Source organism: Aquarana catesbeiana, linkage group LG09, assembly GCF_042186555.1.
Source record: "Aquarana catesbeiana isolate 2022-GZ linkage group LG09, ASM4218655v1, whole genome shotgun sequence".
NCBI lineage: Eukaryota > Metazoa > Chordata > Amphibia > Anura > Ranidae > Aquarana > Aquarana catesbeiana.
In genome coordinates this window covers 79,883,377-79,955,465 of record NC_133332.1, presented here as the reverse complement: position 1 = coordinate 79,955,465, position 72,089 = coordinate 79,883,377, and the positions used below count along the sequence as shown (strand labels likewise).

At 42.9% G+C, this 72,089-nt stretch overlaps 1 long non-coding RNA gene across 1 annotated transcript; it reads left to right on the top strand.

Moving 5' to 3' along the window:
- Positions 1-36,822: 36,822 nt before the first annotated feature.
- LOC141107845 (uncharacterized) lies at positions 36,823-68,255 on the top strand. The gene is made up of 4 exons (XR_012235974.1): positions 36,823-36,962; positions 48,485-48,505; positions 63,334-63,422; positions 68,046-68,255. It is a non-coding gene; the product is annotated as an uncharacterized lncRNA (long non-coding RNA).
- The last annotated feature ends 3,834 nt before the right edge of the window (positions 68,256-72,089 follow it).

The window sequence follows — 72,089 nt, the reverse complement described above, 5'->3', positions numbered from 1 at the left end:
AAATCCTGTTCTAGTAAATCTCATTCAACTGTTATGCCCCGTACACATGATCAGAAATTCCGCCAGCAAAAGTCGGATGTGAGCTTTTGGTCAGAAATTCCGACTGGGTGTATGCTCCATCGGACTTTTGCTGGCAGAATTCCAGCCAACAAAAGATTGAAAGCATGTTCTCTATTTTTCGGTCAGAAAAAGTTCCTATCTGAAAATGCGTTCGTCTGTAAAATCAAAAATCACGCATGCTCGCATGGGCGTCCGCAGAACTTTTTTCGGGAGGGCATAATTTTAGGTCACCAATGCTCCGCCCCTTTTTGACAATGTCATGAAGGGAAGGGACTTAGTCATTATCACATAAAGCGCAGGCATGTGCCCATCAATTGCAGCCTCATTGTGCCCATCAAATTTGGCCTGTACAGTACGGGGGGTGTACAGTATGTGTATATATAAGGGGTGGATGGTATTAGTATATACAGGAAGGAGGGTGGGTGTATATAGCTGTATTCAGGACAGATGATGTATATCTGCAGTCAGTGATGATGGAGGAAGGTCTCTATATACAGGAAGGAAGGTGGGTATATACAGCTACCTGTATATAGAGACCTTCCTCCATCATCACTGACTGCAGCTATACATCATCTGTCCTCTATATAGCTATATATACAGAACAGATGATGTATACCTGCAGTCAGTGATGATGGAGGAATACAGGAAGGAAGATGGATGTATATAACTGTATACAGGACAGGACAGATGATATGATCTTTCCTATATCTGACACCCCCTTCACTCATCATACCTGTATGCACTCAGCTGCCCCCTAATCTGTATATGTCAGGCCCCCACACACTCATCTGTAAGTACACACACACACAGCTCTGCCCCCCCTGTACACAAACAGCCTCCTCCCTTCACTTGTACTCACAGCCCCCACTTGTAAGATGGTCTTCCTTCTCCCAAGTCCTGTTTCCACATGTCCCTGTGAAAATACAACAGGCAGCAAAACAAACACGAGGGGCGCACATACAGGAAGCAGCCAGAGGTGGTAGTAACGAGCTCTGTAAGCTCAGTGACACTGATCTGCAGCAGCTGTGGAGCCGACTCGCACAATCCCAGAGAGCCAGCACAGCTACAGATGCGGCTACTGCAGACCCTTGCTGATTCCAGGGGGGGGTCACTCGCCCCCCCTTGCCCCTACCTGCGGACGCCCATGCATGCTCGGAAACATTTCGACGAATGCTCGGAAGCATTGAACTTCATTTTCTCGGCTCGTCATAGTGTTGTCATCACTGCATTCTTGATGGTCGAAATTTAAGAACACTTTTGTGTGACCGTGTGTATGCAAGGCAAGCTTGAGCGGAATTCCGTTGCAAAAGCCATCCAAGTTTTTTTTACGGAATTTCTGATCGTGTGTATGGGGCATTACTGGTGTGTCAGTGATTCTCAGGTCTACCTACAGGGCAAATCATCACAGAGAGAAGACAGAAGGACCCAACTATCCAGTGGCTCCTTAGTGAGTAGTGCTACACCAAAAATATTAATGGTTATTGAGTCAGAAATAATCTTGAATAATGCAAATTCTTGATTCGCCAAAATCTAACAGATCTGTGGAATATCACACAAGTAGATTCCATGCAAAGATTATACATGCATTGCATCAGTCTCTAGAGATGCTAACTGAATGAGAAGCATTGTAAAATAGCCCATTAAAATCAGAAATGATAAAAACATCCAAATGAACTGCTGCTGAAGGCAGCAGAAATGTAATCGATGGCACTCACTATAGTGACGACCAGTGGCAGCACTGTAAATCACACACATGACGCAATAGTCAAAGCTTTCATTTATGCAGTCATGGAGTGTAAAGAAGGTTCAGTACTCAGCAAGATCGTGTCAATTAGTTGGGTGTGGGAGTCATTTTTGTTCTATCTAGTCAAAATTACAGGGGATGATGCAAAGGGAGGAGTGAGTGTTTTCCTCTATATAAATAACTCAATGTTTCTTTAGTGTCAGGCACTGCTTATGTCTGTATAATCTGTTAGGCTGTTCAATTGGCCATCTTAAAATTGTATATGATGCTGGCCACAGACTGTCAGATGTACTTTTGCCTATTCTAGACATAGATATCTTTAATTTTTGTTTTCTTTGCCATTGTAAAAATATGATCTTTAATCATTCCAGAGATTTTCTCCAAATTTGTGGCCAACATGGGTTATGGATTTAAGGTAGCAAGATTTTAATGTTATGTATTCACCGAATACAACCCTAAACACGAGCACCACTTGGTACAATGTCCAGTTGCAGGGTATTTCAGCCTGTCATAGACTTTGGTAGACTGTAGGCTGTGGGGTTGGAAAATGCTGAGATTGGACACAGAGGTGATGAACACCCACTGTGCATGCAGCCTTAAACTGATACTTAAGTCTAATTTTTTTTTTCTTTAAATAACAAACATGTCACACTTACCTGCTCTGTGCAGTTGGTTTTGTACAGAGTAGCCCAAATCCTCCTCTTCTCGGGTCTCTCGCCGGCGCTCCTGGCCCCTCCCTCCTGAAGAGTGCCCCCACAGCAATCAGCTTGCTATGGGGGCACCTGAGCCAAGCCGCAGCTCCCTGTGTCCATTCAGACACTGAGCTGTGACCTCGCCCAACCCCCTATCTCTCCTCATTGGCTCACTGACTTTGAATGACAGCAGAAGAAGCCAATGGCACTTCGCTGCTGTCTCAGCCAATGAGGAGGGAAAGTCCTGCACAGCCGAGTCTCTCGTGCAACATTGCTGGATCGAGATGAGGCTCAGATAAGTATTAGGGGGGCTGCTGCACACAGAAGGCTTTTTATCTTAAAAACTTGCCGACCATCCGCCGTCATTATGCTATGCAGGTCAGCATGTTCCCGTGAATCGCTGTAGCTGTACGTCAGCCCTTTAAACAGCTTTAGCTGCACGGTGGGGTACATGTTCACCAGCCACCAACCACGTGCGATCGGGGGCACGAGAGCCAGAAAGGGAATGTGTGTGTGTAAACACACACATCCCCATTCTGTCAGGAGGGGAGAGACAGATCCTCTGTTCCTGCTAAGTAGGAACAGCAATCTGGCTCCTCCTCTAGTAAGTCACATCCCCTCACAGTTAGAAACATGTAAAAGGGAACACATTTAACCCCTTGATCACCCCCTAGTGTTAACCCCTTCCCTACCAGTGACCGTTACACAGTAATCAATGCATTTTTATAGCACTGATCGCTGTATAAATGTCAATGGTCCCAAAAATGTGTCAAGAGTGTCGGCTCTGTCTGCCACAATGTCGCAGTCCCGCTAAAAATTGCAGATTACCGCCATTCCTAGTAAACAAAGTTAAAAATGCCATAAATCTAGCCCCTATTTTGTAGATGCTATAACTTTTGCGCAAACCAATCAATATACGCTTCTTGCGATTGTTTTACCAAAAATATGTAGAAGAATACATATCGGCCTATACTGAGGAAGAAATTTTTTTTTTATATATTTTTTGGGGAGACATTCATTTATTATAGCAAAAAGTAAAAAATATTGGTTTTTGTTTTTGGAAATTGACGCTTTTTTTTTTGTTTATAGCGCAAAAATATCAAATACCACCAAAAGAAAGCTCTATTTGTGGGGAAAAAAGGATGTGAATTCAGTTTGGGTGCAGCATCGCACAACTGCACAATTGTCAGTTAAAGCAACACAGTGCCGTTTCGCAAAAAATGGCCTGGTCATTAAGGGGGAAATTAGTCTGGTCCTTAAGTAGTTAATGCATAGAATACATTAAGATAAAAAAAAAACCTCTGCCTTTACAACCACTTTAATATTTATAAAGATTTTTCCAGGCTCCCGGCTTAAAGAAAGCAAAAGTTTAAGGGTATGGTCTTTTTTCGTATAATTTTTCTCATATAAGGTAAAAAAGTGAAAATGCATCTTATTAACATGGAAAATACACTTTTCCTTGTAATAATACAAGCATTCCACTTTTCACAGATAATATTTCTCAAGAATAATGGATATGCCCTACCAGCAAGAGTGGCTAAATTTCAGGTCATGTCAACTTTTTAGGCCTCTTTCAGACGAACGATCCATTCAGGTCCGCCTGTCAGTTTTTTAGGCGGACCTGAGTGGACCCTCCATAGACCTCTATGGAGCGTCGGATGTCAGCGGTGACATGTCCGCTGACATCCGACCCGCTCCGATTCGAAAAAGTGTAACGGAGGAAAAACCTACTTTTCCATCTGTTTTCGGATCGGGTGACGAAGGACTCTACCATCCATCGTCATCCGATTCCCCATAGGGGAGAGTGGCACAGTGCAGCGACGGACCTGTCATCTGCCTGCTCAGCGGGGATCCACGGAGCGATCCCCGCTGAGCAAGCGGATGTTCACAGGGCGGATCATCTCGGATCCGTCCCGTGTGAAAGGACCCTTACTCTGGGGTTTTTACAGCCCAAGGAAGACTGAGCTAGACTTACAGAATTAATTTCAGTGCTGGTCGGGATGACCAGAAGCTCTGAGAACATCTACACTGCAAAGACAACTAAACACAATCTCTATACAGGCTGCAACAGGGAATCTGTGACTAGCAACTAGAGTCCTAAAGTCACCTATAATTCTGATGCCTGAAGTCCACTCTTCTTGATTGGAAATGTCACAGAGGGTATATAGGTTCAGTGTCAACAGCAACCTTCGCAGTCATTAATGATACAATACTTGATTTGTGTTACCTTCACTTGCACACAAATTTTCTATGCTAAATATACCTCCACTGCCTCCTTAAACCTCTGAACTCTGGGCAGATATAAAAAAAATATATATATTACTATAGATCTTTAAAGTGGATTCATAAATAGATAGAAAGGTATATTATATTTACTTGTTTTAAACTTTTTTTTTACATTTCTTCAGTTACTTCCTGGTTTCTTGCCTAGGCAAATGACGTCATACCTCCCAGGAGTCTTCAGGAGGGGTGGAGAGGAGGAGGGGTTTTCTCAGCTAGGCACACTCTCCTGCATACATGCTAGAGCAGAGCAGATGGATTCCAGGAAGTAAATGCTACATGAATCATTTGCCCTTACTCAAGATGGCTACGGCCAGAAATGCTAGGGTTTTTTTTTTTTTTTTGTGATCTCTCAACAATACAATACAGTGAATATTGCAGCAAAAACTGGTTTTGTGATTTTGTCTTTTTAATCAGCTTTTTATTTTGTCATTTTTTTTGGCTGAAGTTCTGCTTTAATATCCCCCTCTCACTTACCCATAGCAGTTGTGTGGGCTGTTAAGGCTATAATTACCCATACCTCCTACCAGAATTTTAGGGGTCCCCACTCTCCTGCAGTTTTCAGGTTTTGATGGGTTAAAGATATGCAACGTTAGCAGTGACCTGCAATGCCCTCTGTTGATGAAATCTGTGATTTTTTTTTTTTTTTAAATTGGTCGCCTGGCTATGAAGCATTTTGGATGTAAACAGAAAAAGGGAATGTGGGACTTTAAATGAGGCAATTGACTTGTGGAGGTAGAGTGGTTGGTAAACATTATTTATTTGTAACAATAATATAAAACAGATAAAAAAAGTATTTCCATATATCTGCACATACACATGGCATAAACGTAATAGATACATATATGTCAAGGCAGCACATAAGAGATAGTAAATATTAATAAAGTATAATACAAGGTATTTCCTATTAGCAGGCATTGGTAACCCATATGCAAAAGAGCTGCTGTAAGATAGATGCACACACACATGAGTGGTTACATACTATTTAATGAATTTTAAATATATAAAAGATATATATGGGCCAGTGAATAGGTAGTGAGCCAGACTTGACTGAGCACCCCATGGAAACTCGATGCGTTTCATGGCTATCTGCCATTCATCAGGAGTTGGGTACAGAAGTAAGCTGTAAATACAAATGGATATGTAGTATTAATTAATATGTCCTACTCCTTTAAGGGGAGAAAAGACCTCATGGGGAGAAAGAAATCTATACTCACAGATCGGCTACAACACTGTACTTGGCTGGCAGCGAGGAAGATGGGACCCCAAATGGTTGTCTGTTCCGGAGCTGAGGCAAGGGACCCCACCCCAGCCAGGAAAACACCCACATGACATGCCCGACTGCCACAGCACATCCCACTTGTGTGGGGAGGAGTGCAAGTATGGTGATCTGGAAAAAATATATAAAAAGATGTGAATAACCATGTGTGAAAAAAGTGTAAAAAGGTGAAAAAATGTGAAAAGTGAAAAAACATAAGTGTTTGAAAAAAAAAAGAACAAAAAAAAAAAAAAAAAATATATATATATATATATATATATATATATATATATATATTCACTTGTAGAGGAGAACAGCACTCTGCTTACAGTTTAGTGCCAGCAATCAGGTCTTCCCACCGACCTTGTATATAGAAGAAAAGTCCAAGAGGTTGCTGCACTTAAAAAACTTCTTTGCTTTATTTCACAATATCTTCAGGAGAGATTTACAAAGCAAGCATAATCATTCCAAGTAATATCAAAGGCAACAAATGCCTACGCAGTTTCAGATATGAGTAGATTCAGTTATGAATGGATTACGTTTCGGGCTAGTATGCTTACGCCCTTCCTGAGAACCGTTGAAGCACATCTGAAGGTTTCATTTCAATCATTGATTTAAATACAGGTTTAGTGAAGTACTTCACACATGGAATCAATGTGTATATATATAATGATATGTGTACAGTGGAACCTCGGTTTGCGTTTAACACGGTTAACAAGCGTTTTGCAAAACGGGCACTTTTTTCTAAAAATCCTAACTCGTTAACTCGGTTTGCGAATGTTGTCTTGCAAAACAAGCAGGATTCAGGCCAAAAGCAGTGTGCAATACCGCTTTTGGCCTGAGGTGGGGGGCGCCGGAGCCGAACAGTGCTGATCGTCAGCGTTGGGAAATGCACGGAAAGGCCCGAGGACAGTTTGGCTGACCTCGGCAAACCTCGAAAAGGCTCGTGAAGTCTTTCCGAGGTTTGCCGAGGTGTGGTTGGGCCTTTTAGGCCGTTTCCGAGGCTCTCTACCCCCCCCGCCTCTGGCCGCATTCGGTATTGCATCCCATTGCAGTCAATGCGGAATGAATTATTTTCATTTCCATTGACTTCAATGGGAAAACTCGCTTTGATATGCGAGTACTATAGATTACACGCATCGTCCTGGAACGGAGTATGCTCGTAATTCGAGGTTCCACTGTATGTTCTAATGAGTGTTATGTGTGTATAAATATACAAACACACACAGTAGTACATGGGTGTATTGCATGTGTCAAAAAAAGGGAAGAAGAATGCTGAGAAAAAAAGAAAAAATTGTGCATACCTTACATGTGTGTGTATCCAGTGAATGGACTGTGTGTTGCCTTCCTGGTGTCAAACGCATAGCGCCAAAGTGGAGCCCTGCCAACCCCATCTCCGGCCTGAAACGAACCAAGGACGTCCCTGTATTGCAGCGTCAAAAAACGCCACAAACAGGTCTAATCATGACGCCGATACGCAGGAGGCCCCCCCCCCCCCCCCGCCAATATCTCAAAAGAGATTCAGAAGGGAAGCACTGCTGCGCATTGCAGCTCCAGGAACCAAGACAAGAAAAGGGGCACCCCCCATCCCCGATCAGTCTCAGTGTGGATGGAGTCATATAGAACAACACAGGCCCAGTAGGAAAATATTTTTTGATATGTAAATAATTAGAAAAAATGGGCATGGTATCAAATAGTATATCTAATACAGATATTGCATATGTCATTATTATATAAATGTTTTGTTGATCAAATTAAATTATACTTATAGTACAATGTCAGTTATACCGCCAAGTGCCATAGACATGTCATAGTAGATGTCTCAAGTGTGTGGACCCTAAATAAGGTGCACTACCAACCAAGACAGACCTCACATATGGACGGCAGGGGAGCACTGCCAATCCAAAAAATCAATTGCCTCCATCACTGTTGCATATAATCAAGAGGGGGAGTTTGGGACTTTAAATGAAGCATATTATATGTACCTCCATCCCGGGTATGAGTACGTAAACAGAAATTTTGGACAGCGGTCTGCTGTTTGCTATGGAGCCCATCCATATTACTAAACAGAGAGACCCCCCCATTTAACAATCCATCTCCATTTTTTCATGGTATTGCCCTTTCATGGGTATGCAATTGCCTATTATGCTGGTGTTTCTCCTTCATTATTTTTGAAAAAATATGGCTTAAAAGGTGATGAAATCTTTAGAGGAATGGATCTGTACTTTCTGATTCCTAGACCAGCAGTGATATTTTGCTACCTTATACTCCAGTAGCGTAAGTGTCAATCTAACAAGCCTGGATCAGGGAGTAACTATGTATTAGATCCACATAGCACAATATTAAGGAACCCCATCTTTTAATCCCCATTATAAAAACAATTAATCTAGGGATACAGAATGCTAATCACTTTAATTGCAATCCTATACAGGTTAACAAACTACATACACAATAACTGTATCCAAATATATTTGCCAAATGCCATTGCTATTTGTGTACTGTATAATGTCATAGAGATTTGGTAGCCAACATAAACAGTTTGGAGGCAGCAAACTACAGTGAGTCACCATGGGGATTGTTATTTCCCAAGCTTATTTTACTGACATTTTTACACAAATTCACAAATATAAATATATCAGTTAAACAGACAAATCCTGGTTGCCATTGCTCTATTTTTTTTTTGGTGGGGGGAGGCAAGTACCGATTCAAACTCACACATGCACACAGTACTGACCTATACGTTCTCTCAATCTCACAGCACTGACCCGTATGCTCTCCTACTCTCTCAGTACTGACCTGATTGCTCTATCACTCTCTCAGTACTGACCTGAATGCTCTATCACTCTCTCAGTACTGACCTGAATGACCTATCACTCTCTCAGTATTGACCTGAATGCTCTATCACTCTCTCAGTACTGACCTGAATGACCTATCACTCTCTCAGTACTGACCTGAATGCTCTATCACTCTCTCAGTACTGACCTGTATGCTCTATCACTCTCTCAGTACTGACCTGAATGCTCTATCACTCTCTCTGTACTGACCTGAATGCTCTATCACTCTCTCAGTACTGACCTGTATGCTCTATCACTCTCTCAGTACTGACCTGAATGCTCTATCACTCTCTCAGTACTGACCTGAATGCTCTATCACTCTCTCAGTACTGACCTGAATGCTCTATCACTCTCTCAGTACTGACCTGAATGCTCTATCACTCTCTCAGTACTGATCTGAATGCTCTATCACTCTCTCAGTACTGATCTGTATGCTCTATCACTCTCTCAGTACTGACCTATCACTCTCTCAGTACTGACCTGTATGCTCTTTCACTCTCTCAGTACTGACCTGAATGCTCTTTCACTCTTTCAGTACTGACCTGAATGCTCTATCACTCTCTCAGTACTGACCTGAATGCTCTATCACTCTTTCAGTACTGACCTGAATGCTCTATCACTTTCTCAGTACTGACCTGAATGACCTATCACTCTCTTAGTACTGACTTTAATGACCTATCACTCTCTCATTACTGACCTGCATGCTCTTTCACTCTCTCAGTACTGACCTGAATGACCTATCACTCTCTCAGTGCTGACCTTAATGACCTATCACTCTCTCAGTACTGACTTTAATGACCTATCACTCTCTCAGTACTGACCTGAATGCTCTATCACTCTCTCAGTACTGACCTGAATGCTCTATCACTCTCTCAGTACTGACCTGAATGCTCTATCACTCTCTCAGTACTGACCTAAATGCTCTATCACTCTCTCAGTACTGATCTGAATGCTCTATCACTCTCTCAGTACTGACCTGAATGACCTATCACTCTCTCAGTATTGACCTGAATGCTCTATCACTCTCTCAGTACTGACCTATCACTCTCTCAGTAGTGACCTGTATGCTCTATCACTCTCTCAGTACTGACCTGAATGCTCTATCACTCTCTCAGTACCGACCTGAATGACCTATCACTCTCTCAGTACTGACTTTAATGACCTATCACTCTCTCAGTACTGACCTGAATGCTCTATCACTCTCTCAGTACTGACCTGAATGCTCTATCACTCTCTCAGTACTGACCTGAATGCTCTATCACTCTCTCAGTACTGACCTGAATGCTCTATCACTCTCTCAGTACTGATCTGAATGCTCTATCACTCTCTCAGTACTGACCTGAATGACCTATCACTCTCTCAGTATTGACCTGAATGCTCTATCACTCTCTCAGTACTGACCTATCACTCTCTCAGTACTGACCTGTATGCTCTATCACTCTCTCAGTACTGACCTGAATGCTCTATCACTCTCTCTGTACTGACCTGTATGCTCTATCACTGTCTCAGTACTGACCTGAATGCTCTATCACTCTCTCTGTACTGACCTGAATGCTCTATCACTCTCTCAGTACTGACCTGTATGCTCTATCACTCTCTCAGTACTGACCTATCACTCTCTCAGTACTGACCTGTATGCTCTTTCACTCTCTCAGTACTGACCTGAATGCTCTTTCACTCTCTCAGTACTGACCTGAATGCTCTATCACTCTCTCAGTACTGACCTGAATGCTCTATCGCTCTTTCAGTACTGACCTGAATGCTCTATCACTTTCTCAGTACTGATCTGAATGACCTATCACTCTCTTAGTACTGACTTTAATGACCTATCACTCTCTCATTACTGACCTGCATGCTCTTTCACTCTCTCAGTACTGACCTGAATGACCTATCACTCTCTCAGTACTGACCTTAATGACCTATCACTCTCTCAGTACTGACTTTAATGACCTATCACTCTCTCAGTACTGACCTGAATGCTCTATCACTCTCTCAGTACTGACCTGAATGCTCTATCACTCTCTCAGTACTGACCTGAATGACCTATCACTCTCTCAGTATTGACCTGAATGCTCTATCACTCTCTCAGTACTGACCTATCACTCCCTCAGTACTGACCTGAATGCTCTATCACTCTCTCAGTACTGACCTGAATGCTCTATCACTCTCTCAGTACTGATCTGAATGCTCTATCACTTTCTCAGTACTGACCTGAATGCTCTATCACTCTCTCAGTACTGACCTATCACTCTCTCAGTACTGACCTGTATGCTCTATCACTCTCTCAGTACTGACCTGAATGCTCTATCACTCTCTCTGTACTGACCTGAATGCTCTATCACTCTCTCAGTACTGACCTGTATGCTCTATCACTCTCTCAGTACTGACCTGTATGCTCTATCACTCTCTCAGTACTGACCTGAATGCTCTATCACTTTCTCAGTACTGACCTGAATGCTCTATCACTTTCTCAGTACTGACCTGAATGACCTATCATTCTCTCAGTACTGACCTGAATGCTCTATCACTCTCTCAGTACTGACCTGAATGACTTATCACTCTCTCAGTACTGACCTGAATGACCTATCACTCTCTCAGTACTGACTTTAATGACCTATCACTCTCTCAGTACTGACCTGAATGCGCTATCACTCTCTCAGTACTGACCTGAATGCATTATCACTCTCTCAGTACTGACCTGAATGCATTATCACTCTCTCAGTACTGACCTGAATGACCTATCACTCTCTCAGTACTGACCTGAATGACCTATCACTCTCTCAGTACTGACCTAAATGCTCTATCACTCTCTCAGTACTGACCTGAATGCATTATCACTCTCTCAGTACTGACCTTAATGACCTATCACTCTCTCAGTACTGACCTGAATGCGCTATCACTCTTTCAGTACTGACCTGATTGCTCTATCACTCTCTCAGTACTGACCTGAATGCTCTATCACTCTCTCAGTACTGACCTGAATGCTCTATCAGCCCTATCACTCTCTCAGTACTGACCTGAATGCTCTATCACTTTCTCAGTACTGACCCGAATGGCCTATCACTCTCTCAGTACTGACCAGAATGCTCTATCACTCTCCCAGTACTGACCTGAATGCTTTTTTACTCTCTCAGTACCGACCTGAATGCTCTATCACTCTCGCAGTACTGACCTGAATGCTCTATCACTCTCTCAGTACTGACCTGAATGCTTTTTCACTCTCTCAGTACCGACCTGAATGCTCTATCACTCTCTCAGTACCGACCTGAATGACCTATCACTCTCTCAGTACTGACCTGAATGCTCTATCACTCTCTCAGTACTGACCTGAATGCTCTATCACTCCCTCAGTACTGACCTGAATGACCTATCACTCTCTCAGTACTGACCTGAATGCTCTATCACTCTCTCAGTACTGACCTGAATGCTCTATCACTCCCTCAGTACTGACCTGAATGCTCTATCACTCTCTCAGTATTGATCTGAATGCTCTATCACTCTCTCAGTACTGACCTGAATGCTCTATCACTCTCTCAGTACTGACCTGAATGCTCTATCACTCTCTCAGTACTGACCTGAATGCTCTATCACTCTCTCAGTACTGACCTGAATGCTCTATCACTCCCTCAGTACTGACCTGAATGCTCTATCACTCTCTCAGTATTGACCTGAATGCTCTATCACTCTCTCAGTACTGACCTGAATGCTCTATCACTCCCTCAGTACTGACCTGAATGCTCTATCACTCTATCAGTATTGACCTGAATGCTCTATCACTCTCTCAGTAGTGACCTGAATGCTCTATCACTCTCTCAGTACTGACCTGAATGCTCTTGTACTCTCTTAGGCAGGTCATACATGGTGCAAATTTCTTTCCTGCAAGAGGTTGCAGGGAAGAATTTTGCGTGATTCCCCTATCAACACATGCAGTGCTGACAGGGGAATCAGCAATTGTCTTCTCCCAGGGGGAGAAGACAGTGATTATCGCTAGCAGCTAAAGCAGTCACTTGCAATAATCGCAAGCAAATCAGGCAGGCTGGTTGTACCCAAGTTGATCTACCAACCAGCAAAAATGCACTGGTGCGGATCCCATTGACTTCAACGGACGGTGCATCTTTGGTGTCCTTTTGGAAAGTGCACCAAAGATGCAGCATGCAGGGCTTTTCAAACCACAGCACAAATGCAGCGGAAACGCAGCTCAGTGATGTGAATTGTCTCATAGGATTTAAAGGGAAATAATTTTGATGAGCCTTTGTCATGCTGGAAAGGTGTGTTTCAGCGCGACAAAAGCGCAACAGTGAGAAAGGGCCCTAAGTGATCAAATACCACCAGAAAGTGTTTTTTCAACATCATTGTGACCTTGTCTGTCTGAATACACCAGCACCAAAGCCCCCTGTGTGCAGTTGCATGGTATTCTATGGCACTGGTCCTTGGATCAAGTGTCAGAGCAGTGCAAGCACAGGGGGCTGGGGACCCCCTTAACAGATTTAAAGTGGAAGTCTGGGTTATAACTAATCTTAAATCTGCCCCCACTCCCCTTCTAACTCCTATTCTAACTACCCAGTAGAAGGAAACTTCTTAAACTTGCCTATTCTCAGGGCACTCTGCTCCTGTCATGCGATCTCTCCAGTGGCTGGCTTCTGGGGAGAGGAGAGATCGCCAACAATGGCTGAAATGCCTGGGCAGTGGTGCCACCCACAGGCTTACTATGGGGCTTTTGTTGTCAGCTGGCCCTCCTCTCTCCTGAAGCCACCACTCGGAGACAATCACGTGACCAAACCAGAGCGCCCTGAGAACAGGTAAGTATAAGCAACTTCCTTCTACAGCATAGTTATAATAGGAGTAAGAAGGGGAGTGGGAACATATTTAAGATTAGATAGTTATTTGCCTGGACTTCCACTTAATAGACCCCCTAGGAGAAAATAAAAACTGTTCCCCTGCCCAACCAGCAGTTCAGTTCTAGGATATGGATCTGGAATTATACCATATGAGGTTGCATCGGGCGGCACAGTGGTGAAGTGGGTAGCACTTTCGCCTAGCAGTAAGAAGGGTCGCTGGTTCCCAACCACGACACTACCTGCCTGGAGTTTGCATGTTCTCCCTGTGCCTGCATGGGTTTCCTCCGGGTACTCCGGTTTTCTCCCACGCTCCAAAGACATGCTGGTAGGTTAATTGGATCCTGTCTAAATTGTCCCTAGTATGTATGAATGTGAATTAGGGACCTTAGATTGCAAGCTTCTTGAGGGTAGGGACGGATGTGAATGTACAATGTATATGTAAAGCGCTGCGTAAATTGACGGCGCTATATAAATGCCTGAAATAAATAAATCATCAAAAATGCTAAGAAGACTATAAGGATGAAAGCAATGAGGTCTTGGATGCGGTGCCACCCTGGAACCTTGTATTATGCACAATAATGTAGTAAATATTTTTAGTCACAGTGGCTAGGCAAGGCACTTAGAGGCCATGCTGCGGTGGACCTACAACCTATGTGGCCTGTACAAGAATTGGACCCTGCTGTTTTATATAAAGATAGATATGTACTATGAACAGGCTAATTCTAATGATTTTTATTTCATGTAAAGAACAATACAATGGGTGGGCATTCTTACACATAGATGGGTAAATGTCTTCTGTTGGTCCTAAAAACTCTGCTGCATTTATTAGAGAGTGTCTAATGGTAAACCCTGCAACAAGGATCAAGTAAAATAGGACTTTATCCCATCATAATTCTGCATGAAGCCTTAGGTCCTTTTTAGCATTTGCTGTTTATACCTTTGTATGGGACATGAAGGCCTATGGCATTGGGTTCTTGATGCTTGGCATCCCCTCGACTTGCTTTCAACAAAGAAATGTGATGGAGTATGAAAACAAGAGACAGTCTTACATTATATTACCTCGCTTTCGCAAGGGCTGTTTTCTTGGATGAAGAGAAACAATAGGTGTTTCAGAAGTTAGTAATCAGCAGTCAACAATGTTGTTGTATGTATTTTGTTTGGTAAGTTGTTGTATGCATTTTATGTGGTGTGTTATGCGTGTTCTAAAGTGCTATAAAAATACGTTTATACCCCTACGATAGTCTATTTATAACTCTTCATTCTTCTGCAATATTAAATATTTTCAGATTTAATGGTGCTGACACATACAAGCACCTACTACAGTGACTTCATCCAGAAAGTCTTCAACAGGTCATAGACCTGTTCTGTCATTGTAAAGTGATTTCAGTGCATCCTATGGGTTGAGTCTTCTATATAACTAGAAAAAAGCATCTAGGTTAAATGATAATGGTTATAATAATAAAATTAAACTAAACATCCCAGTGTCAGAGAGCATCACTCAAGCAAGTATACATAGGATTACCCATCATTCCAGGAACTTAACCTGCTCCTAACCACAATCTGTAAATTAACATTCCTTAGAAAAAAAGCTTTACAAACTTGATTAAAAATAGATCTAAAAATAAGGGAAAAACTATTTTTTACATATTTTGTCCATGTGTTATTTTCATATTTTAAAATGTAGGCATTGTTTGTACTGCACTGGAGTACAGAGAATGCTGACCAGTAGCTTCAGTCCCTGTTGACAAAGGAGCTCATATTCTACATCCTTCCTCTACACCAGTGTTTCTCAACTCCAGTCCGCTAGGCGCCCCATTAGGTCATGTTTTCAGGATTTCCCTCAGATGAAACGGCTGTGGTAATTACTAAGGCAGTGAAGCTGATCAAATCACCTGAGCAAAATAATGGAGAGCCTGAAAATATGAACTGTTTGTGGTGCCTTGAGGACTGGAGTTGAGAAACACTGCTCTACACACACGAAATCTAGTCTTGGGTGGAAGAAGATTAACCTCTTCAAGGCCAAACTGTTTCACTCTTTCCAGTCCAGGCCATTTTCAGATTTTTGAGTCTGAGCTTTCTTTTGGTGATATTTAAACATGACTGGGTTTTTTTGTTTGTTTGTTTTACAATAAAATGGAAAAAAACAGAATTTTTTGAAAATAAAACATTTTCTTAGTTTCTGTAATAAAACTGCAAATAAATAATCTTTCTTCATAAATTTAGGTGAAAATGTATTCTGATACATTTCTTTGGTGGAAAAAACAAACAAATCAGTGTATGTTATTTAGTCTGTGTGAAAGTTATACAAGAGTTTTAAGTATTTATAAATGTATCATTCCTGATGTACTGAATGCCTCTCTCATTTCTTGAGGCCCTAAAATGCCAGGACAGTACAAATACCCCCAACATGACCCCTTTTTGGAAAGTAGGCAGTCCAAAGTATTTAGTAAAAAGCATGGTGCGGTTTTTTAAAGTTGTTCATTTTTTGTCAACATTTTATGGAAAATTAAGAAATTAAATAAAATTTGTTTTATTTTCACAAAGTACATTCTGCTACTCCTTCTGAGTATGGGGATACCACATGTGGGAGACTTTTCCACAGCCTAGATGCACAGAAGGGCCCTCAAGGAGCATAAATTAATGCATCTAATTTTCTGACAACCTATCAAATTTCTTGAGTGCCTGGAGTGCCAGGACAGAAGAAACACCCACACAATGACCCAATTTTGGAAAGCAAACACAGGCAATGGCCAAGGGTGTGCATATGCCACGGATGTGATGGTTGGACAGGAATTATTCTATCTGGCACTTTCAGCAGGCATAGCACCTTCCTATCGTGATCCAAGTGAATGGGGGGGGGGGGGGGGGGCTTGTGTAGGCTTAAAAGGGGTTAAAGCAAGTGGTGAGGAGAACACCTGTCAAATGTTCTCTAAACATTTATGATGACACTGGAACTGGTGCAGTGGCAATTGGGTACACTGTGACTGGCTTCACAGGTCTGGGGACATTGTACTGCTGTTGCGGTGATCATGTACAATGGCTGGCTGCTTAGATGTTAGTGTAGCCAGCCATTTCCTCACCATAGTGACAGTGGACTTGTTTGGGTGACAGCGTGTAAAAAGAAAGTTTTTTTTACATACTGTCACCAGAACAAATGCAGTGTCGCAAAGCTGACATTGTAATGGTGGTAATTATGTACAATGGCTGGCTACACTGACACACAAAGCCATCAGAGCAGCCAATCATTGCACATGCATTTGTACAAGCCTATACCACGTATTTAGCTATGGTCTTAAATAAGCAAATTATGGGGGCCATATTTCTGGTTGGATGGCAACTCACATTCACAGCAGCAATTTACCAGTGCCATCTTTAGGATAGAAAAAGCATACATCGGAGCCATGTTACGGTGGACCAACTTCTTACTACCAAAGGAACATGCAGGAGATATTATTCAAATGATAAATACAATATGTCAGTTAAATATTAGATAAATAAATGCATGTGGCAAATTATGATCTTAGTACACGCGATCAAATGAAAAAAGGCTATTTATTCAAAAGCTTGGCATCTGATGCAAAGGAATGCATCAAAAGTAGTCTTATATCGTAGGGAATCTAATTAATGAGCTAAAAGGCTAGAGAAACAGTAAATATACACCCTTCAAAGTATATCAGTATGAATATACATTTATCATAATGTCATACAAATGTATAAAAAGTATATGAAAATATAAAAATATAAAAAATATTTATATTTAAAAAGTAGAAAAAAAAACTCTGTGCACAGCCAGCTGACACCTACAAGTGAGTCACACCCCAATAAATAAAAGAAAAAAGAAAAAGTGCAGAGCTATGCAAAAAAACTCTCCATAAATAAAGTGTAAATAGCAAAGATAATAATATGTAACTTCTGAATTCAAATTTGCATTTTGCAATTACGAACAGAACAGGCAACTGTGCCATGCAATAATCGAAGCAAAAAGATACCCCCTAACCCCTGCAGTGTGTTATATACTACTGACCTCTGCACTCTGCATTATTTACTACTGACCCCTGCACTCTGCTACTTAAGACTAATTTCTGCACTCTGTACGTTACTTACTCCTGACACTGCACTCTGCATTACTTATTCCTGACCCCTGCACTGTGTGTTACTTCTCCTGACTCTTTGTGTGCTATACATTACTGACCACTGGACTCCGTGTTACTCACTCCCAGCCTCTGCACTCTGCATTACTAACCACTGACTTCTGCACCCTGCTTTACTTACTCCTGAACCCTGCACTCTGTTACCTACTCCTGAACTTTGCACTCTGTGAGTTACTCACTAAAGACCCCTTCACTAGCGTTTCCTGTTACCTATTCCTGGCAACTGCACTGTGGGTTACATACTATTGACCCCCTAGACTCTTCATTTCTTATTCTTGACTCCTGTGCTGTACATAACATACTACTGAGCTATGCACTCTTTGTTACTACTGACCTCTGCACTCTGCTTTACTTAGTATTTAACTCTACACTCTGCGTTACTTATGTCTGACCTCTGCACTCTATTTACACACATTCCCAACTGTTAAAGTGGTTCTAAAGGTTGAAGTTTTTCTACCTTCATGCATTTCTATGCATGAAGGTAAAAAAAAGTCTATATCCAGCTCCCCCCGCTATATCCAAGTCCCCATGATACTTACCTGAGCTGATCTCAATCCATTGGCTCCCACTGCTGTCAGTCACAGCCAGCTGGAGGAAGTGGGGGGCAGGGCCGAGTCCTGCTGTCTGTGTCTATGGAAACAGACAGCAGGGCTCTGGATCGAGCCCGCATGAGTGCCCCCATAGGTAGCGGCTTCCGATGGGGGAACTCACTGAAGAGGAGGAGCCAGGAGCGCCGGCAGGGGGGACCCGAGAAGAGGAAGATTGGGGCTGCTTTGTGCAAAACCATTGCACAGAGCAGGTAAATATAAAATTTTTTTGTTTTGTTTTGTTTTTTATTTTACCTTCTGTGTGCATACTTCTTCAGCAGCATGTCAGCTTTCTTGTGGAAGTGATTAAGGAGGCTTTTCAGCTGCCCAAATCACTTCCACAAGAAAGTTGTTTAAAATGTGGTAATTTAAAACCTAAAATACTGCATTTGGCTGCTAGATGGAGCTAAGTAGAGATGGGCCAAATGATCCACTGTTCCGTTTGCCTCAGAACTTTCGAACATCGCAAAAGTTCGGAACCAAATGCTGAACCCCATTGAAGTAAAGTGGGGATGGAAAGTATTCAGACCCCCTTAAATTTTTCACTCTTTGTTATATTGCAGCTATTTGCTAAAATCATTTAAGTTCATTTTTTTCCTCATTAATGTACACACAGCACCCCATATTGACAGAAAAACACAGAATTGTTGACATTTTTGCAGATTTATTAAAAAAGAAAAACTGAAATATCACGTGGTCCTAAGTATTCAGACCCTTTCCTCAATATTTAGTAGAAGCACCCTTTTGATCTAATACAGCCATGAGTCTTTTTGGGAAAGATGCAACAAGTTTTTCACACCTGGATTTGGGGATCCTCTGCCATTCCTCCTTGCAGATTCTCTCCAGTTCTGTCAGGTTGGATGGTAAACGTTGGTGAACAGCCATTTTTAGGTCTCTCCAGAGATGCTCAATTGGGTTTAAGTCAGGGCTCTGGCTGGGCCATTCAAGAACAGTCACAGAGTTGTTGTGAAGCCACTCCTTCGTTATTTTAGCGGTGTGTTTAGGGTCATTGTCTTGTTGGAAGGCAAACCTTCGGCCCAGTCTGAGGTCCTGAGCACTCTGAAGAAGGTTTTCGTCAAGGATATCCTGTACTTGGCTGCATTCATCTTTCCCTCGATTGCAACCAGTCATCCTGTCTCTGCAGCTGAAAAACACCCCCACAGCATGATGCTGCCACCACCATGCTTCACTGTTGGGACTGTATTGGACAGGTGATGAGCAGTGCCTGGTTTTCTCCACACACACCACTTAGAATTAAGGCCAAAAAGTTCTATCTTGGTCTCATCAGACCAAAGAATCTTATTTCTCACCATCTTGGAGTCCTTCAGGTGTTTTTTAGCAAACTCCATGTGAGCTTTCATGTGTCTTGCACTGAGGAGAGGCTTCCGTTGGGCCACTCTGCCATAAAGCCCTGACTGGTGGAGGGCTGCAGTGATGGTTGACTTTCTACAACTTTCTCCCATCTCCCGACTGCATCTCTGGAGCTCAGCCACAGTGATCTTTGGGTTCTTCTTTACCTCTCTCACCAAGGCTCTTTTCCCCTGATAGCTCAGTTTGGCCAGACGGCCAGCTCTAGGAAGGGTTCTGGTCGTCCCAAACGTCTTCCATTTAAGGATTATGGAGGCCACTGTGCTTTTAGGAACCTTAAGTGCAGCAGAAATTTTTTTGTAACCTTGGCCAGATCTGTGCCTTGCCACAATTCTGTCTCTGAGCTCTTGAGGCAGTTCCTTTGACCTCATGATTCTCATTTGCTCTGATATGCACTGTGAGCTGTAAGGTCTTATATAGACAGGTGTGTGGCTTTCCTAATCAAGTCCAATCAGTATAATCAAACACAGCTGGACTCAAATGAAGGTGTAGATCCATCTCAAGGATGATCAGAGGAAATGGACAGTACCAGAGTTAAATATATGAGTGTCACAGCAAAGGGTCTGAATACTTAGGACCATGTGATATTTCAGTTTTTCTTTTTTAATAAATCAACGTCAACAATTCTGTGTTTTTCTGTCATTATGGGGTGCTGTGTGTACATTAAAGTGGACGTAAACCCGAAAAAAAAAATTGATGTCATAATGTAGAGTATAAGATTTCCTATCATTTGAGCCCAGTCTTGCCACAAAGAGTTAATCCAGCTCTGAGCAATCCTCTTTTATTGTTCAGTGAGATAAATCTTGAAAAACAGAGAAAAACTTTATCAAATCCTCCCCCTTGCTGTCAGTAACAGGTGATTTACATATCTTGTGCACTAGCCTAAGACATGCATTATTTTTTAATTCCCACCCCCACTCCTTTCTCCTTTCTTCAGCAGCAAGGATTGGCTGTTCCACACCTCAGTATGATTTGTCATGCTGAAGTCATGTGGTTACTTTCCTGTCTTTTCACTGGATGTTAGAGATCATAGCAGAAGTTCAGTGCAGGAGAAAATGCATATTGACAAGGGGAGTGTAGAGGTGGGCGGGGAGCCTACTGACATCAGGACTCCACCCACCGAGCTCCAGACAACAGACTCACCCACAGAATCTCCAGTTTTTGGGTTCTCATAACAGACAGAGGGGAGACATTTGATAAGTAAAGATACATGCAGAAGGCATGTATATCCTTATAGATAACCCCTATGGCAGTAGTTTAGGAAGGATGACATTGGGTTTACGTCCACTTTAATTAGAAAAAATATGAACTCGATTTTAGCAAATGGCTGCAAAATAACAAAGAGTGAAAAATGTAAGGGGGTCTGAATACTTTCTGTCCCCAACTGTATATGGGACCTGAACTGGAAAAATCAAAAGTGACATTTTGAAGGTACATATGCAAGTGATTAGGCACACAATGGTTATGGGGGTCTGGGTATTGCCCTGGGGGATATGTATCAATGAAAAAAAGTTTGTAAAAAACATAATTTTTAAATGAGCAGTGATTTACTGATGCTTAAAGTAAAACCATCAAAATGAGAAACAAGAAAAAAGAAAAATTCCTTTAAATATATTCCCCTTAGTGTGCGTGTAATGTGACTCATCTGTACCATGTATAGAGCCTACTGCATCAATAATGACATTTATAAAGTCAAAAAAATTAAATTTTCCATTCAAGCTTTCTTTATTTTATAAACAACGGCTTGGGGGGGGGGGGGGGGGGGCAGTCTGTATTATGAGGCTACAATTTAGTGCACTCAGAACAAGATTAGATATTTTTTGGATAAATTCTGGTGTCTCTTTTGCAGAATTTGAATAGAAGTAACAGGAAATTTGAAAAAAATTGGGCTTTGGGTATTGGTGGTACCTCACCCTATAGAGGTACTCTTGATGAAGACCAGAATTGGCCTTGTAGTCAAAAATTTTAATTTGATGCCCCACTCAAACAGTTGCAGAAAAATTGGTCTTTGGGTGTCAGTGATGCCTTCACACTGTAACCCTATCAAGGTACTCTTGATGAAAGCAAGAATTGGCCTTGCTGTCAAAAATTGCAATGATATGCACCTGTCACACTGGTGCCTTCACACCTTAACTCAATAGAGGTACTCTTGATGAAAGCAAGAAATGGCCTTGCTGTCAAAAATTGTCAAACAGGTGCAGAAAAATTGGTCCTTGGGTGTTAATTGTGCCCATGAAACGTACACCAAAAATGTCTTCCAGATAAAATCAACACCCACAAAGCTAAGCAGCCTAGACAGTCTTTCAGAGATTTGAGATGCAGAAATCACTTAATCAGTGACATCGGCATCAGGGGCTTGATAGCTGCTGCTAATACAGGACTGCGCTCTCTTATCTGTCACAAAATCTCTATATCTCTATATCTATTCCTGTCATAGCCCCAACATCAGCCATTGAGAAGTCAGCTGACCACAGCATCAGCCACTTCCTCCTAGATGATTGAGGATGCCCAGCCATTACTGGATTCAGATGTTGGTTCTGATGTGGATGAAAGGAACATGAACCTAGAGAGAGGGAGGAACACTGGTAGACAAATTGGCATTCATGTTCCCTAAGACGCAGCGTATTGCAAAGTTGTCTCCAGTGGTAATGATGAAGATGGAGGAGATGGAGATTATGATGGAGATTAGGGATGAGCTTCGAGTTCGAGTCGAACTCATGTTCGACTCGAACATTGGCTGTTCGCAAGTTCGCCGAACAGCGAACAATTTGGGGTGTTCGCGGCAAATTCGAATGCCGCGGAACACCCTTTAAAAGTCTATGGGAGAAATCAAAAGGGCTAGTTTTAAAGGCTAATATGCAAGTTATTGTCATAAAAAGTGTTTGGGGACCCAGGTCCTGCACCAGGGGACATGGATCAATGCAAAAAAAAGTTTTAAAAACGGCCGTTTTTTCAGGAGCAGTGATTTTAATAATGCTTAAAGTCAAACAATAAAAGTGTAATATCCCTTTAAATTTCGTACCTGGGGGGGTGTCTATAGTATGCCTGTAAAGGGGCGCATGTTTCCTGTGTTTAGAACAGTCTGACAGCAAAATGACATTTTGAAGGAAAAAACTCATTTAAAACTACCCGCGGCTATTGCATTGCCAACAATACACATAGAAGTTCATTAAAAAAAAACGGCATGGGATTTCCCCAAAGGGGAACCCCGAACCAAAATTAAAAAAAAAAAATGACGTGGGAGTCTTCCTTCATCTTCTGGTTCTTCTGGTTCTTCTGGCTCTTCTGGTTCTTCCTCCGGCGTTCTCGGATAAGGGTCTGGTATGGAATATAGGGGGAACCCCACGTAATTTTTTTTTTTAAATTTTGGCCGGGGTTCCCCTTAATATCCATACCAGACCTGAAGGGCCTGGTATGGAATTTAGGGGGACTCCCACGTCATTTTTTTTTTTAAATTTTGGTTCGGGGTTCCCCTTTGGGGAATTCCCATGCCGTTTTTATCAATGAACTTCTATGTGTATTGTCGGCAATGCAATGGCCGCGGGTAGTTTTAAATGTGTTTTTTCCTTCCAAATGTCATTTTGCTGTCAGACTGTTCTAAACACAGGAAACATGCGCCCCTTTACAGGCATACTATAGACACCCCCCAGGTACGAAATTTAAAGGGATATTACACTTTTATTGTTTGACTTTAAGCATTATTAAAATCACTGCTCCTGAAAAAACGGCCGTTTTTAAAACTTTTTTTTGCATTGATCCATGTCCCCTGGGGCAGGACCCGGGTCCCCAAACACTTTTTATGACAATAACTTGCATATTAGCCTTTAAAATTAGCACTTTTGATTATTCATGTTCGTGTCCCATAGACTTTAACGGTGTTCGCGTGTTCGAACGAACTTTTTTCCTGTTCGCATGTTCTGGTGCGAACCGAACAGGGGGGTGTTCGGCTCATCCCTAATGGAGATTATGAAGATGATGATGATGATGAGGTCACTAATGTGACTTGGGTGCCAGATAGCGCAGAGGAGGAAACTGAAGGTGAGGCGGCACAACCCCAAGGAGGCCGACATCAAGAAAGAGTAGAGACCAGCCACCCCATTCCATCTCATTCTGCAGCTGTTATCTCCCGGCCCCCTCCCCAAAACTCAACTGTCTGGGCCTTTTTCAGCACATCTGCAGCAGATCGCACTGTTGCTATCTGCAAACTGTGTCTCAGGCACATCATACGTGGCAAAAACACCAACCATTTGGGTACCACATGCCTAACTAGACATTTAACGTCCAACCACTCAGGCTGTTGGTAAGAGCACCTAAAAGCCACATAAAAGGGGCACAAGTCTGTCCCTCCTCCTCCTCCTTACCCACTTCAGTCTGCCCCTGCTATACCGAGTCATTACCTCTCAGCAGCCTCCACTGACAGGAATGATGGTATAGCACAGGGTGTCCAAGGTCCTAGCAGCACTGCCCCATCTGCTGCAGCGGAAAAAAAGAATACAGTTCCTGTCACTAGGCCTGAATTTCCCACAAGGCCACCGAGGCCAGGCCTCGGGGAGGCAGTGGTGCAGGGGCGGTGCCAAAGCCACCCCCCCGCATGAAAACCCCCCATCTGTCCCCACGAGCCCTGGCTCCCAAGGCTGCCTCCCACGGCTGTCTTCCGGCTCCTGCACAAATATAGCCCCCGGCGCGGCAGCCTGTAGCGTGGCATTTGCTAAACTAAGTACGGGGTGTACTTGGCCAGGGGGAGGGAGCAAATGACGCCCCCATTAAACGCCTGGTGACTGGTCAGACTGGATGCATGTCATTCCAGTGACAGAGGTGGAGCCTAATGCTCCGCCTACCCTCCTCCGCACGACATCCCTATGCATCTTCTCCTTGGCCCGGGGGGCGGGGTCTCTCTGTGACTGTAGGAGGAAAAGAGAGAGGAGGATGACAGGAACTCCCGCAAGTGGTGTCCAGGACAGCAGGTAAGTTGCATTTATTTTTGTAAGTCATATAAAGTTGCGGTGCTCAACATGGATTTAATGCAAATTTTCAGAGCATATTGCAATAAAGTGCTCCATGCATGCTCAAACTCATTAAACAGTCCATATTCAGTGAAAGTTCATATACTGCAAACTTTGCAGTACATGGACTTTCACTGAATGTGAACCGTTTAATAAGTTTGCATAGGTTCTAGCATGCATGGAGCACTTTGCAGTACATAAGCTTTCACTGAATGTGGACTGTCTAATAAGTTTGCACAGATTCCAGCATATGCAAAGTGCTCCATGCTGAAATCAATGCAAACCCATTAAACAATCCACATTCAGTGAAAATTCATGCACTGCAAAGTGCTCCATGCTATAATCAAAACACAATTAATATACACTAGTAAGCTGTGATATTTTGAAACTGACGAGGCTGCACTGATTGCCACTGATGAGGCGGTACTCCTAGATGGCACTGATAGGTGGCATTAGTAGGCTGCACTGATATGCACTGATAGGCGGCACTGGTGAGCACTGATAGGTGGCACTGATGGGCACTGATAGGCGGCACTGGTGAGCTGCACTGATGGGCACTGGTAGGCTGCACTGATGGGCATTGGTAGGCTGTACTGATAGGCTGCACTAATGAGCACTGATAGGCGGCACTGATGGGCACTGATAGGCGGCACTGGTAGGCTGCACTGATGGCACTGGTAGGCGGCACTGACGGACACTGATAAAGGCAGCACTGATGGGACAGTACTGATGGGCACTGATAAGGCTGCACTGTTGGGCACAGATGAGGCGGCACTCTTACGATGCACTGATAAGGCAGCACTGATGAGGCTGATGAGGACACACTGATGGCCACTGATAGACTGCACTGGTAGCCCCTGATCAGACAATTAAAGCCAGTTATTTTCAGTGTTCTCGTGTGTGGAGATATGTTTTTAATCGATCTATTGTAGCAGTCATCGATAAAGGACGAGAATGGTGGTGTGTGTGTGTGGGGGGGGGGGGGGGCGGCATTGAAGGACCCGGCCTTGGGGCGGCAAAGGGAGTAAATCCGTACCTGTTTGCCACCCACATGCCCAGCGTCTAAATGCAAGCTTGTCAAAGCTGTTGGCTCTCCAACTTCTGCCTTTCTGCCTAGTGGATTCTGCCCCCCTCCGTGAATTCGCACATGTGCTGTACCACAATGGCAGGTTCCTAGTCGTTACTACTTTTCACGTAAGGCTGTTCCATCTCTCTACCATCATGTGGAAGGGAATGTTCTGGCATCGTTGGGCAAGGCAGTCAGCCGTAAAATCCACCTTACTGCTGACACGTGGTCCAGCAAGCATGGGCAGGGACGATATATTTTGTTCACAGCACACTGGGTAATGCTGCTTGCAACTAAAAAGGATGCAGGACAGGGCTTGGTGCTGCAGCTTGTTGTGCCCCCACATCTCCATAAAGCTGGTGGTGATGGTGCCAGACCTGTAAGCTCTACCCCCTCCTCCTCTGCCACATCCATGCCCTCCTCTGCAGAATTGTCCTATGAACATCAATTACCCCCTAAGCGTTCAAAGGGCTATTCCATGAGTCAGGCTAAAAGGTGCCATGCAGTGTTTCAGCTGGTGTGTTTAGGGGACAGGAACCACACCAGAGCAGAGATTCTTGCAGCTCTGCAGGGACGGGCCCAGAGGTGGTTCACACCACGTCAGCTGGAGCCAGAAACGGTGGTGTCCGATAATGGCTCAAACCTCCTGTCAGCCCTTAGACAAGGAGAGTTGACACATGTGCCATGCCTGGCACATGTCCTCAATTTGGTGGTGCAGCGTTTCCTAAGTACGTACCCAGGGTTGTAAGATGTGCTAAAACAGGCCAGAAGTCTGTAGCCATTTCAAGCGGTCATACACAGGCAGTGCTCGGTTGGCTGAAATTCAGCGGGAATTCCACCTGTCTGTAAACCGCCTGGTTTGTGACATGCACACCAGTAGGAACTTGACTTTGGCAATGGTGCAGCGGCTATACATGCAGCAGAGGGCTGTCAACTAGTACCTGTGCCAGTACGGCACAACGACGGGCTCAGGCCATCTGGGCTTTTTTTCCCCACGCCAATGGCTGATCATTTAGGATGCATGCACTGTATTGTCACCATTTTAGGAGGCCACAAGGACGGTGAGCAGTGAAAGTACATGCATCAGTGACACAATCCCTGTTGTGTTCCTGCTGGAGCAGACTCCATGTGGCATTATGGACAGGGCACTGGAGGCAGAGCAGCAGGAGGAAGAGGAGGACTTCCTTTCCTCTCAAAGGCTACCTTTATCCAGACACCATCATTCCTATGTCACAGAACACACAGGAGGAGAGAGGGGAGGAGCATCAGGAGGAGGATTCTGGCAATTTCATAGGCTTCAAAGAAGAGGAAGACATGCGCCAATCTATAAGCGAAGACTTTTAAACCCCAGGACCCTTGGGAGTAGTATGTGGCTGGGAGGAGGAAGTTCCAGGTGCTGTCATCCTGAGTGACCCCGAGGAGTCTGGTTCTCAAGCCTTGGCAAATTTGAAGCGCATGGGCAACCTCATGCTTCAAAGCCTGCGAAAGGGCCCAAGAATACGTGGCATAAAGGAGAAGGATGATTACTGGTTGGCAACCCTCCTTGACCACCATTATAAGGGGAGGGTCTCAGAACTCATCCCATCTCCACAGAGAATGCAGAAGATAAAATTTCTTGAGGACACGTTAAAGAGGATTTTATTGAACGTTGTTCCTGACTCCAGTAGGTTACAGTGTGGTGGAAAACATTGTTTTGAGTCTTCTGTTGGTTAAGAGAGGGGCGTTGGAGAAGGCGTCCGCCTAAGTGAGGCATTTCAGAATTTTTTTAGTCCTCGCCACCCAGGGCTGTCAGCTTCCACATCCCATCGGCAGCGTCTACATCACATGGTGGATGATTACCTCGGGGCCAAAACAGAGATGGAGAGCTTTCCAGCTGACGATCCACTGACGTACTGGGTCATGAGAATAGACCACTGGCCAGAACTTGCCCAGTATGCTATTGAGTTGTTGGTCTGCCCTGCATCCAGCATGCTTTCAGAATGGGTATTCAGTGCTGCAGGAGGTTTTGTTACTGATCATAGAACGCATCTGTCCACAGACTCCGTGGACTGTTTGACTTTTATAAAAATGAATCAGTCCTGGATTACCAGCTATGAAGCCCCTGATGCCGATGTCACTGATTAAGTCTTTTGGATGTGGAATCTCTGCAGGACTTTGAGGCTGCCTTGCATTGAGGGTGTTCAATCATTTCATCCGGAAGAATGTTTTTGGTATAGGTTTCATGGGAACAATTAACACCCAAAGACCAATTTTTCTGCACCTGTTTGACAGATGCATATCATTGAAATTTTTTACAGCACGGCCAATTCTTGCTTTCATCAAGAGTACTTCTATAGGGTTACGGTGGGAAGGCACCACCGATACCCAAAGACCAATTTTTCTGCACCTGTTTGACAGGTGGATATTATTGCAATTTTTTACAGCAAGGCCAATTCTTGCTTTCATCAAGATTACCTCTATAGGGTTAGTGCTCATTTTTTTTTTTTTTTTTTTACAAACTTTTTTTTTATTGATACATGTCCCCCAGGGCAGGACCCGGACCCCTATAACCATTGTATGCCCAATTACTTGCATATAAGCCTTCAAAATGGGCACTTTTTATTTTTGACGTTCGGGTCCCATTGACTTTAATGGGGTTTCTATATTCGGGTCCGAACTTTCGTGGTGTTCAGAAGTTCTGGTCACTACACTCACACTGACTGAACTATCACTAAATTCACACTAAGCTAATATTCTACACTGACAATAGAATCAGAATAGCACACTAACTCACTAGCTGCGCTGAACAGAGCTCTATTCTATCTCTCTCCACGCCAATATCACACTGCAAATGGCCGCTATGGGGAGAATATTTTTATAGTGTGGGGCAGGAATAAGAGTAGGGAGCCATGACTGGATAGAGTCATCATTACTTTCTCCAAGCATGGCTCTGAGAGTACTCTGTGCCCTGATTGGGCAAAGCTTTCATTGCTTTAGCTAGTCAGGGCTTCCATTGCACTGTGCGGTGGCGCAGTGCATTGTGGTCATTCAGCGGGTCGAATATTTGAACGCCCCGATAATTTGGGCGTTCATCGGACGGGCGAACAGCCAATGTTCCGCCCGAGCACATGCTCGGGTCAAACCGTTCGCCCAACTCTAGAGCTATAGTAGATATTATAGGAAATTCCTAATTGGTTGATGATCAGACAGAGAGTAACTAAAATTTAAATAATAATGTCAAACAGGGTCAGCATGTCAAAGAGCAACGGAAAAATTTGTTTTGTTTTGTTTCAGATAGAATTGTTATGTTACTAATTTAGTTTCATTATGCAGTTGGTTTAGTTTCGGAATTTGTCTCTGTTTCGTTTCCGTTAAATTTTGTTTCATTTTCGTTAAAATGTGTTTATTAATTTTCTAACGAACTCCAACTTTTCAGAATGATTAGAATTTGGTTTGGTTGAAAAACTATAGTTCTGTGTGAAGAATAGCTGGTTGTTAAGCAGCGGGCCAGGAAGCCGGCCGCCCGCGTCCCTAACAATCGATGACTCATCATCTGTCAGGCGGCTTCCCCACTGACAGATGAATGTAAAGAAAAGAACGCCGGCAATACAAAAATGTTAAACAATAACTGCTCAGGTTTGTCTATATATAAAAAGATCAAGGTACCAACATCCCAAATACTATTAAAGTCTAGAAGAACTTAATAGTGGGGCAAGTAGGATTTTTCTGGTATCATCACAAGACATTACAACAAGATTGTTTAAAATCCATAAAGTTTATTTTACATACAATCAACATTTAAAAAACACTGGGTATTGCATATTATTTATTTCATTCTAAGTGGTCATACCACCTCTGTTGGAGTCCCACTAAGAATGATATATATCTCCAGTCACCATATGAACATTAAAGATCAGACTCTAAACATGTTTCACAAGTTCCCGGCTTCTTCAGGAGAGCAAAATAGGAGACCAGGAGAATTAAACACTGAAAATAATAATAGAATACGTAAATATACAAATATATCCGGCCGGCCGCACCTAGAGTATGCTGTCCAGTTCTGGGCACCAGTCCTCAGGAAGGATGTACTGGTAATGGAGCGAGTACAGAGAAGGGCAACAAAGCTAATAAAGGGTCTGGAGGATCTTAGTCATGAGGAAAGGTTGCAAGCACTGAACTTATTCTCTCTGTAGAAGAGACGCTTGAGAGGGGATATGACTTTTTCGCAGAAGGGAGTTTAAAAGACTCATGGCCACACATTAAAATTAGAAGAAAAGAGGTTTAACCTCTGTGGAATTCTCTTCCACAGGCGGTGGTCTCAGCAGGGGGGGGGGGGGAATCGATAGTTTCAAGAAACTATTAGACAAGCACCTGAACGACCGCAACATACAGGGATATACAATGTAATACTGACATATAATAACACACATAGGTTGGACTTGATGAACTTGTGTCTTTTTTCAACCTCACCTACTATGTAACTATGTGAACAGCACATATTAAAAACAGTGGTAAATATCCCACATATTCTAGGGGTGTTATAGACATTGGAAATAGGATAACTACCTTGGAGGCTGAACTAGCAAACTAAAGAGGCATCAAGGTCAGAGACATCCCTGGGCGAGCATGGGAGCATATCCAAAGGGATCCTGTGGAAACTAGGTGGTATAATATAGTTAAATTTTAAAGTTTTCATCAATCCAATTATTAGTCATGATAGATGGCAGATGGCCTCCCTGTCGGGGGGAGCATTTTTTTTTTCTTTTTCGGGTGCGGCGGGCGGAGTGATTAACAACGGCTTTACATCGAGGGACAATGTTTTTTATTTTTTTTTTAAACTAATTGTCAAAAACTGTCTCTGTGTTTTTCTTACTTTTTGACTCTTTTTTGGTGAATGGGTAGGAGTACTATGCACCCCATACTCATTCACATATAGGGGGGTAGGATCTGGGGGCTTACTTGTTAAAGGGAACTTAAGCCCCCTGCCCACAGACCACCACAACCACTCCCCACGGTTGTGGGGAGGAGGCCCTTGTTCCCATCAACATGGGAAAAGGTGCTTTGGGGTGGGGGGCAGGGCCCCCCGCCCCAAAGCACCCCCCCTGTTTAGGACATAAGGCCTGGTATGGTTCAGGAGGGGGGGTGCTCGCTCCCCACCCCCCCCTTTCCTGACCTGCTGGGCTGCATACACAGATAAGGGTCTGTTGTGGATTTTAGGGGGGCCCCATGCTGTTTTTTTTACATTTTGGCATGGGGTTCCCCTTACAATCCATACCAGACTGGAAAGGCCTGGTATGGACTGGGGGGGCCCGCATCGTTCTTTTAAACACTTTTCTATTTCCGGCGATGGTATTGTATTGCCGGAAATTTAAATGTAATTTCATGTGTTTTTTTTCTTTATAAGTGTCATTTTTTTCTACAGCATGTTCTTTATATGCTACAGACGCATCACTTTACAGGCAGACTAAAGGGACCCACTTTAAGTGAAGCAATAAAAGTGAAAAATGTCTTTAAATATAGTGCCTCTGGGGTCCCCTTAGTCTGCCAGTAAAGTGGTGCATCTGTAGTTGTACTGTGTATAGAACCTGCTGCAGCAAAAATGACATTTATAAAGAAAACAAAATGCATGTAATTACATCTAAATTGACTCAAGATTGCACTTGCTGGCGAACTAATTTAAAAAAAAGAATAAAATGCAAACATTTCTTAAAAAACAGCACTGGGTCCCCCCCCCAAATCCATAACAGACCCTTATATGGCATAGTGCCACCAAGTGACATCAACAGGTGGCCCCACCCTTCCCTATAAAAGAACTGTCAAACGGGGGAGCCTGCAGTAAGCAGACGGCCTCCATGTTGGCAAGATTGTTTTTTTTGCTTGTTTGTTTTTCTCGGGTGCGGCAGGTGGCGTGATTGACGATGGTTTTACATCGGGGGACATCGTGGGACACTGTTTTTTTATCTTTCATTTTTTAATAAAAAAATTGTCAAAAACTGTCATTCCCTTTTTTTTCACTTTTTGACACTTTTTTGGTGAATGGGTAGACCATACTCATTCACATAGGGGGGCCCTTGTTAAAGGGGGGTTCCAGATTCCGATAAGCCCCCTGCCCGCAGACCCCCACAACCACCAGCCATGGTTGTAAAGATGAGGCCCTTGTCGCCATCAACATGGGGACAAGGTGCTTTGGGGTGGGGGGGTGCTCGCTCGCCCCCCTTTCCTGACCTGCCGGGCTGCATGCTTGGATAATGGTCTGTTATGAGTTTTGGGGGGAACCCCAGGTCATTTTTTTAACATTCTTGTATTGCCGGCATTCTTTTCATTACATTTACCTGTCAATGGGGAAGCCTGCCAACAGATGATGAGTCATCGGTTGTTAAGGACAGGGCGGCCGGCTTCCTGGTCCGCTGCTTAACAACCAGCTATTCTTCCCACAGAATTCCAACGGTTGATCGTTTTTGACTGATCCGAATTCTAATCTTTCTGAAAAGTTGGAATGCTTTAGAAAACAAATAAACGAAACAAATTTTAACGGGTTCCAACAAAATTTGTTACTATTTCATTCGGAGATTCAGGTACATCCAAATCTCAAACCTCAAATCTGATAACCCAAAATTTGTCCAAATTTGTATTAGAACCGAAACAAATTGCACATGTCTGAAGAGCATGCACACACTACAGGATATTGCAAAACAGATTATGAAAGCTGCATAAACACAAACTCATCACAGCAATGTCTCTGTGACTCATTCAGGGAATCATGGATAACAGTCTTTATGAGACTCCATAGCAACAGAGAGGCTAGATGAGAATCACTACCTCTGTTGAAATGGTACATAACACTAAACAGGATGTAGGAAAATGCTGCGCTGAACCCAACAAAACAAATTGAAAAACAGCAAAAGCAGCTAGCACACAAACAAACCAAGTCCCATAAAGATGTAAATAAATAAAGTGCAGCGCTGAGAATATCTAACATAAGCTTGATATATGTATGAAAAATTATAACATTAAATACACCTGTGAAAATGTGAATATAACAGCAAACCAAGTATGGGAAACCAGCAGTGTAACCTGCTGGATTTAATCAAAGTGTCTATAGTGAAATATGGAACAGCAAGGGACGGAAGGTATAGGGTAAAAGGGAAGTCTTCTCCAATAAGGGGGTGTGGGATACGCAAAACTGTGACTTTCCATTCTACAGTCACTTCTAGGGATTACAATATGAAACACTTCACCACGTGCGCTACCTGACATGTTGTTTATCTTAATACTTGCCCTTCGAAGAGACAATATGTCGGGCGCACAACTAGAGCCTTCTCCACCAGGGTCAACGAACACATTGCGAACTTTAAAAAGGGCTGTATTAAGCATAGCGTTCCTCGTCACTATCTGGAGTGTCATGACAGGGACCCTACGGGTACTTCTTTTTTGATCATTGACAAGTTCGTCCCACACTGGAGGGGCGAGTCACGTCTAAGGGGTGTGTTGTGGCTCGAAACTTATTGGATCTACGAGTTGAGGTGCTACTCGCCGTACAGCATGAATATAGAATGGGATATTAATTGTTTCATTAGCCTTGCATGATGCGCACCTCTGCTCTGGAGCTGCGACACCCCCCCTTTTTGATCTTTTTTGTTTTAGGATTTACTGTATTTATTTTTGATGAGTGGGATTACACCTCAACCTTATTCACCTTTTGAGGTTCTGATTATATTGAATTTATGGTTCATTATATGTTTTGAGGGGGACATGATCTCTGGTACCCTCCCTTTGGGTGGGTAGCTGTATATGGGGGCCATATCTATTGGCCATCCAGTGTCTTTGTTAGTGCGCCTGTGACAACATGTTAACCAAATTTTTTTCTTTTTTCTTTTTGTGTTGGTTTTTTGCGTCTCTTTCCCTTTTAGGTTGGCATTGTGGCGTTGCTCTGCACTCACCAGGGAGGCCTGAGTGCGTATTACTCTGTTGTGCCTGCAGGGGTCTTTTGACACAGATACCCCGCTCGTCAGACCATGAAACTTAAGCAATCTATGTTATTTTATCTGTATGCTGGTTCATGTGCCAGGAGGGTATTTTGGGTGCCAGCTGGATGGATTACGGCCCACGATGTCCTGCGCTGTGTTTTACACTGGTGCCGGACTTAGGGGGGCATGGTGCGGCTGTCCTGGAGCGTGTGACCAGTTATCATAAGCTTGGTGAGACGAGGAGGGCGCCGTAGCTGGACCGTCTCCTTCCCACATACGAGGTGTGGAGCGCAAGCCTCCTGTGTGGGAGTCGGTCTAACACCAGCTGTTGATTGGCCCCGATGCACCTCCTTTTCTTGTAGCTGAGATGACGTCAGCCTTCATGCTGGCAGGTCCCTCTGGCACATATGAGGCTTGGAGCGCAAGCTCCCTGTGGATGGGCCGACGAGACACCAGCGGCTGATTGGCTACTGGCTGTCATCTCCGCCTCGTGGATGGAGTTCATGAGGCTTGGAACGCAACCCGTGCAGAGGATACACTGTTTTCAGTTCCCTGAGGTTTAGAGCCATAATTTCTTTTATGGTATGATTAGATTTGTGATTTTCCCTTATATCTTTGGTCTGTATGCTGTGATATTGTATATTAAATGTGAATTGGATAAGTGTTTATTTTTCACTTCCGGTTCCGCCATGATGGGGGCGGACCCGGTCAATTTGAAAGTTTTGTACAGTCTATAAGTAAGTGCAATGTGAGGAGGCTGTTTTATGCCCCTGTTGAAGACTGTGTAGTCGAAACGTGTAGGGCTAGCATTTTCAGATTCCCACATTGTCATTTTTATCTGTTTGTGATCAGTTTTATCCTGTATGGTTTTTATCCATTAAACCCCATTTTTCGACCTACACTATGTCGAGTTCCCTTTTTTCTTTTTCCATGGCTCCATTTTGAATTGTTTCCTCCTGACCATTCTGTTCCGGAAGCGGAGAGCGTGTGTAACAGTGGTTCAACTTCTGCCTATGACAACTACTCCTCACCGGTGACCGTGGCCTATAGGACACCATTCGGTTGGACATCATGGGAGACCATCCCCTCATGGCTATTAGACGCACTGCTATACGGCATGTGTGTCCTACGGATCTGGTAAGGGTATCCGGCTTTTTCCATTGAAGATTTGTGGGCCTTGTTATCTGTGGTCGCCTTTCCATTTGAGTACAGAACACAGCTACTTGCAATTGTCCTTATAAACAGTCCTTATGAAAATTCCTCAAGTCCAGGGTATCTCTGGTAACACGTGAACCCAAGGAAGAATTCAAGGCCTGAGGATGAAGCAGCACCACTGGAACTGCAGTACTCTCAATTGGGGAGACGCTCCTCACAACAGCTGGGTCTTTTAGAGAAGCTGTGTATTATTAGGCTGTGGCTTGGCTACGTGCACACCATTTCTGTTAACGGAGGGCCTCCCACATGGCTGCAGATCACCATAGCAGCTACCTATGCCTCATCAGGTGTGGCCTCTCTAAGCTTCTGATGCAGTGATATGTATCTTCCCTGGATGTGTTCAGGAAAAGAGAGGGTTGTGGGAAAATGAGTATGGTGTGTAAATGGGCACTCTGCTACAGTCCATCCCACTTGAACTTGCTGTCCCTGACAAATCAGGTTCAGATTATTATTACCATTCAGATTATATTCTGCGCAAAGTGTTCAGGGGGTCTCCTGAATTTAGGTCTTTGAGAGCACCTGAGGGGTTAAGTCTCAGTTCTATCTTCCAGGACAAAAGAGGGCATGTCTCTGTTTTCAGTCAGTGGGTGGTAATCCAAAGGGATCCGCAGTGGCAGCATGGGTGGCCATTGAGCTGTGTAATATTGTCGGGATCCATGGCTTCTCTTGGTCTTGCTGATAATAGTGGAAGAACAAGAGGCAGCCACCACTGAACCCCTGGTAGCAGAGAGATTTGTGGCTCATGAGATTTCACAGATTCTTCAAAAACCTTATAATTCTCTCTGTGGGTTTTTATTGGTTTGACGAGTTTATAGTGTGTCTCAGCTTTTCTTGGATTTCTTCTCTTTGGATTTCATAATCTGGCACAGAATAGGCTATTGTAAGACAACTCAGGGGACTTCTTCCTACTGTGTTTGCATTCTTGCTAGTGTGCACCTTTACATTGGACTAGAACTACACTATATTGTCAAAAGTATTGTGACGCCTGCCTTTACACGCGGATGAACTTTAATGGCATCCCAGTCTTAGTCTGTAGGGTTCAGCATTAAGTTGGCCCACCCTTTGCAGTTATAACAGCTTCAACTCTTCTGGGAAGACTGCCAACAAGGTTTAGGAGTGTGTCTATCGGAATGTTTGACCATTCCTTTAGCTGCAATGGTGGGCCAACTCAATATTAAACTCCCTACGGACTAAGATTGGGATCCCATTAAAGTTCATGTGCAGGTAAAGCAGGCGCCCCAATACTTTTGGTAATATAGTGTATATTGAATATATAGCAATTTTCTGGAAAAACTGCAAAATATTTCGAATCTACTCGGACCAAAAAATATATGAAATGAATGCCGAAGATAGGAAACAAATTCCTAAAATGAATCAGATCAACATAACAAATGTGATGAAACAAAATTCTTAAACTAATGGATGCATCTGGACCTTAACAAAATGAAAATTTCCAGCATGCACAAGTCAAGACAGAACTGTTTTTTTAACATTCAGATCCTATTGACTTTATTGGGGTTCAATTTCAAAACCCAAACTTTAGTAATGTTCACTGAACCTGCCTCAAACTGAATACTTTACAGATACGTTCTGCTTATCACAATTTATAATAATGCCGGCTCTAAAATAAGTTGTATATACAGTAAATGTATCAACTCTAAGTGAAGCACAACTTTAAGCATTCGTGTCACATATACAGTAGATGCCAAATGCCACCCTCTGTGTTAATTAGGGCATGGCACTTACTGGTTCTTGTAATAAGAATGAAGTAGGTGTGACTTACATAGCTCATATATAAACTCATATGTAAACTTTTGGCAGTGTAAATCTGTATTTACTGAAATAACAATACTTATACATTGTCTTACACAATGTCTAATCCTGCTGCGATTCTGCTTCTCCTCTTCCTTCAGATCACAGGTAAGTGTCTTATACATAATACTAATAATTTAACATAGTACACAGAAATGTTATGTTATATGGATGATTTTGGGATGAGAAGGCCCTGCGATTAGTTTAATAAGAAGAGCTATGGCAATTAATTAAGTATAATTGTGATACGTAATTCTTTACATAGCACAAAGAACAATAATGAATAGAATCCTATATCCACCAATCAGATATCTTCCTAAATATGTCCATACTGAAATTTAAATATGCTCGCATTTGATTACCTGCAAATATTAAACTGTAGCAGTAGCGGTTTCAAATGTAAAAAAGATTACATTTTTTGTTTTACAAGGAAATAGTGAAATCACTAAGAAAACGATCACTAGATCCCAGCAGATTATTTGCTTTTTTTTTTCTTTTTATACCAAAATGGCTCTGTCCAATAGGTTTTGGCATCTTTTAAGACCTACTGACCATTGGGCGGCTGTGTTTTTCAGTCCCCAAAGAGGTTAGTTCTAGATTATGAGTAGGGATAAGCCAAACACCCCCCCCCCCCCTGTTCGGTTCGCACCAGACCATGCGAACAGGAAAAAAGTTTGAGTGAACATGCAAACCCTATTAAAGTCTATAGGACACGAACATGAATAATCAAAAGTGCTAATTTGAAAGGCTTATTGCCAAAAAAAGTGTATGGGGACCCAGGTACTGCCCCATGGGACATGTATCAATGCAAAAAAAAGTTTTCAAAACAAGTTTTTTCAGGAGCAGTTATTTTAATAATGCTTAAATTGAAAAATTGAAACAATAAAAATTAAATATTCTTTTAATTATTGTGTCTGGGGGGGGGGGGGGTCCCCTTAGTCTGCCTCTAAAGTGGCGCATCTGTGTGATGTGTAGAACAGTGCCACAACAAAATTACATTTCTAAAGGAAAAAATGTCATTTAAACTTGCTCACAGCTGTAATGTATTGCCTAATCCCGGCAATATAGATGAAAAATCAAGGTAAAAATCGGCGTGGGGCCCCCCCAGTCCATACCAGGCCCTTCGGGCGTGGGGGCCCCTCAAAATCCATACCAGACCCTTATCTGAGCACGCAACCTGGAGGACAGGATTGAGGGGGTGAGAGTGAGCGACCCCCCCCTCCTGAACCATACCAGGCCACATGCCCTCAACATGGGGAGGGTGCTTTGGGGGCCCCCCCAAAGCACCTTGTCCCCATGTTGATGGGGACAAGGACCTCTTCCCAACAACCCTTGCCATTGGTTGTCGGGGCCCCCAGATACCAGCCCCCCCAATGTGAATGGGTATCGGGTACATTGTACCCCTACCCATTCACCAAAAAAAGTGTCAGAAAGTAAAAACCACAATAGACAGTTGTTAACTATTCCTTTATTAAAAAAGAATTAAAAAAGTGTCCCGTGATGTCCATCCATCCTCAATCACGCCACCCAAAGAAAAATAGAAAAAAAAAAGAAAAAACTCCTGGCGACTGCTGTCTTTTGGCTTTGAAAGGTGTTATATACAGTAAGCAAGGGCAGAGCCACCTGCTGACAGAACCGAGTGGCCCTGCCCCACTCTGACATCACATGACATCACATGATGTCAGAAGGAGGCGGGGTCACTCGGTTATGTCACCGGGTGGCCCCGCCCTTGCCTATACAGTAACTCACAAAAGTGAGTACACCCCTCATTTTTGTAAATATTTTATTATATCTTTCCATGTGACAACACTGAAGAAATGACACTTTGCTACAATGTAAAGCAGTGAGTGTACAGCTTGTATAACAGTGTAAATTTGCTGTCCCTTCAAAATAAATTAACACACAGCCATTAATGTCTAAACCGCTGGCAACAAAAGTAAGTAAACCCCTAAGTGAAAATGTCCAAATTGGGCCCAATTAGCCTATTTTAACTCCCCAGTGTCATGTGACTCGTTAGTGTTACAAGGTCTCAGGTGTGAATGAGGAACAGGTGTGTTAAATTTGGTGTTATCGCTTTCACTCTCTCATACTGGTCACTGGAAGTTCAACATAGCACCTCATGGCAAAGAACTCTCTGATGATCTAGAAAAAAGAATTGTTGCTCTACATAAAGATGGCCTAGGCTATAAGAAGATTGCCAAGACTCTGAAACTGAGCTGCAGCATGGTGGCGAAGACCATACAGCAGTTTAACAGGACAGGTTCCACTCAGAACAGGCCTCACCATGATTGACCAAAGAAGTTGAGTGCAAGTGCTCAGCATCATATACAGAAGTTGTCTTTGGGAAATAGACGTATGAGTGCTGCCAGCATTGCTGCAGAGGTTGATGGGGTGGGGGGTCAGCCTGTGAGTGCTCAGACCAAACACACTGCATTAAATTGGTCTGCATTGCTAAGCCTCTTCTATAGATGATGCACAAGAAAGCCCACAAACAGTTTGCTGAAGACAAGCAGACTAAGGGCATGGATTACTGGAACCATGTCCTGTGGTCTGATGAGACTATAAGATAAAAATAAGATAAACTTATTTGGTTCAGATGGTGTTAAGCGTATGTGGCAGCAACCAGGTGAGGAGTACAAAGACAAGTGTGTCTTGCCTACAGTCAAGCATGGTGGTGGAAGTGTCATGGTCTGGGGCTGCATGAGTGCTGCCGACACTGGGGAGCTACAGTTCACTGAGGGAACGATGAATGCCAACATGTACTGTGACATACTGATGCCGAACATGATCTCCTCCCTTTGGAGACTTTGGAGGCCAGTATTCCAACATCACCCCAAATACACCTCCAAGACGACCGCTGCCTTGCTAAAGAAGCTGAAGGTAAAGGTGATGGACTGGCCAAACATGTCTCCAAACCTAAACCCTATTGAGCATCTGTGGTGCATCCTCAAATGGAAGGTAGAGGAGCGTAAGGTCCCTAACATCCACCAGCTCCTTTATGTCGTCATGGAGGAGTGGAAGAGGACTCCCGTGGCAACCTGTGAAGCTCTGGTGAACTCCATGCCCAAGAGAGTTAAGGCAGTGCTGGAAAATAATGGTGGCCACGCAAAATATTGACACTTTGAGCCCAATTTGGACATTTTCACTTAGGGGTGTTCTCACTTTTGTTGCCAGTGGTTTAGACATTAATGGCTGTGTGCTGAGTGATTTTGAGGGGACAGCAAATTTACACTGTTATACAGGCTGTACACTCACTTCTTTACATTGTAGCAAAGTGTCATTTCTTCAGTGTTGTCACATGAAAAGATATAATAAAATATTTACAAAAATGTGAGGGGTGTACTCACTTTTGTGAGATACTGTATAAAAGCTGCCACAGCCAGGAGACAGCAGTCGCCGGGAGGCCTACTATCGAGGCAGAGCTTTTTTTAAAATTTTTTGGGTCCGTCAGGCGGCATGATTGAAGATTGACGGACATCACGGGACACTTATTTTTTTTTAATAATGTATTTTATTGGCATTTTATGGGATAGACCAACACAAAGTGGCACACAATTGAGAAGTGGAAGGAAAATGATAAATGATTTTCAATTTTTTTTTACAAATAAATATGTAAAAAGTGTGGCGTGCATTTGTATTTAGCCCCCCTGAGTCAATCTCTGTATTTGCGAACGATACTAAGGTAAGCAGGGCAATAACTTAGCAGGATGTGGAAACTCTGCAAAAAGATCTGAACAAATTAATGGGGTGGGCGACTACATGGCAAATGAGGTTTAATGTAGAAAAATGCAAAATAATGAATTTCGGTGGCAAAAATATGAATGCAATCTACTAACTAGGGGGAGAACCTCTGGGGAAATCTAGGATGGAAAAGGACCTGGGGGTCCTAGTAGATGGCAGGCTCAGCAATGGCATGCAATGCCAAGCTGCTGCAAGCAAGGCAAACAGAATATTGGCATGCATTAAAAAGGGGATTAACTCCAGAGATAAAACAATAATTCTCCAACTCTACAAAAATCTGGTCCGGCCGCACCTAGAGTGTGCTGTCCAGTTCTGGGCACCAGTCCTCAGGAAGGATGTACTGGAACTAGAGAGAACAGAGAAGGGCAACAAAACTAATAAAGGGTCTGGAGGATATTAGTTATGAGGAAAGGTTACGAGCACTGAACTTGTTCTCTCTGGAGAGGAAACGCTTGAGAGGGGATATGATTTCAATGTACAAATACCGAACTGGTGACCCCACAATAGGGATAAAACTTTTCCGCGAAAGGGAATTTAATAAGATAGGCGGCCATTCACTTAATTTAGAAGAAAAGCGGTTTAACCTTAAACTGTGTAGAGGGTATGTAATACTTTGTAGAAGCACCTTTCGTTGCAATTACAGCTGCAAGTCTTTTTGGGGATGTCTCTACCAGTTTTGCACATCTATAGAGTGAAATTTTTGCCCATTCTTCTTTGCAAAATAGCTCAAGCTCTGTCAGATTGAATGGAGAGCGTCTGTGAACAGCAATTTTCAAGTCTTGCCACAGATTCTCAATTGAATTTTGGTCTGGACCTTGACTGTGCCATTCTAACTCATGAATATGCTAAACCATTCCATTGTTACTCTGGCTGTATGTTTAGGGTCGTTGTCCTGCTGGAAGGTGAACCTCTGCCCCAGTCTCAAGTCTTTTGCAGACTCTAATGCCCTGTACACACGATAGGATTTTCCAACAACAAATGTTGGATGTGAGCTGGTTGTCAGAAAGTCCGACCGTGTGTATGCTCCATAGAACATTTGTTGTCGGAATTTCCGCCAATAAATGTTTGGGAGCAGGTTCTCAAATTTTCTGACAACAATTTCTGTCGGAAATTCCAAGCGTGTGTACACAATTCCGACGCACAAAAGACCACACATGCTCGGAATCAAGCAGAAGAGCCGCACTGGCTATTGAACATTTTTCTTAGCTCGTCATACGTGTTGTACGTCACCACGTTCTTGACGTTCGGAATTGCTGACAACATTTGTGTGACCTTGTGTATGCAAGACAAGTTTGAGACAACATCCTTCAGAAAAAAATTCACGGTTTTGTTGTCGGAAAATCCTATCGTGTGTACAGGGCATAACAGGTTTTCTTCTAAGATTGCCCTGTATTTGGCTCCATCCATCTTCCTATCAACTCTGACCAGCTTCCCTGTCCCTGCTGAAGAAAAACATCTTCACAACATGATGCTGCCACCACCATGTTTCACGGTGGGGATGGTGTGTTCAGGGTGATGTGCAGTGTTCGTTTTCTGCCACACATAGTGTTTTGCTTTTAGGCCACAAAGTTCAATTTTGGTCTCATCTGACCAGAGCACCTTCTTCCACATGTTTGCTGTGCCCCCACATGGCTTCTCACAAACTTCAAACAGGACTTCTTATGGATTTCTTCCAACAATGGCTTTCTTTTTGCTACACTTCCATAAAGGCCAGATTTGTGGAGCACATGACTAATGCCACGTACACACGATCGGTTTTACCATCGGAAAAAGATATGACGGCTTTTCTGACGGTATTCCGCTTAAGTTTGCCTTGCATACACACGGTCATGCAAAAGTTCACTGAAATTACGACCGTCAAGAACGCGGTGAGGTACAACACTACGACGAGCCGAGAAAATGACGTTCATGCGTCGAATTGTTTCCGAGCATGCGTAGGGATTTTGCGTGTCGCAATTGCCACAGACGATCGCATTTTCGGATAGGAGCTTTTCCCGACCGAAAAATTGAGAGCATGCTCTCAATCTTTTGCTGGCTGGAATTCCGCCAGCAAAAGAACAATGGAGCATACACACGGTCGCATTTTCTGACGAAAAAGTCTCATCGGTCTTTTGCGGGCCAAAAATCCGACCGTGTGTATGCGGCATAATAGTTGTCCTGTGGATAGATTCTCCCACCTGAGCTGTGGATGTCTGCAGCTCCTCTGGAGTTATCATGGGCGCCTCTTGGCTGCTTTTCTGATTAATGCTCTCCTTGCCCAGCCTGTCAGTTTAGGTAGACGACCATGTCTTGGTAGGTTTGGTTGTGCTATACTCTTTCCATTTTTGGATGGTGGATTCAACAGTGCTCCGTGAGATGTTCAAAGCTTGGGATATTTTTTTATAACCTAACCCTGCTTTAAACTTCTCCACAACTTTATCCCTGACCTGTCTGGTGTGTTCCTTGGACTTCATGAGGCTGTTTGTTCACTAAAGTTCTCTAACAAACCTTTGAGGGCTTCACAGAACAGATGTACTTATACTGACATCTGACACTTTTCAGATATTTATTTGTAAATAAATTGAAAACCATTTATTATTTTCTTCCACTTCACTTTTATGTGCCACTTTGTGTTGGTCTATCACATAAAATCACAATAAAATACATTTACGTTTTTGGATGTAACATAACAAAATGTGGAAAATGTCAAGGGGTATACTTTTTCAAGGCACTGTATAGTATACTAGACTGTCTGCACTGTATATATAGTCTACACTGAATGCACTATATATATATATATATATATATATATATATATATTTGGCCAATCATGGCTCTCCCAGCAGATTGCGCTGTGATTGGCCAAAGCATGAAGGTCAGGTGCATGCTTTGGCCAATCAGCAGCCGTCAATGCACTGCGATCTCACAGTTCGACAATCGAACACCCGATGTTCGAGTCAAACGTAGGTTCAATTCAAACATCGGGACCATCCCTAATTATGAGGAATGTCAGGTATTTTATTTGAATTACTTTAGAATCTTCCTCACTGAGTGTGGGCAAGGCCTGTATATCTGAAAATTATGTATGGAATGCTATGGTACAGATTCAAATGAGACTGATGCATATTCACGTACTGTCACTAAGGATTAACTTACTAGATAGCATGTAACTTGTCTTCCAAAAAATGTGGGTGATGCCTTACCTTGAGTATGTGTTTGGCATTGTTAAAATTTTAAAGGGATTAACTTCAAATTATAAGCAATTTAAGAGGGTTTTCCACTTTCAGCCTTCCGGACCTAAAGGGATGATGTCACATAAATGAAGCAAATGTCTCTGCGAAGAAGATAATAAATACTCACCCCTCCCTTTGTCCGCATGATGAAGAGGAATCCTTTATTGAAGTCTCATCAGAAACTGAAACTTTAGGAGTGTTGATCTCCTGTGCCCCCCCCCCCCCTTGCAATCAGTGGTTCCTCCTGCTGACCCTTATGTCACTACAGGACACAGCAGTGATTTTGGGTTAGGTGGAAGGATAGCACTGCAATGCACCACAGTGGGACATGTTTGTTGACATGTAAAGCGCATGTCACTGCAACACAATAGTCCTAGTGGGCTCTAACTTTAGTTGTTCATCCCAAAGAAAAGGATATTTAATAATGCTATTTAAAGGGATAGTTCACTTTTATCACAAAACTGCCTGTGCAGACAAGGGGCATCTGTAGATAAAAGAAAACTGTGCAGCTCTGACACAAGTTGAATAAAGCCCTTGCTATAGGTGTAGGCCAATACCTTACATACCTTACATACATACATACCTTATAGAGCCTGACTGGAATACTCCCAGGACATTGCTAAGTACTAAGGTTGCCACCTGCCCTGGATTCACCCGGACAGTTCGGGTTTGGAATCATGCGCCTGGGTTTCAGACTTTGTGACACATTATTCAGATTGGACTGTGGCTTCCCAGCAGGGTTGCTGGCTGCAGTTGGCTAAGCTGAGAGCGTATGCTACACTCTCTTTCACTCTGCCCAGAGCCAGCACTAACAATCCCCCCCCCCAAAACACAGGAGAGGAGAGAGGGCTTGTTGCCAGAGCATCCCTTAGACCCCTTTCACACTGAGGCACTTTTCAGGTGCTTTCACGCTAAAAAAAAGCACCCGAAAAGCTCATGAAAACCTATTTCCATTAAAATCAATGAATGCTTTCACACTGGGGCAGTGCGCTGGCAGTATGGTGAAAAAACGCCCCTCTCCATTGACATGAATGGAAAGCTCTTCAAAAGTGTTCAGTGTTTTGCTGGCAGTTTAGAAGCGTGAAAGGGGCCTTAGAGTCCCCAGAGTTCTCCCTTACATCAGAGTCTGCAGAGTCCCCCCTTACAGTGAAAGGGAACTCTGCGAGTTCAGATGTAAAAGGGAAACTCTGATGTAAAGGGGGACTCTTGTTATTAACGTCATATGATTAGAAATGTTATTTAAGCACTTAAGGACCAAGCCTCTTTTTTAGATGTGTTGTTTACAAGTTGAAAACAGTTTTTTTGGCTAGAAAATTACTTAGAACCCCCAAACATTATACACCCTATAAAATAAAATGGCAGTCGTTGCAATACTTTTTGTCACACCGTATTTGCGCAGCGGTCTTACAGGCGCACTTTTTTTTTTTAAAATACACTTTTTTGAATTAAAAAATAAGACAACAGTAAAGTTAGCCCAATTTTTTTTTATATTGTGAAAGATAATGTTACGCCGGGTAAATGGATAGCCAACATGTCACGCTTCAAAATTGTGCCTGCTCGTGGAATGGCGACAAACTTTTACCCTTAAAAATCTCCATATGTGACGTTTAAAAAATTCTACAGGTTGCATGTTTTGAGTTACAGAGGAGGTCTAGGGCTGGAATTATTGCTCTCGCTCCACCGAATAGTTTATACTACAAAACAAAAATTGCTGTGTGCCACTAAAATGTTCAGGTTCAATTTGAGGAAAAAGGTGGCAACCCTGCTAAGTACTCCCAGGACGTTGCTTAGTGAGGTCTAGTCATCACTAATCACCTTCACCATCGCAGGAGTGAGTTCCCAAATGCTGAGCTCAGAACTACTACATCAGGGGAGAGAAAGAGTGTGTGAGGGGGTTTGAATCAGAGAAAGAGCTCACTCCTGTGATGGTGGAGGTGAGTAGTGATGACTAGGCCTCACTTAGCAATGTCCTTGGTAGTCTTCCAGTCAGGCTTCATAAGGTATGTAAATGTCCTACACCTATAGCAAGTGCAATATTCATCTTTAGTCAGAGCTGCACAGTTTGTTTTAATCTACAGATGCCCCTTATCTGCATAGGCAGGTTTTTTTGCAAAGGTAAACTATCCTTTTAAAGTCGAAAACAACAGCCCTTAGCCCTAGTGTCCTAAACACATGCTTCTTTTGCTTTATGTGGGGAGGGTGGCCTAGGTGAGGATGAGGTCCCTTTCCCCACCCCCTCACCTCCCGTAGCCTCCTGGGCCACAGCCAGCTCCTATATTAGATTGCTGCACCGGGGACCAGCAGCGGTAAAGAAAAACAGCTGTGGGAAGACCAGAACCCAGGCACTGGAGAATACCTGATTTTTAAAAGTCAGCAGCTATAGTACATGAGATACCATGCAGACTGTATTAAAGTGGTTGTAAAGGCTAAAGGCTTTTGCATCCTCTGCATTAAGGTAAAAAAACTCTTTAAGGTGCAGCTCCTCCATGCCCCCCCTAAATACTTACCTGAGCCCCATCTTGATCCAGCGATGTGCCTATGAGCAGTGGTGCTGCTCTCGCTCTCCCTTCTCACTGGACTCAGCAGCAATGGCTCATGCTGCTGTCAATCAAATCCACTGACAGAGGTGCAGGGTTCGCACTACGTGTGTCAATAAATGCACACAGTGCGGTTTGGGATTTACCCCACATGAGTACCCCTTCCCCCCCAGCAAGCGGCTTTCTAGGGGGGTACTTGGAAGGCAGAAAGAACCAGGCGTGCTGACAGGGGGTCCCAAGAAAAGGAGAATGGAGCTGCTTTGTGGAAAAACATTGCACAGAGCAGGTAAGTATAACATGATTGTTATTTTAAAAAAATATATATCCTTTACAATCACTTTAAATGCTTTTTTGTGAAATAAATACTTTCTATGAAAACAAAAAAAGTATTGAGTATTTGTTTGTTAACATTAAAAAAGAGATAAAACAGGCCCAAAGCCATTATAGATAGCTTGTCATTAGCTGAATCAGCTACGTGCATTACTTTGTGCTAACATGCGTTACTTGTTCGTTAACATGAATTAATGTGTGCCAGAGTAGCCATTCATTTGAATGGGCTGCCTCTCGCACCAAAACACACCAAAAAAGCTGCATGTACTTTTTTTTACTAATGCAGTGCAACTCAATACACAGTGTTGCATTACCTGTGTTCTGGTGCACTGAAAAACATGCCCATTGGCAAAGTGGCTTTGGCTGCCATTGGTAATGAATGGCACCACAGCCCCCAAATGTGCTCTATGCATTTCCGCAGCGAAAAAGTGCGAGTCACGCATTAGCGTGTGCTGCTAATTAAGCTAATATAGCTTTTAATGATTTTCTTTTAAAGGGTCAGTTCATAATTAAAATATTTCAGTTCTGAGTAGCAGCATGGTAATTGAGTTACCCACATGCCACATGCTTGCGTACAAAGCTCTACCCACTTAATTCAGCTTTTAAACCTAAATTCCTGGATTTATGTAAAAAGTATCCTTGTACTTCTGGCTAAGTCTAGGGGTAGAGGAATACGCTGTAATACTTACCATATTCCTCATTCCGTCAGACCTACTCCAGGCTGTGTGACCCCCGAAGCCTGCTATATTTGGTGCTCTTGCTGGAGATAACACTGTGACATCATCACATTTAATACAGGACCAGCAGTCCTGTATTGTACAAGAGGGTGGCGCTGGCACACCCACAACCTGGAGGACTGGAGAGAAGGGAAGAGTATTGGAATCATGCAAGGAATAAAGCAAATATTCCAGCTTATTCATGTACCCCCCCCAGAGAAATTAACCCTTTGCCATGTGGGTGGTGTCCCACTGCAAGGATATTTTTTTCCAAAAATCCTGGAGTTCAGCTTTAAAATAATGCAACAGTCCTACTGATAGCATTATCTCCTTTTTCTTGGACATTGTGAAGAATCCAGCAGAACATTTACCTAGGTATGTCTTTCTGCAGCAAGAAAAATGAGAGTACATGGCATGGGTGGAGGGGTGGTAATTCACACAATGTGGTCTCACTGTTGGAGTGTCTAATGACGCGTACACACGACCGGTCTTGCCGTCGGAATAAACTCCGAAGGTTTCTCCAACGGAACTCCGACGGAATTCCATTCAAGCGGTCTTGCCTACACACGGTCAACCCAAAGTCCAACCAAAGTCCGACCGTCCAGAACGCGGTGACGTACAACACTTATGACGGAACTAGAAAAAGGAAGTTCAATAGCCAGTAGCCACTAGCTTCCGTCTTGTACTTGCTTCAGAGCATGCGTTGTTTTTGGTGCGTCGGAACAGCATACAGACGATCGTTTTTCCTGATAGGAATTGGTTCCGTCGGAAATATTTAGAACATGTTCTATTTCTAGGTCCGTCAGAATTTTCGAAAACTAAAGTCTGATGAGGCATACACACGATCGGAATAGACGATGAAAAGCTTCTGTCGGACTTTTTCTGTCAGACATTCCGCTCGTGTGTTCGCCGCTTGAGAGTTCTGAGAATCTTCTTGGCGATTCAGCTCTCAAGTTTCAATCCAGTAGATTAGAATATAATTTCTGTGGGACAGACACCATACAGATGCTGAAATTAAATGTATATTTCTACCACCAAATAAAACACTCAAAAATCTGAAAAACATCATCTTTTTTCCTCTTTTTGTCTTACAGGGTCACTCTGTGATGGAGAGAGTAAGTATATAAAATATTACCTCAATATTGGATGTATCATGACATCAAAATGAACCAGTGTGTTTAAAGCAGTTGAAGTAAAACATAAAGCTGAAATCTAAGCGAACAGCTAAATACATATAAGAGTGCACACAAATGCATATTTCTGTCCATCCATTCCTGAGATTTCACAGCTGACAGGATAGGGGACCTGTTTTTTATCTCCTTGTTCCTCCTCAAGCCTGTGACTGCACAGTGAAGGAAGAAGCAGCAGAGTGAGCTTATATCTCTATCACTCTGCCCTCTCCCCCTATTAACATGTCCCTTCTTGGCACATGAGCACTGCGGCACACCAGACTGGCTGCTTGTGCTGCTTCTCCTTCCCCAGCCCTGCTGTGCAAAGAATTGTAAGAGGTTTATATCAAGTGAAATTCAGGTACTTACAGTATCTCACAAAAGTGAGTACCGTACACCCCTCACATTTTTGTAAATATTTTATTATATCTTTTCATGTGATAACACTGAAGAAATGACACTTTGCTACAATGTAACTTAGTGAGCATACAACTTATATAACAGTGTAAATTTGCTGTCCCCTCAAAATAACTCAACACACAGCCATTAATGTCTAAACCACTGGCAACAAAAGTGAGTACACCCCTAAGTGAAAATGTCCAAATTGGGCCCAAAGTGTCAATATTTGTGTGGCTACAATTATTTTCCAACACTGTCTTAACCCTCTTGGACATGGAGTTCACCAGAGCTTCACAGGTTGCCACTGAAGTCCTCTTCCACTCCTCCATGATGACATCACGGAGCTGGTGGATGTTAGAGATCTTGCGCTTCTCCACCTTCCATTTGAGGATGCCCCATAGATGTTTAATAGGGTTTAGGTCTGGAGACATGCTTGGCCAGTCCATCACCTTTACCCTCAGCTTCTTTAGCAAGGCAGTGGTTGTCTTGAAGGTGTGTTTAGGGTCATTATCCTGTTGGATTATTGCCCTGCGGCCCAGTCTCCGAAGGGAAGGGATCATGCTCTGCTTCAGTATGTCACAGTACATGTTGGCATTCATGGTTCCTTCAATGAACTGTAGCTCCCCAGTCCCGGCAGCACTCATGTAGCCTCAGACCATGACTCTCCCACCACCATACTTGACTGTAGGCAAGACACACTTGTCCTTGTTCTCCTCACCTGGTTGCCACCACACACACTTGACACCATCTGAACCAAATAAGTTTATCTTGGTCTTATCAGACCACAGGACATGGTTTCAGTAATACATGTCCTTAGTCTGCTTGTCTTCAGCAAACTGTTTGCGGGCTTTCTTGTGCATCATCTTTAGAAGAGGCTTCCTTCTGGGACAACAGCCATGCAGACCAATTTGATGCAGCGTGCGGCGTATGGTCTAAGCACTGACAGGCTGACCCACCGTCCCTTCAACCTCTGTAGCAATGCTGGCATACGTCTATTTCCCAAAGATAACCTCTGGATATGACGCTGAGCACGTGCACTCAACTTCTTTGGTTGACCATGGTGAGGCCTGTTCTGAGTGGAATCTGTCCTATTAAACCTCTGTATGGTCTTGGCAACCATGCTGCAGCTCAGTTTCAGGGTCTTGGCAATCTTCCTATAGCCTAGGCCATCTTTATGTAGAGCAACAATTCTTTTTTCAGATCCTAAGAGAGTTCTTTGCCAAGAGGTGCCATGTTGAACTTCCAGTGACCAGTATGAGAGCGTGAGAGCGATGACACCAAATTTAACACACCTGCTCTCCATTCACACCTGACACCTTGTAACACTAACGAATCACATGACACTGGGCAGGGAAAATGGCTAATTGGGTCATTTTCACTTAGGGGTGTACTCACTTTTGTTGCCAGCGGTTTAGACATTAATGGCTGTGTGTTGACTTATTTTAAGGGGACAGCAAATTTACACTGTTATACAAGCTGTACACTCACTACTTTACATTGTAGCAAAGTGACATTTCTTCAGTGTTGTCACATGAAAAGATATAATAAAATATTTACAAAAATGTGAGGGGTGTACTAATATAATATATATATTGTATGGATCAACATCAAATTTAATGTTTGTAATAAGCAAGTATGCATTTACTTGTCCGCAAATCAATGCTCACATAATTTGTAATAAAAACATCTTTGCCATTCTGAAGCTTCCCTCCAACCACTTTGCATATTATTTTATATATACTGTGATTCTGTACTTGCCAAATATGCGGCAGAAATCTCCCTCCACTGAGTCTGGCTGCAACCATTTTAACTGTGGGCAGCTGAAGCTGCTGCCTGTTCACTTCCTGGATTTACACAGAAACACAAAGGCACACCTCCAGCTCTGCAGCTCCCATTGGCCCTCTTATGACTCATCCCCCCTCCCTTACTGACGAATTCTCACGAGAGTGAGAGAGAGAGAGCTGTGCAGGATGTCATAAGCCTAGGCTAATGACCAGCCAAGAAACAGGAAGTGGGCTGTATAAGGTATTTACTGGCAGGAAAAAATGTTTTACTATCCAAAGTTAAAATAACAAGGGCAGAGGATTTAATAGATGGAAAGATGAAAAAATGACTAAAGTTCCCCTTCAAGCTATGCTTGGAACTCTACTCAAAGCCAGGGATACCCTATCCATGATCCACAAGTGAAGGGGTTAGACATGTGCAGGATGAGAGAATTTGTTTTGTTTAGTTTCGATTTGTTATTTAACTAAATTAGTTTAGTTAAATTCGTTGCATTCGTTACATTCGTTTTCGGGATTTGTTTCATTTCGTATTCGAATTCGAAAAAAAAATCGACGGAATTTGAAAAAATTTGATGAAATTAGAAAAACTTCAATCAAATTAGAAAAAAGTCGAAAATAATTGACCGCAGTTGAAAAAATTCTACCACATTCAAAAAAATTCAATTGAATTAGAAGAAGTAAACTATATATAACCATTTTCCGAAATTCGAATTTCGTATAGAATGAAATCAAATTCGAATAGAAAAGATTAGAATAGATTAGAAAATAATACAAAAGAATAGACTAGAAAAACAATAGAACAGAGTAGAATAAAATATAATATTTATTATATTGTATTCTATTCTGTTCTATTGTTTTTCTATTCTATTCTTTTCTATTATTTTCTATTCTAATCTTTTCTATTCAAATTCAAATTCATTCTATGCGAAATTCGAATTTCGGCAGACGGTCATATTCTATTTTATTTTAATACATTCTATTAAATTCTATTCTATTCTTTACCATTCTTTTATTTTTATCCTATTGCTTTATTATTTTATATTCTATTTTATAGTATCCTTTTCAAATTCGATTCTAATTTGTTTTCGATTTCGATTCTATTTGAATTTGGTCCACTTTTTTTTTCGAATCGTTATTTCGGATTTGTTTAAATTCATTACTATTGCAATTTTCTAATTCGTATGCATCCGAATTTCCGAATAATGAAAAATTTTTACGGATTTCAATTTGAAACAAAACTGAATGCACATGTCTAGAAGGGGTGCCCGCCGTATGTGCCCACCCAATGCAATATGTGCAGTAAGGAGTGAGTAAGGATCAGCTTCAGCCTACATGTCTCCTCCAAGAAACCCCAGTGGGCAGGGCAAAATGCATCGGGGGTGTGGTTTCTTGGCAGAGACATGTAGGCTGAAGCTAATCCTTATACACATGTCATGGTGGCTTTTAGGTTTTATGTTAGGGCCCACAGAAAATGCTCCATTGTAACCCCTCCACAATTTGGACAACTGTGAGACCTTCAGGTTCCAGCCATTTCTTTAAAGGAATGCATCTTTGAACAGGGTGATAGGTCCAGCGGTGTAGCCATAGACACAAGTCGTAACACTCAGGTGTTGGAGAATTTCAGCTTTAAATTCATCTTAGTCATTGGAATCCTCCAGAAACCAAGTTGGCTTTTTGAGGTACCCTGGTAACAAAAGGGATCAACAGCCAAAGTCATTGCTCTTTGTGTCAGGCCTCACGTTCAGCTGTCCAAATTTTTTGAGATAATGACACCCAGTGGTTTACTCTTATTGCACCAGGATGACCTTGGTTGATAACGGAGACTTCTGGCTACAAGCTGTTGTACCACCTAATTTAGAGTCTATTAGGGCTCATGCATGCTGCAGCTCAAAAAAGTGGCTCCTACAGGCTTTTGAGCTCTTATTTTTTCTGTCTAGAAACTCCCCTCCATGTTAGCCAATGTGTCCATGCACATTAGGGGTTTTTCTGGCGTTTTCAGGCATATGCTCTTACAGGCAGATAAAAACCCCACCAAGCTCGTGTTTTTGAGAGGAGCTAGTGCCCCAAAGAGCTCAAAAAAGCTTGAAAACGGGCAAAAACGCTTGTTCTCACTTTTTGTTTTGTTTATACAGTGGTTAAAAAAATACTATCTAGGAAGATTTGTGGAAAAAAATGCTTATGCTCAAAAAAGCTCGAAAGAGCTTGAAAGAACTCAATAAGAATGCGAGAAAGCACAAAAAAGAATAAACTTCTTCAAGCTTTTAGGTTGACAGTCAATAACCTTTTTGCTTTTTGCTGTTTGGCATTAGCTTGTGGATGATCAGCAAGGTTCTTCTCATAAGCCTTTTACTGGGCGGCAGTAGCTTGTAGTAAGTCTTTTATCATGTCTTCTATACTGCAAAGTCAGAAATGTTTACCACCCACAAAAACACCACTTTAATTGGTTCTGCACAATGTATTAGCACTGCAGGACAATGCAGTCTCCAAAATCCCACCAATAAATTAGCGCTTGCTCCAAATAATCAAAATATTAAGATGATGAGCTGCTAACACTGCAACCAGAATTATTGCACAACGAATCAAAATATACAAAAACGTGTAGCGCTAAATGACAGAAAGGGCACCTTGGAAATAATGGGTTAGAAAGCCAATGCCTTGTATATATTGCGGCTGGAACGCAAATAATTATTCTCCTAGAAAAACTCTAAAGAAAAAACTGTTTATGAAGTAATCAGTAAATTAAAAACTGAATGGATCATCGCTTGAAAGTGGTGTGGAAAGAACCTTCACCAGCATACGTCTTAGAGTCTTAGGAGTGGTAATATGTAGTGGATCAAAAACAGTCCTATTTAACTCTGTAGAATGTAGTATGAATGGACTAATTTCAAAATATCACACCACAGTGTCTTCACAAACATGCAATGCACTCGGATAGTATAGATGGAGGCTTACCGGAGGGTTTGAACCCAAGACAGTGTATACTGTAAGGGTCAAACCAGCTTTAATTGCTCCTTGGCAATAGTGAGAAGATCTTAGCGGCCTGAAGATGTCAAGGGAGCTTTTCCGAAGGCGTATTTTCTCCAAACACAACAGAAGTCCTTACGTATGGCTCATAAAGGATATAAAAAGGACCACATAGTGTAATACCGTAGAAACCGTATTTATTAAAATGAAGAAATACACTTACATGATATAGATGTTTAAAAAAGCGCTTGTGGATAAAAAGGGGGCAGCAGTGGAGTCCTCCCGACGCGTTTCGTCTGAATAGACTTCGTCCTGGGGTGCCCTCCACTGCAGCCCAACTCACTAATATAGGCCCTGTGGTCCTCTTGATGTGACTCCAGCCCGTTCAATTTCGTCAATTGGCACTTCCGGGTTGCCCAAAATGGCGGACCCGCGTGCGTTCCAGGCCTCAGTTTGGTGGATATAATGTGCGTTCCACCCACCAGCGTTACAGCCAATTATTCCCCATAAATCAAAAATTAAAAATTAAATGTTATTAACACGTTGATATGTGGTGTTAAAATTAGATCTACAAGTTGGAATCAAGCATCTGCTGCTATTTAAGACTATTCAGCCTTCGTGCGTCTCACACTGTATGTGGAGACAGGTCTTAGCAAGTCCCGCGATATGACGCTGTGTCGTCATGGCGCGAGAACGGAAGTCGTGGTGTGAGTCACACAGCTTGCGTTCCAATGGTGGTTAACCGGAAGCTCGCGGTGTGACGACGGGTTAGAAATGACCTCGGTGTGAGATAGCTTGCGTTCCAGTCTGAAAGTAAAAACCGGAACCGTGCGTGTCACCCTATATCATACAGACAGTCGGGCAACTTAGCACAATAAGTAGTGAATGCACGTAATTGTTAATAAAAAAGAACGTACTTGCTGATAGAAAAAAACAACTGGTGTTGTTATGATGGTTGGATGCCCAAAGGTGCATCCTTTGTTATAAAATTTTAAGTGTGAAAAGTGAATGTAAGGCCATATCTACCAGTATGTCCAAATGATTATAAAAAACCCTACTCAACATGTATCTATTCACTTATACATAAATCTTGTTCATCCCATAGCAGTAATAATGCATGTGACCTAATCCGGGCGGGCCATGTATGAAGTTGGCATGTGTGATAGAATGCACAAAATGCATATATGTAAACCCATATGGTGTGATAAATGAACACAATTCAATGAGCTGGATTCACATGAGTCATCTTAATTTACATCTGTAACAACTATGGAACATGTCAACCCTTAAGACATACTTCAGAAATCAATCTTTTCCATATATCAACAAATCATGAAGTGATAGATGTATGCACTGTGCACCCTATGATTCATCGAGGAATGCGTTAACATCTACCTCTACATTGAGTCCTAGGGGGGTAAAGGTTTGTAACTCATATGCCCAGAACATTTCGAGGCGAGATACACCCCTAGTTTTAGCGCCCCCTCTCCAGGGTGGTGTATATTTGTCAATAATGACAAAATGTGATCCCTCTAGACTCCCACCATGAAATTCCTTGTAGTGTCTCGGGACCGTATGTTTGGGGTCTCTGCTTTTAATTAGGGCGATATGCTCCCCTACCCTAATCGAAAATGTCCTAGTAGTGCGGCCTATGTATTGTTTAAGGCAGGGGCAGGTGATGAGATACACTACATATCTAGTACTGCATGTGCAGAATGATCTTATAGTGTATCTCTTTCCCGTCACCGTGGAAGCGAACTCAGTCACTTTACGTGTTTTAACAGCATTATGCTGGCAAACCGTGCATTTCCTACATGGGAAGAAACCAGTCCAGTCGTGAAAAAAGGAAGGACGAGTGGGAGGGTTTATAATGTTAGGAGCTATCTGTCCCTTTAATGACGGTACACCCCTAAAAATGACATTGGCTTCTTCTGGGATGAGTGAACCAAGAATGCTGTCTTGTTTAAGGACGCCCCAATGTTTCCTCATGATGTTTTTAATTTGTCTGTGTTGTGTTGAAAAAGTAGTCAACATGGCCCACCTAAATTTCCCATCCGGTTCTCTCTTAGGTCTAACTTCCAATAAGGATTTCCTATCTATGTTTGTAGCTCTTTGGATTTCCTGATCCAGGGCATCCGTATCGTATCCCTTGTCCTCGAACCTGGATTTTAAAATCTGGACCTGCTCAAGAAATAGCTCCGTATCAGTGCAATTCCGTCGGAGTCTCAAAAACTGACTCCGAGGGACCGCATTTAGCCATGAGACATGATGACAACTATCTACAGGAATGAACCCATTGCGGTCTGTGGGTTTAAAATAGGTGCTGAATCTAAATTCTTTATTAACAATTTCTATCTGTAGATCTAAGAAATGAATTTTAGTCTCGCTGGCTTCATATGACAAGGATATACCCCTATCATTATCATTCAAACTCATGAAGAACTCGTTGAGTGTCTCCATGGTGCCATTCCATAGGAGAAGGATGTCGTCTATGTACCTAGTCCACAAAACCAGAGAGCTGGTTTCGTGGACATAGACGACATCCTCCTCCCACTTGGCCATGAATAGGTTCGCGAGACTCGGGGCGAACTTTGCCCCCATGGCAACTCCACGTTGTTGGAGATAGAGATTATGATTAAACCAAAAGTAATTGTGTTTTGCCGCGAACTCTAGTAGTTCCACAAGATAATCACACTGAAAGGCCGCTAGGGAGTGTTCCCGGGTCAAAAAATGCTTAACAGCGTCAATGCCCTTGTCGTGTGGTATGCACGTATACAATGATGCCACGTCCGCCGTGGCCATGATGTAGCCCTCCTGTACTGTGATGTTTTCGAGGAGTCTAATTGTAGAACTGGTGTCTTTCAGATATGAAGGTGTTTTCTTTACTAGAGGCTGTAGGAAAAAATCGATGTATTTGCCTATTCTAGCTGTAATGGAATTAATACCACTTACAATTGGCCTACCAGGGGGGCAAACTGGATCCTTATGGACTTTCGGCAGGTAGTAAATGGTGGGGATTCGAGGCGCTGTGGGAATTAAGAAGTCTCTTTCTCTCTTATTTAAGATCTTCAATTCATATCCCTTTAAAACGAGCTGATGTAATTTTTGTTTGTAATTGTGTGTAGGATTATTAGGTAATATTTGATAAGTACCCGGTTCGTTCAGAATGCGATGCATTTCTGTTTCGTATTGGCTCTTATCCAAGATCACTATTCCCCCTCCTTTATCCGCTGGACGGACCACCAAGTCTTTACGTGCGCATAAAGACTCCAAACCCCCTTTTAGCAATGGAGGATGGTGAGTGCGCTTAATTGGTAATCTGGCTAAATCACGTAAGACGAGATCCCTGAAGATTTTCACAGCTGGCGCTGTGGGTACTGGGGGGGAAAAAAGTTCGCCCCGAGTCTCGCGAACCTATTCATGGCCAAGTGGGAGGAGGATGTCGTCTATGTCCACGAAACCAGCTCTCTGGTTTTGTGGACTAGGTACATAGACGACATCCTTCTCCTATGGAATGGCACCATGGAGACACTCAACGAGTTCTTCATGAGTTTGAATGATAATGATAGGGGTATATCCTTGTCATATGAAGCCAGCGAGACTAAAATTCATTTCTTAGATCTACAGATAGAAATTGTTAATAAAGAATTTAGATTCAGCACCTATTTTAAACCCACAGACCGCAATGGGTTCATTCCTGTAGATAGTTGTCATCATGTCTCATGGCTAAATGCGGTCCCTCGGAGTCAGTTTTTGAGACTCCGACGGAATTGCACTGATACGGAGCTATTTCTTGAGCAGGCCCAGATTTTAAAATCCAGGTTCGAGGACAAGGGATACGATACGGATGCCCTGGATCAGGAAATCCAAAGAGCTACAAACATAGATAGGAAATCCTTATTGGAAGTTAGACCTAAGAGAGAACCGGATGGGAAATTTAGGTGGGCCATGTTGACTACTTTTTCAACACAACACAGACAAATTAAAAACATCATGAGGAAACATTGGGGCGTCCTTAAACAAGACAGCATTCTTGGTTCACTCATCCCAGAAGAAGCCAATGTCATTTTTAGGGGTGTACCGTCATTAAAGGGACAGATAGCTCCTAACATTATAAACCCTCCCACTCGTCCTTCCTTTTTTCACGACTGGACTGGTTTCTTCCCATGTAGGAAATGCACGGTTTGCCAGCATAATGCTGTTAAAACACGTAAAGTGACTGAGTTCGCTTCCACGGTGACGGGAAAGAGATACACTATAAGATCATTCTGCACATGCAGTACTAGATATGTAGTGTATCTCATCACCTGCCCCTGCCTTAAACAATACATAGGCCGCACTACTAGGACATTTTCGATTAGGGTAGGGGAGCATATCGCCCTAATTAAAAGCAGAGACCCCAAACATACGGTCCCGAGACACTACAAGGAATTTCATGGTGGGAGTCTAGAGGGATCACATTTTGTCATTATTGACAAATATACACCACCCTGGAGAGGGGGCGCTAAAACTAGGGGTGTATCTCGCCTCGAAATGTTCTGGGCATATGAGTTACAAACCTTTACCCCCCTAGGACTCAATGTAGAGGTAGATGTTAACGCATTCCTCGATGAATCATAGGGTGCACAGTGCATACATCTATCACTTCATGATTTGTTGATATATGGAAAAGATTGATTTCTGAAGTATGTCTTAAGGGTTGACATGTTCCATAGTTGTTACAGATGTAAATTAAGATGACTCATGTGAATCCAGCTCATTGAATTGTGTTCATTTATCACACCATATGGGTTTACATATATGCATTTTGTGCATTCTATCACACATGCCAACTTCATACATGGCCCGCCCGGATTAGGTCACATGCATTATTACTGCTATGGGATGAACAAGATTTATGTATAAGTGAATAGATACATGTTGAGTAGGGTTTTTTATAATCATTTGGACATACTGGTAGATATGGCCTTACATTCACTTTTCACACTTAAAATTTTATAACAAAGGATGCACCTTTGGGCATCCAACCATCATAACAACACCAGTTGTTTTTTTCTATCAGCAAGTACGTTCTTTTTTATTAACAATTACGTGCATTCACTACTTATTGTGCTAAGTTGCCCGACTGTCTGTATGATATAGGGTGACACGCACGGTTCCGGTTTTTACTTTCAGACTGGAACGCAAGCTATCTCACACCGAGGTCATTTCTAACCCGTCGTCACACCGCGAGCTTCCGGTTAACCACCATTGGAACGCAAGCTGTGTGACTCACACCACGACTTCCGTTCTCGCGCCATGACGACACAGCGTCATATCGCGGGACTTGCTAAGACCTGTCTCCACATACAGTGTGAGACGCACGAAGGCTGAATAGTCTTAAATAGCAGCAGATGCTTGATTCCAACTTGTAGATCTAATTTTAACACCACATATCAACGTGTTAATAACATTTAATTTTTAATTTTTGATTTATGGGGAATAATTGGCTGTAACGCTGGTGGGTGGAACGCACATTATATCCACCAAACTGAGGCCTGGAACGCACGCGGGTCCGCCATTTTGGGCAACCCGGAAGTGCCAATTGACGAAATTGAACGGGCTGGAGTCACATCAAGAGGACCACAGGGCCTATATTAGTGAGTTGGGCTGCAGTGGAGGGCACCCCAGGACGAAGTCTATTCAGACGAAACGCGTCGGGAGGACTCCACTGCTGCCCCCTTTTTATCCACAAGCGCTTTTTTAAACATCTATATCATGTAAGTGTATTTCTTCATTTTAATAAATACGGTTTCTACGGTATTACACTATGTGGTCCTTTTTATATCCTTTATGAGCCATACGTAAGGACTTCTGTTGTGTTTGGAGAAAATACGCCTTCGGAAAAGCTCCCTTGACATCTTCAGGCCGCTAAGATCTTCTCACTATTGCCAAGGAGCAATTAAAGCTGGTTTGACCCTTACAGTATACACTGTCTTGGGTTCAAACCCTCCGGTAAGCCTCCATCTATACTATCCGAGTGCATTGCATGTTTGTGAAGACACTGTGGTGTGATATTTTGAAATTAGTCCATTCATACTACATTCTACAGAGTTAAATAGGACTGTTTTTGATCCACTACATATTACCACTCCTAAGACTCTAAGACGTATGCTGGTGAAGGTTCTTTCCACACCACTTTCAAGCGATGATCCATTCAGTTTTTAATTTACTGATTACTTCATAAACAGTTTTTTCTTTAGAGTTTTTCTAGGAGAATAATTATTTGCGTTCCAGCCGCAATATATACAAGGCATTGGCTTTCTAACCCATTATTTCCAAGGTGCCCTTTCTGTCATTTAGCGCTACACGTTTTTGTAGGACAATGCAGTCTGCTCTCAGCAGGATCTCAGTACTTTCTGAGTTTCTCCACCAGATATACACAGCAGGTCTACAGACTGCACTGTCCCTCAATGTCCTCAGTTCAATACTTTCTGCCACACTCAAAGTGCTGTGTCTTGCAGTACCACATTTTAAAACAAAATAGTCCAATCTCAGCAGGGTACCCATCATCTACAGGTAATGAGGGATCCACCCTTTGCAATTCAGATTCTTCCACCAATTGTAGGGATCAGCGTCAAATGGAGCATTTGTTAGGAGCCAGTCCACATGTTAGGTTGCCTCTTAGGGCATCTTTCCTGCTTTTATTTGTTCACGGAACAAAATAATTATACAAATAAACCCTTTCGGGGATAGTTAGAACACAATACCATGATAAAAAATCTTTAGCCTCGTGGCTGTTCACAGGACTGTTTGGTCAGTTCCCATTCTTAAGCCTGGTACACACTACACATTTTTTTTTGTTCAACCCAGCAAGTTGAATGAAAAAAACTGTCAGCTCCGATCAGCGCTCTCTGCCAATGGCTGAGAGCGCTGAACCGGAGCCGGCCAGCCACTGGTTTTCCAGCATGCTCATCCTACAGACCAACATACACACGGGCCGAATGTCGACCATTTTTTTTTTAAACCACCCAATGTCTCTCGATTATCGGCCTGTGTGTACAGGGCTTTAGGCTCACTTCACACCTATAAATGTATATAAAGAGCGCAGCGCTGGATTGGATATACAGTGAAAGATATACAGTGAAAAATATTTTAACAGTGAAAAATATTTTAACAGTGAAAAATATTTTGTTATCTGCAAATAAACCTGTGCACATTAATCACTAAAATAATGTCCATGAATTAAACAAAACCAAAATATGATTAAACGTCCATGGGATACGTGAAATACCACTCTGGATATCTGACTTCCACCGCTGTGAGACCCGTCACCAGAAAGATTGAAGGCTTACCGGACCGCCTTTAAAAAAGGCATGAATCAATCACCGCTATGGATGCTGTCCCTCTCATAGATGGATCCTGCTGTGAAGCACTAGATGGTTGATCTCAAATCAGTTAGCCATGGAGGAGAGCCGATCCCGGTGGTATAGATATCCAAAAAGAAAGGGAGAAATGCTCCGATGGTGTAGTAAATTATTGGTTCCTTTATTTAAATGCCAAGAAGGCCTACAGCAATACAAAAATCCCACTAATTCGGGGTACTTTGTCGCAGTAAGTGGGCTTAGCACTATATGACCATATAGTGTGACCAAACCCCCGTATTTTTTGAATATGTTCAGGTGTTCAGGTGTTTTTAACTAGCCCTGCAGGAAATGTCATTCTTATATGTGTGCGCTGTAAAATATTTTGTACTGTTTATAGGTCTTACAGCAGCACCATCTTGAATTTAAATGCATTGTATGGTGTGCCCCCCAAATATGTACTTGTATGTTGTAATAGGCCCTGACCAGGTTTTTGGGCTGGAGCACCCCTCCCCCTCCTCATTACCTCCTATTTAGTGGCCACCAGTGATTAGGATGTATCCCTTTCAGTTCTCCCACATAGAGGAGTTCAGCTCCCATGGTTGAGACAGAGGATCTTCCATTCTATTACTAGTGTAGGAAAAAAAAAAAAGGCAAGGATTTTTGTATTGCTGTAGGCCTTCTTGGCATTTAAATAAAGGAACCAATAATTTACTACACCATCGGAGCATTTCTCCCTTTCTTTTTGGATATCTATACCACCGGGATCGGCTCTCCTCCATGGCTAACTGATTTGAGATCAACCATCTAGTGCTTCACAGCAGGATCCATCTATGAGAGGGACAGCATCCATAGCGGTGATTGATTCATGCCTTTTTTAAAGGCGGTCCGGTAAGCCTTCAATCTTTCTGGTGACGGGTCTCACAGCGGTGGAAGTCAGATATCCAGAGTGGTATTTCACGTATCCCATGGACGTTTAATCATATTTTGGTTTTGTTTAATTCATGGACATTATTTTAGTGATTAATGTGCACAGGTTTATTTTTATTTTAATTTTTCACTGTTAAAATATTTTTCACTGTTAAAATATTTTTCACTGTATATCTTTCACTGTATATCCAATCCAGCGCTGCGCTCTTTATATACATTTTTAGTGGTGCCCCCTATCAGGGTTATAGCGTATAGCTGCAGGATATTTCTTCATAGGTTTATATTTTATATTTGTACACATGAGCACAATATATATTTTTTCATAGATTTATATCTTCATTTACACCTAGCGCAAATTTTTCCTTTTTAGAATAATCACTTCACACCTATGCAGTTTGCTTTTGATCCATTTCTGCAGTGCTTTTTGCTGTGCGTTTTGCACACAAGATTTTACTACGATTTTGCCGCAATTTGTAGTTTGCATTTTTTATGCTTTTTTAATGCCCCAATTTGTTGTTGGGCAGATTAGAAAACGCAAATCGTGGCAAAATCGCACTACATGCTTATCTGCAGCTTCTCCATTGAAGTCTATTGAAGCAAAAAAGGCACCATTTTGCGTTTTAAAAAGTCCCTGACCAGTTCAAAAAATGCAGCGGCTGAAAAAAAGCATAGATGTGAACGTGTCCCATAGAAAATCACGTTAAATGAACTGTTCTGAAAAAAGCACCCAAAAACGCATAGATGTGAACCAGGCCTTAGCCTGTTCTTGGCACAGACTGAATCTCTCTCTCTCTAGTCTCTCACTACTATTCTTGACGAGGAATAAGGTTCATATGCAAGCTTCATTTTATGTACCTGTACCATACACAACCTGTTACCTTTCACACGAGCACCTCCACTAAATGGAATCCACTTCCCCACCATCTCTCCGCTGACCCCTGCTGAGCAGGAGGATGACAGGTTTGTGTCCGCTCCGCAATGCAGAGTGGACATGGACACAGTCTGGGGCAAACGGATGGAAACAGACCGCCAGTCCATTTCCATCCAACCTAATGGATGGATGGGGAATAGGACCACCACCCATCTGTTTTTGGTGAACAGGATGGCGGCGGATGTCAGCGGACATGTGTCCGCTGACATCTACCGCTTCATAGAAGAGACGAGGGTCCAATCGGGTCCGTCTGAAAAACTAACAGGCGGACCTGATTGGACAGCCCGTGTGAAAGAGGCCTAATACTAAAACGTACCCTTCTTTTTCCTAACAGAGGTTTGAGATCTATTGTAATACTTTAAGTTCAACAACTGAGAACATGAAGGTGCTGGGTTGTGACATCTCTGTTCCCTTCACACACAGACTATAATCACGTACCTTTGTGGGCGATCGTCCTTCTGGTTCTGGCGGGTTTTGTGCTCTTCATGATGCTCATAGCCTTTGCATTCATGGTAAGTTACATTTTATCTCTTGGCTACATATCTGCCAATTCCAATTCCTGAGGAAAAGTTTAAACCTATGTAGATTTTATTGCTTTCTGTGTCCCTGCTGGGAAGTTTCATCCTCTTTATTTAATGTGGTCACCATTTTATCTGTGGAATACAAAAATGGAGAATCCAAAATGTTAGAGTTCTTTCAAGAACAGGAGGGGGTACTTGTTTAACCACTTTCACCACTTTTGCGATTCGGCACTGCGTTGCTTTAACTGACAATTGCGCGGTCGTGCAACGTTGCACCCAAACAAAATTGACGTCCTTTTTTTTTCCACAAATAGAGCTTTCTTTTGGTCGTATTTGATCGCCTCTGCGGTTTTTATTTTTTGCGCTACAAACAAAAAAATCGTGACAATTTTGAAAAAAAAGCAATATTGTTTACTTTTTGCTATAATAAATATATCCCCCAAAAAAATATAAAAAAAAAACTATTTTTTTCCCTCAGTTTAGGCCGATGTATTCTTCTACATATTTTTGGTAAAAAAAAAAATCGCAATAAGCGTATATTGATTGGTTTGCGCAAAATTTATAGCATCTACAGAATAGGGGATAGTTTTATGGTATTTTTATTTTTTTTTTTATTAGTAATGGCGGCGATCTGAGATTTTTATCATGACTGCGACATTATGTCGGACAGATCGGACACTTTTGACACTATTTTGAGACCATTGTCATTTATACAACGATCAGTGCCATCAAAATGCACTGATTACTGTGTAAATGACACTGGCAGTGAAGGGGTTAACCACTAGCGGGCGGTGAAGAGGTTAAGTGTGTCTTAGGGAGTGATTCTAAGGCTCGGTTCACACTAGGGGCGGCACGACTTGCAGGTTGCCTCACCTAGGCGACCTGCACACGACTGCCATGGCGACTTGCAAAACAACTTCTGTATAGAAGTCTATGCAAGTCGCCCCCAAAGTAGTACAGGAACCTTTTTCTAAGTCGGAGTGACTTGCGGTTCCATTGTACTGAACGGGACGCTACTTGTCAGTCGACCTAGGTCGCCTGACAAGTCGTCCTAGTGTGAACCGAGCCTAACTGTGGGGGGGATGCGCTTCAACACACATGACAGAGATCACTGCTCCCGATGACAGAGTGCAGTGATCTCTGTCCTGTCACTAGGCAGAATAGGGAAATGCCTTGTTTATAAAAGCATCTCCCCGTTCTACCTTTCTGTGACACAATCGCGGGCACCGGGCAGACATTGAGTCCGCTGGACCCGCGGTCACTGAGACGTGCGCCCGCCGCACCGCTTCTTGAAGGCGATGTACCTTTTGCCCACCAGTGCCATTCTAACGACTATATCGGCGTGCGCTGGTCGGCAAGCGGCTAACTGTCTAAGGGCTAGTGTACACTTTGCTTCAAAACATGGCTTTGGACAGGCTTTGTTAAAGCTCTCTGAACGCCAGTCAAAGCTCCTTTCACTAAATAAAATGGTTACCTTACAGTCCTGTCTACATCTTGCTTTTGCTTGGTGCTTCGATAAAGCTTTGGTGGGGCTTTGATGGTTCTTTGGTGGGGCTTTCATAAGGCTTTGGTGAGGCTTCGTGGGGCTTTAATGAGGCTTGGGTGGGGCTTTTAGTGGGGCTTCAAGTGAGCTTTGCCATGCAGGCTTCTATGGGGGCTTTGAAGACCCTTTGAAGCACAACTAAAGTGATATGGGGTATCATTTTTGAAGCAAAGCCAAAGCAAAGCAAAAGCACGTGTGAACAGGACTGTAAGCTAACCATTTTATTTAGTGACAGGAGCTTTAACTAGCGTTCAGAGAGCTTTAAGAAAGCCTTTTTTTGAAGCAAGCATAAACTAGCCCAAGTGTGTGTTGAAGCTGAAGCAAGTGTAAATGAGCCCTAAGAGTAGATTTTTACTCTGTTTGAAAATTTCTTATTTCCTGATGTGTTTCTGGGAGGAATGAAAGGGAATGTTTTCCTGCAGGCAGCAAAAAAAAAAAAAAATGACTGGGGTTGTAACCATTTCTGTATATGCACTTTATGTACTTTCCTTCCCACAGACATGAGAAAAAGTGGGAAAAGTAGAGTCAAAGACAATGTTTCACAACTGTTAGCAGAACAGGTGTCCCCATTGGAAGATAATTCTTCCACTCCTTTCTGGTGACAATAGTAAAATCTTAGATTTTCCATCACATTCTCTCATGATTTCCACGGTTCCCAGAAGGGCCGATTATAAGGCAGTACAGCCAGCCCTCTTGTACTGGGCCCAGGCACCATCAGTTCAAAAGGGGGGACCTAGGCATCTGCTGAGCAGGAGGGACAGCAGAACTGTCTTATTGCAGCCCCATGTGTCCCTTTCATCTGCTGTCCGGGCCCACCGTTTTCCCCTTTCCCCAGCAACACTTCTTGCTTTCTTCATCTCCCATCGTCAGATACTGTGGGCAAAAAAGGAAGATGTTTCACGATAGTGAGTCAGGGAAGGGTTGGTAAATATGTAATTTACTGGCCCCTTTTTTTCCCTGAATGAACACAGTGTGGATACTCCTGTGTCCATTCATCGCTGGAACATAGTAAACTGTGTTTACTATGCTTCAGTTTGTGAATGAGCAGGAAGCCTCAGAGCATTTCCTCTTAATTAATCTGTGCTGCTCAGGCTGCAAAGAAAGAGACTGTTCTCAGTCACTTTGGGCCGGGAAGGGGGGCCCCGTTAGGTAGGCTGTATGGGGCCCTGTGATTTCTAACAGCAGTCCCAGTGCTGGAAATCGAGGGCCTCCCCAACCTCAGGCAGCCATAAAAACATGGCAGAGATTCTAACTTGACAAAAGTGGAGAAACGATAACCCTTGGCACACACCTATGTTTTTTTTCTGCGTTGCGTTTTTAAAGCGTTTTGTTTGTGGGTTTTTTTGGGCTAATAGGAAAGTATGACAGTTCTGTTTATGTAGGGCGACTTTGATGCAAGCTTACATTCTCTGGCACTCAAGTAGCATCAAAGACGCATCAAAGTAGTGCAGGAACCTTTACATCTCCAAAGTCACACGTTAGGGTTAGGGTTAGGGTTAGATGTTGTGGTTAAGAGCTAGGTTTAGGGTTAAATGTTAGGGATAGAGTTAGGGTTAGCAGGAAATGTCAGGGTTAGTGTTAGCAGTAATTGTTAGGGTTAGACTTAGCAATAATTGTTAGGGTTAACAATTGCCGCTAACACTAACCCTAACTCAAACTCTAACCCTAATTATTACTGCTAACCCTAACATTTAACCCTAACTCTAACCTTTAACCCCAACATTTAACCCTAACCCTAACCTTTAACCCTGACCCTAGCCCTTAATCCTAAGCCTAACATTTACCCTAATAAAATGTGCCAGAGAATGTAAGGTCGCATCAAAGTCACATCAAAGTAGTGCAGGAACCTTTATGTGTCCAAAGTTGCATGTTCAGGTTAAGGGCTTGGATTAGGGTTAAATGTTAGGCTTAGGGTTAAATGTTAGGGTCAAAGGTTAGGGTTAGGGTTAGCAGCAATAATTAGGGTTCGAGTTTGAGTTAGGGTTAGTGTTAGCGGTAATTGTTAACCCTAACAATTATCGCTAACTCTAACCCTAACAAGTACTGTTAACCCTAACTCTATCCCTATCCCTAACATTTAACTCTAACCCTAGCTAGTCGCACTACATGAACAGAACTGTCATATTTACCTATTAGCCATAAAAAAAAAAAGAAAACACATCAAAAACGTGTGTTCAAAAATGCAAGAGGCACCGCAAAACGCTCTGGAAAAATGCATCAGCTGCAACCTGCCATGAGCATGCTGGTCTTCTTTTAGCTGCTAGGGGTAAGGTGTCATGGACAGCATGGTCATTTTCTTCTTTAGGCTTCCTTTCCTTTATTTTCATTTGATGATCCAAACTGTAAATCTGTTATTTTTCAAAAGAACAAGCTCTCTTCTAGATGTATCAGTTTACAGGGATGAGATGGAATATTTACCACTGACAGGGGAGCTTACAATGATCAGCTTTTATTTATTAATGTAAAACCTTTATCCTAAAAGGAGAAAAACTGTTTGCTGTAACGGATTATAAAGTGTGAGCTGGAGTTTGGCTTCAATTTGTTAATGTATCTATATCTGCTAGTATACACTCACTTCCCCCCCAGACTGACAATGCCACTGTCTGCTGACCCTCCTGTGCTCCTTCATCCAGAGTGGAGACACTCTAGCACAGGAGGTGTGTTACTGGCCAAATCACCAGGTGAAAAGAGGGGAAAAGGCCTAAAAAAGAAAACAAATGCAGCCACCACATCTAGTGATTGGTAAGCTGCAATAATTATGTTTTTGGTTTGGGTTTATTACCGCTTCAAGACCCCGTCAACTTTTTATTGCTGTCTGTGTTACAAATTCTCCTAATTTCCTGTCTGGTAAAATGGTAGTCACCTTGACAGGAAGTGAGAGCAAATTTCTTTAAAGGATCCCCAAAAAACAGACAGGGATTCCAATTTTTCCCAGCTCTATTCAAAACTATTCAAAAAAATTTGGCTTACAGTTCCCCTCACTACCCAAAAATAATTGATAGGTCGATTGGCTAGAATGTGTCTGCATGACTATTTTTTAACATCTTCTTTGTGTTCCTCTTTTTCTACAGCTTGCTTATCGTCGTAGACAAATATGAAGTAGAGACGTTATGAAGCCCTAGTTCACAAAATTACTTTAGGATGTCCGTCACCTAAAGGACCATCCCATTGTGTTACCTGTGAGGAAGACTTCATACCTTTATCAAAGGAGATTCTTTATTAATTGTTATCTTGATTGTGCTCCTTAACCTCTCTCTTTGTTGAAATATATAATGAATAATGTGACTTTTTAATTAAACTTTTGTTATTTAAACAAAGTGATATCATGTATGTGAAATCATGGTAGATTTTGTGGTTAAAGATTTTTCAAAAGAGGTTTTGGAGAGGGGAGATCCACTCTTACTCAAGTGGATCCTAAGGGGGTTAATCCTTAACCACTTGCTTACAGGGCACTTAAACCCCCCTCCTATCCAGACCAATTTTTAGCTTTCAGCGCTAACGCATTTTGAATGACAATTGCGCGGTCATACAACGCTGTACCCAAATGAAATTTTTATCATTTTTTTTCCCACAAATAGAGCTTTCTTTTGGTGGTATTTGATCACCTCTGCGGTTTTTACTTTTTGTTTAAAAAAATGTAAAAACCTGAATTTAAAAAAAAAAAAAAAAAAAATTTTTTTATAGTTTGTTATAAAAAATTTTTAACGGGTACTTTTTCTTCTTCATTGATGTACGTTGATGAGGCGGCAGTGATGGGCACTGATGGGTGGCAGTGATGGGCACTGATGGGTGGCAGTGATGGGCAGCACTGACAGGTGGCACTGATTGGCACTACAGGTGGGCATTGGTAGGTGGCACTTGTGGGCATTGATAGGTGGCACTTGTTGGCATTGATAGGTGGCACTGTGGGCACTGTTAGGTGGCACTTTTGGGTGGCACTGATGAGGAATGTTTTGTGCTTCCACTTCGGGACCGATGTCCCTGACATCTGAGCCGGTGATCGGCTTTTTTCTCTACTCGCGCTGTCAGCGCAAGTAAAAAAAAAAACGATTACCAATCTTCCTGTTTACATCATGTGATCAGCTGTCATTGGCTGACAGCTGATCACATGGTAAGGGGCCGGGACCGGCCCCTTACTCAGATCCGTGATCAGCCGAGTCTCAGTGACTCGGTGATCACAGCGTGCCCGGCGCGGGCCCTGTAGGGCGCGCGCAGGGAGCGTGCACAGGGGAGGACGTCATATGACGTCCTCCCGGGAATGCAGGTCCGCGCTGTGGCCGTCATTCGGCCATAGCGCAGATGTCTAGTGGTTAATCCGCCACATTGTCTAAAAAGGCTGTTTGAGCCTATCATCTCTGATCCTCCCCTCCTTCCACAGTCCCCAAACCAACTCCCGATAACACACCGTCTATGGAGTCAGGCTGCACTTTTATTTCTTGGGAGGATGCCTGTGATCAGCACAGGACCAATCAGTACTGTCCAGAGGGTCAGGGGTATTGCAGTCTCATAGGACAGTCAGAAAACTACTCCTACAAGCTTTAACCAGTGCTTGGCTGGACACTGATAGAAGTCACAAGACTGCTATATACTACTGATTAGAAAAGGTATTTAGCAGTTTATATTTACTAAAATAATTGCATTGCCATGGTCTGTGTACTGTGGGAGACCAGATATAGTGATTGCAGGGTCCTGGGTTTAGTAACAATTTAACCATATTATTATTATATTAATTAATAATTATGTTATCAAAATTAGTGTGTGCTGTAATTTGCCTCCAGCATTGCTCCTGTTTCTTCTTGCTGGGGTCAGTCATTTTGCTGAAGCCCAGAGCCCCTGAACAGCAGTAAATCATACAGCTGAACTAAACCCATCAATTTAACAGTTTCCAAAAACAGTTACATTCCTGAAATGCAGGGATTGATAACTGCCACATTTGCTTGTGTCCTAACTAAACTGTCAAACCATCAAATGGCTGGTGTCATAACTGATCACATGTGCAGCACCATGGCAAAAGCAGATCCACCATTAGACTCTACATACAGTATATAAAGCATCCTTGATTTGCTATACAACTTGATATCTACACAAACACTACACAAACATATATACTTTATAACATAGTATAGCATACTTGAATAAATGCCCAACTGTAATGACAACTAAAGAAGGACAATAAATACACCAAAGACTAAACACAAAGGAAGTGGTTCAACGCTCACATAACATAGTTTGCATTCATTAAAAATGTCTAAGACAAAAAGCAGCATAAATATATCTACATCCTTAAACATTTACCGTGTCTGCCTTGTTCACAAAGTCCCATTGTTGGGAATTGACAGTCAACAGTCCACAGGCATTTATAGTAGGGTTGTCCCGATACCACTTTTTTAGGACCGAGTACAAGTACCGATACTTTTTTTCAAGTACTCGCCGATACCGATACTTTTTTTTTTTTAATGACACGTGACAGTGGTTTTTTTTTTTTTTTTTTTTTTTTTTTTTTTTTTTTAACAAAGCTTTCTTTTTTTTTTCCCTTTTTTTTTTTAACAGACCCCTGATATCTCCCCCTTGAGACAGAGAAAGAGACCGAGGATAGAGATTCCCCAGTCCCTTTCTCTGCAGCCTCAGCCTGCACTGAGAATGAATGGAGAGAAGACAGCGGCTCCTCTCCATTCATAAACTGAGACATCGTAATCACAGGAGATTACAATGTTTCAGTTATGTGAATGGACAGAGTCAGCTGACTGTCCATTCACAAAGAAAGGAGGAGGACATCGAGAGAGACAGCACAACGGAGGGGGACAGCAGAGAGGGACAGCACAGCTGAGAGGGACAGCAGAACGGAGGGGGACAGCAGAACGGAGAGAGACAGAGGAATGGAGGGGGACAGCAGAATGGAGAGGGACAGAGGAACGGAGGTGGCATGGAGGAGGATGAGGTGACAGTCAGCAGTGATCGCGTGTGGGGGAGTTACAAGCACTGATCACTGCTGTATGTCACTAAAGCAGCTGAAAGCCGCGGGGGGAGAAGCTTGTAACTCCCCCACGCGCCGATCACTGCTGACTGTCAAGATATCGGCGGAAGCATCGGGAGCATTTGCCCGAGTACAAGTACTCGGGCAAATGCTCAGTATCGGTGCCGATACCGATACTAGTATCGGTATCGGGACAACCCTAATTTATAGGTATGCTCAAATAATCTCGAGTCAAAACAAACATTGGGGGCTGATCGACTAAAACGGGAAAGTGCAAAATCTGGTGCAGCTCTGCATACATATCAATTAGCTTCCAGGATTTTTTTTGTCAAAGCTTAAAGAGCTTAAAAGCTTAACCACTTGCCGCCCGCCCACTGTCAAATGATGGCTAGGCAGTGCGGCTCTCATTCTGGGTGGACGTCATATGACAGCCTCCCAGAACGACCGCTCTCACACGCCCGTCGTGTCGTTAGGACATGGCGCGACCCTGATCTCTGTAAAGAGCCGCGGCTGTGGCTCTTTAACCATGTGATCGACTGTGTCCAATCACAGCCGGTCAACATGTGAACACGGAGATGCCGGTAATCGGCGCTCCTCGCCTCACACTGACAGAGTGTGAGGAGAGGAGAGCCGATCAGCGGATTCTACTCACAGGGGATATCTAGGGATGTATTCAGGGCAGTGATCATCAGTGCTCTGATTACAATTAAGTGCCCACTAGTGCCAGCAATGTGTGCCCACCACTGCCAGTAATCAGTGCCCACCTTTGCCCACAAGTGCCAGAAATCAGTGCCCACAAGTGCCAGAAATCAGTGCCCACAAGTGACAGAAATCAGTACCCACAAGTGCCAACAATCAGTGGCCATTAGTGATGCCAATCAGTGCTGGCTATCACCAGTGGCGTTGTTAGGTGGTTGCGGGGGGTGCGGGCCGCACCCGGGTGACACCCGCCAGAAGGGTGACACCCGTAGGTAGCGGCACACACCGCTACACTGCCCGCTGCCCTGATCTGCGCCACGGGACTTGTGCTGTGTCCCTCAGCACAGCAGACTGAAGCCGCCTCCCCCTCCTCTCTGTTTACATCAACACAGGAGGAGGAGGAGCCCGAGGGACACACACGGCTGTGTGCATCTGTCCGCGC